This window comes from Bos javanicus, chromosome 6 (assembly GCF_032452875.1).
Source record: "Bos javanicus breed banteng chromosome 6, ARS-OSU_banteng_1.0, whole genome shotgun sequence".
NCBI lineage: Eukaryota > Metazoa > Chordata > Mammalia > Artiodactyla > Bovidae > Bos > Bos javanicus.
The window spans coordinates 83,971,029-84,029,171 of record NC_083873.1 but is presented as its reverse complement, the minus strand read 5'-3'; the positions used below and the strand labels follow the sequence as shown (position 1 = coordinate 84,029,171).

General features: G+C 37.7%; 1 protein-coding gene across 1 annotated transcript; it reads left to right on the top strand.

The window, feature by feature from the left end:
• Nucleotides 1-12,957: 12,957 nt before the first annotated feature.
• Nucleotides 12,958-53,001, top strand: LOC133249610 (transmembrane protease serine 11G-like). The gene is made up of 10 exons (XM_061420331.1): nucleotides 12,958-13,043; nucleotides 31,636-31,757; nucleotides 32,388-32,506; nucleotides 33,794-33,861; nucleotides 34,486-34,646; nucleotides 42,019-42,057; nucleotides 42,983-43,154; nucleotides 44,131-44,390; nucleotides 49,128-49,270; nucleotides 51,443-53,001. The coding sequence occupies exons 1-10, from the start codon at nucleotides 13,033-13,035 to the stop codon at nucleotides 51,602-51,604; spliced, it is 1,257 nt and encodes a 418-aa protein (XP_061276315.1). The 5' UTR covers nucleotides 12,958-13,032; the 3' UTR covers nucleotides 51,605-53,001.
• The last annotated feature ends 5,142 nt before the right edge of the window (nucleotides 53,002-58,143 follow it).

Here is a 58,143-nt window from a genome sequence, read left to right as displayed (position 1 = left end):
CCTGGTGGGCTGCTGTCCATGGGGTCACACAGAGTCGGACATGACTGAAGTGACTTAGCAAACAATATATATCTTTCTCTTTCTGACTTACTTCACTCTGTATAATATAGTGTGTAGGTTCATCCACCTCATCAGAACTGACTCAAATGCATTCCTTTTTATGGCTGAGTAATATACCTTCGTGTATATGTAACACAACTTTTGTATCCATTCATCTGTCGATGGACATCTAGGTTGCTTCCATATTCTAGCCATTGTAAATAGTGCTGCAATGAACAATTGGATACATGTGTCTTTTTCAATTTTGGTTTCCTCAGGGTATATGCATAGGAGTGGGATTGCTGAGTCATACGGTGGTTTTATTCCTAATTTTTTAAGGAATCGCCATACCGTCTTCCATAGTGGCTGTATTAATTTACATTCCCACCAATAGTGCAAAAGTGTTCCCTTTTCTTCACACCCTCTCCAGCATTTTTTTTTTTTTCTTGTAGACTTTTTGCTGATGGCCATTCTGACCAGTGTATGGTGATATATCATTGGCGTTTTGATTTGCATTTCTCTAACGCTGAAGAGGAGAAGGCAATGGCACCCCACTCCAGTACTCTTGCCTAGAAAATCCCATGGATGGAGGATCCTGGTAGGCTGCAGTAGATGGGGTCGTTAGAGTTGGACACGACTGAGCGAATTCACTTTCCCTTTTCACTTTCATACATTGGAGAAGGAAATGGCAACCTATTCCAGTGTTCTTGCCTGGAGAATCACAGGGATGGCAGAGCCTGGTGGGCTGCCATCTATGGAGTCGCACAGAGTCAGACATGACTGAAGTGACTTAGCAGCAGTAGCAGCAGCAATGCTGAAGAAGCTGAAGTTTAACGGTTCTATGAAGACCTCAAGACCTTTTAGAACTAACACCCAAAAAAGATGTCCTTTTCATTATAGGGGACTGGGATGCAAAAGTAGGAAGTCAAGAAACACCTGGAGTAACAGGCAAATTTGGCCTTGGAATATGGAATGAAGCAGGGCAAAGGCTAATAGAGTTTTGCCAAGAAAATACACTGGTCATAATAAACACCCTCTTCAAACAACACAAGAGAAGACTCTATACATGGACACCACCAGATGGTCAACACTGAAATCAGATTGATTATATTCTTTGCAGCCAAAGATGGAGAAGCTCTATACAGTCAGCAAAAACAAGACCAGGAGCTGACTGTGGCTCAGATCATGAACTCCTTATTGCCAAATTCAGACTGAAATTGAAGAAAGTAGGAAAAACCATTAGACCATTCAGGTATGACCTAAATCAAATCCCTTATGATTATACAGTGGAAGTGAGAAATGGATTTAAGGGCCTAGATCTGGTAGATAGAGTGCCTGATGAACTATGGACTGAGGTTCGTGACATTGTATAGGAGACAGGGATCAAGACCATCCCCGTGGAAAAGAAATGCAAAAAAGCAAAATGGCTGTCTGGGGAGGCCTTACAAATAGCTGTGAAAAGAAGAGAAGCGAAAAGCAAAGGAGAAAAGGAAAGATACAAGCATCTGAATGCAGAGTTCCAAAGAATAGCAAGAAGAGATAAGAAAGCCTTCTTCAGCAATCAATGCAAAGATAGATGGAAACAACAGAATGGGAAAAACTAGAGATCTCTTCAAGAAAATTAGAGATACCAAGGGAACATTTCATGCAAAGATGGACACAATAAAGGATAGAAATGGTATGGACCTAACAGAAGCAGAAGATATTAAGAAGAGGTGGCAAGAATACGCAGAAGAACTATACAAAAAAGAGCTTCACGACCCAGATAATCACGATGGTGTGATCACTGACCTAGAGCCAGACATCCTGGAATGTGAAGTCAAGTGGGCCTTAGAAAGCATCACTATGAACAAAGCTAGTGGAGGTGATGGAATTGCAGTTGAGCTATTTCAAATCCTGAAAGATGATGCTGTGAAAGTGCTGCACTCAATATGCCAGCAAATCTGGAAAACTCAGCAGTGGCCACAGGACTGGAAAAGGTCAGTTTTCATTCCAATCTCAAAGAAAGGCAATGCCAAAGAATACTCAAACTACCGCACAATTGCATTCATCTCACATGCTAGTAAAGTAATGCTCAAAATTCTCCAAGCCAGGCTTCAGCAATATGTGAACTGTGAACTTCCTGATGTTCAAGCTCGTTTTAGAAAAGGCAGAGGAACCAGAGATCAAATTGCCAACATCCGCTGGATCATGGAAAAAGCAAGAGAGTTCCAGAAAAACATCTATTTCTGCTTTATGACTATGCCAAAGCCTTTGACTGTGTGGATCACAATAAACTGTGGAAAATTCTGAAAGAGATGGGAATACCAGACCACCTGACCTGCCTCTTGAGAAACCTGTATGTAGATCAGGAAGCAACAGTTAGAACTGGACATGGAACAACAGACTGGTTCCAAATAGGAAAAGGAGTTCGTCAAGGCTGTATATTGTCACTCTGCTTATTTAACTTATATACAGAGTACATCATGAGAAACGCTGGACTGGAAGAAGCACAAGATGGAATCAAGATTGCTGGGAGAAATATCAATAACCTCAAATATGCAGATGACACCACCCTTATGGCAGAAAGTGATGAGGAACTCAAAAGCCTCTTGATGAAAGTGAAAGTGGAGAGTGAAAAAGTTGGCTTAAAGCTCAACCTTCAGAAAACGAAGATCATGGCATCTGGTCCCATCACTTCATGGGAAGTTGATGGGGAAACAGTGGAAACAGTATCAGAATTTATTTTTGGGGGCTCCAAAATCACTGCAGATGGTGACTGCAGCCATGAAATTAAAAGACGCTTACTCCTTGGAAGGAAGGTTATGACCAACCTAGATAGCATATTGAAAAGCAGAGACATTACAACAAAGGTTCATCTAGTCAAGGCTATGGTTTTTCCAGTCTTCATGTATGGATGTGAGAGTTGGACTGTGAAAAAGGCTGAGCACCAAAGAATTGATGCTTTGTACTGTGGTGTTGAAGAATACTCTTGAAAGTCCCTTGGACTGCAAGGAGATCCAACCAGTCCATTCTGAAGGAGATCAGCCCTGGGATTTCTTTGGAAGGAATGATGCTAAAGCTGAAACTCCAGTACTTTGGCCACCTCATGCAAAGAGTTGGCTCATTGGAAAAGACTCTGATGCTGGGAGGGATTGGGGGCAGGAGGAGAAGGGGACGACAAAGGATGAGATGGCTGGATGGCATCACTGACTCGATGGACGTGAGTCTGGGTGAACTCCGGGAGTTGGTGATGGACGGGGAGGCCTGCGTGCTGTGATTCATGGGGTCGCAAAGAGTCGGACACGACTGAGTGAGTGAACTGAACTGACTGAACTGAACAATGAGAGATGTTGAGCATCTTTTCATGTGTTTGTTAGCCATCTGTATGTCTTCTTTAGAGAAATGTCTGTTTAGGTCTTTTTGCCAGTTTTTGATTGGGTTGTTTGTTTTTTTAGTATTGAGTTGTATGAGATGCTTGTATATTTTGGAAATTAATTCTTTGTCAGTTGTTTCATTTGTTAGTTTCTCCCATTGTGAGGGCTGTCTTTTCACCTTGCTTATAGTTTCCTTTGCTGTGCAGAAGCTTTTAAGTTTAATCAGCTCCCAGTTGTTTACTTTTTATTTCCATTACTCTAGGAGGTGAGTCATAGAGGATCTTGCTTTGCTTTATGTCATCGAGTGCTCTTCCTATGTTTTCCTCTAAGAGTTTTATAGTTTATGGTCTTATATTTATGTCTTTAATCCATTTTGAGTTTATCTTTGTGTATGGTGTTAGGAATTGTTCTAATTTCATTCTTTTTCATGTAGCTGTCCAGTTTTCCCAGCACCATTTATTGAAGAGGCTGTCTTTGCCCCATTGTATATTCTTACCCCTTTGTCAAAAATAAGGTACCCATAGGTGCATGGGTTTATTTCTGGGCTTTTTAATCTTGTTCCATTGGTCTATATTTCTGTTTTTGTGTCAGTACCATACTGTCTTGATGACTGTAGCTTTGTAGTATAATCTGAAGTCAGGAAGGTTGATTCCTCCAGCTCCATTCTTCTTTCTCAAGACTGCTTTGGCTATTCAGGGTCTTTTGTGTTTGCATATGAATTGTGAATTTTTTTGTTCTAATTCTGTTAAAAATGTCATTGGTAATTTGATAGGGATTACATTGGATCTGTAGATTGCATTTGGTAGTATAGTCATTTTCACAATATTGATTCTTCCTACCCAGGAACATGGAATATCTCTCCATCTGTTTATGTAGTCTTTAATTTCTTTCATTAGTGTCTTATCATTTTCTGTGTACAGTTCTTTTATCTCCTTAGGTAAGTTTGTTCCCAGATATTTAATTCTTTTTTTGCAACGGTGAATGGGAATGATTCTTTAATTTCTCTTTCTGATTTTTCAGTTAGTATATAGAAATGCAAGTGATTTCTGTGTATTGATTTTGTATCCTGCAACTTTGCTAAATTCACTGATTAGTTCTAGTTATTTTCTGATACTATCTTTAGGGTTTTCTATGTAGAGTATCATGACATCTGCAAACAGTGACAGCTTTATTTCTTTTCTGATCCAGATCAGAAAGCTTTTTTGCTTCTCCGAAAAGCTTTAATTTCTCCATTAATTTTGAATGAGATCCTTGCTGGATACAGTAATCTTGGTTGTAGGTTTTCCCTTTCAATACTTTAAATATATCCTATCATTCCCTGCTGGCCTGCAAAGTTTCTGCTGAAAGATCAGCTGTGAAGAACATGGGGTTTCCCTTGTATGTTAATTGTTGTTTCTCCCTTGCTGCTTTTAATATTCTTTCTTTGTGTTTAGTCTTTGTTAGTTTGATTAGTATGTGTCTTGGCATGTTTCTCCTTAGGTTTATCCTGTATGGGACTCTTTGTGCCTCTTGGACTTGATTGACTATTTCCTTTTCATGTTGGGGAAATTTTCAATTATAACCTCTTGAAAATTTTTCTCATACCCTTTCTTTTTCTCTTCTTCTTCTGCTGCTGCTGCTAAGTCACTTCAGTCATGTCCGACCTTGTGTGACCCCATAAACAGCAGCCCACCAGGCTCCCCCATCCCTGGGATTCTCCAGGCAAGAACACTGGAGTGGGTTGCCATTCCTTTTCTTTTTCTTCTCTGATTGCTATACCTAGGATTCCAGAATTATATTGAATAATAGTGGTAAAAGTGGATACCCTTGTCTTGTTCCTGATCTTAGGAGGAATGCTTTCAGTTTTTCACCATTGAGAATAATGTTTGCTATAGGCTTATCATCTATGGTCTTTACTATGTTGAGGTAGGTTCCTTCTATGCCCATTTTTTTGAAGAGTTTTAATCATAAATAGGTGCAGTCATAAATAGGTGCTGAATTTTGTCAAAGGCTTTTTCTGCATCTATCGAGATGATCATATGGTTTTTATCTTTCAATTAGTAAATATGGTGTATCACATTGATTGATTTGCATATATTGAAGAATCCTTGCATTCCTGGAATAAACCCAACTTGATCATGATGTATGAACTTTTTGATGTGTTGCTGAGTTGTCTGCTAAAATTTTTTTTGAGGATTTTTGCATTTATGTTCATCACTGATATTGGCCTTGTGGTTTTCTTTTTTTGTGTTGTCTTTGTCTGGTTCTGGTATCAGGGTGATGGTGGCCTCGTAGAATGAGTTTGGAAGTGTTCCGTCCTCTGCAACTTTTTAAAGAGTTAAAAGGATGGGCATTAGCTCTTCTCTAAATGTTTGATGTAATGCTCCTGTGAAGCCATCTGGTCCTGGGATTTTGTTTTTTGAGAGATTGTTGATCACAGCTTCAATTTCAGGGCTTGTACTTGGGTTGTTCATAATTTCTATTTCTTCCTGGTTCAGTCTTGGAAGATTGAACTTTTCTAAGAATCTGTCCATTTCTTCCAGGTTATCTATTTTATTGCCATATGGTTGTTCATAATAGTCTCTTATACTCCTTTGTATTTCTGCATTGTCTGTTGTAATCTCTCCTTTTTCATTTCTAATTTTGTAGATTTAATTCTCTTTTTTTTCTTGATGAGTCTGGCTAAAGGTTTGTCAATTTTGTTTATCTTCTTAAAGAACTAGCTTTTAGTTTTATTAATCTTTACTATTGTGTCTTTCATTTCTTTTTCATTTATTTCTGCTTGGATCTTTATAATTTCCTTCCTTCTACTAATTTTGGAGGTTTTTTGTTCTTTTTTTTCCAGTTGTTTTAGGTGTGAAGTTAGGTTGTCTATTTGATGCTTTTCTTTTTCTTGAGGTAGGATTGTATTGCCATAAACTTCCCTCTAAGAACTTCTTTTGCTGCATCCTGTAGGTTTTGAGTTGTGTTTTCATTGTCATTTGTTTCTAGAAATTTTTAAATTTTCCTTTTGATTTCTTCAGTAACCTGTTGGATATTTAGAAATGTGTTGTTTAATCTCCATGTGTTTGTGCTTCTTACAGTTTTTTTTTTTTCCTTGTAATTGATATCTAGTCTCATAGCATTGTGGTTGGAGAAGATTCTTGATATGATTTCAATTTTCTTAAATTTACTGAGGTTTGATCTGTAACTCAAGATGTGGTCTATCCTGGAGAATGTTCCATGTGCTCTTGAGAAGAAGGTGTATTCTGAATCTGGATGGAATTTCCTGAAGATATCAATGAGATTCATCTCATCTAATGTATCATTTAAGTCTTGTGTTTCCTTACTAATTTTCTGTTTTGAAGATCTGTCCATTGGTGTGAGGGGAGTGTTAAAGTCCCCTACTAATTGTGTTTCTGTCAATTTCTCCATTTTTATCCATTTATTAGGGTTTATCTTATGTACTGAGGTGCTCCTATGTTGGGTGCATAGATATTTACAATTGTTATGTCTTCCTCTTGGACTGATCCCTTGATCATTATGTAGTGTCTTTCCTTATCTCTTGTAATATTCTTTATTTTAAGGTCTATTTTGTCTGATGTAAGGATTGCTACTCCAGCTTTCTTTTGCTTCCTATTTGCATGGAATATAGTTTTCCATCCTCTCACTCTCAGTCTGTATGTGTCTTTAGTTCTGAAGTGGGTTTCCTATAGAAAGCATATATATGGGTTTTGCTTTTGTATCCCTTTAGCCAGTCTGTATCTTTTGGTTGGAGCATTTAATCCATTGACATTTAAAGTAATTATTGATGTAAATGTTCCTATTGCCATTTTCTTAATTGTTTGGGGTTGATTTTATCGATCTTTTCTCTTCTTTTATATTTCTTGACTATATAAATCCCTTTAATATTGTTGTAAAACTGGTTTGTTAGTACTGAATTCTCTTAACTTTTGCTTCTCTGAAAAGCTTTAATTTCTCCATTAATTTTGAATGAGATCCTTGCTGGATACAGTAATCTTGGTTGTAGGTTTTCCCTTTCAATACTTTAAATATATCCTATCATTCCCTGCTGGCCTGCAAAGTTTCTGCTGAAAGATCAGCTGTGAAGAACATGGGGTTTCCCTTGTATGTTAATTGTTGTTTCTCCCTTGCTGCTTTTAATATTCTTTCTTTGTGTTTAGTCTTTGTTAGTTTGATTAGTATGTGTCTTGGCATGTTTCTCCTTAGGTTTATCCTGTATGGGACTCTTTGTGCCTCTTGGACTTGATTGACTATTTCCTTTTCATGTTGGGGAAATTTTCAATTATATCCTCTTGAAAATTTTTCTCATACCCTTTCTTTTTCTCTTCTTCTTCTGCTGCTGCTGCTAAGTCACTTCAGTTGTGTCTGACCCTGTGTGATCCCATAAACAGCAGCCCACTAGGCTCCCCGTCCCTGGGATTCTCCAGGCAAGAACACTGGAGTGGGTTGCCATTTCCTTCTCCAATGCATGAAAGTGAAAAGTGAAAGTGAAGTCGCTCAGTCGTGTCCGACCCTCAGCGACCCCATGGACTGCAGCCTACCAGGCTCCTCCATCCATGGGATTTTCCAGGCAAAAGTACTGGAGTGGGGTGCCATTGCCTTCTCCGATTGGACTTCATAGTGCCGATAAAATCAACAACTACAATAGAGGTGGAAAAAAGGGGGGGGGTGATTAAAAAAGAATCTACAGAACAAGTTAAAACATAAGAATAAGAAACGTTTTCTTGAGTCATTGCTGTCAGAGTCCTTTCCCTAGCTGGGAGTCACAGTCCACCTTAATTCCCTAGGATGCCCTCCATCACTGTGTTGATCTCTAGACCTGCAGTGGGGGCAGCTGATTCTAATCTGGTCCTGCTCCTGTATGTCCTTGCCTCCAATGTCCACAGCTATCAGAACTAGTGTGTTTTATTTTGTGGGCACTCTCCCATGACCTTTTATATATTCCATAGACACAGAGTCTGCCTAGTTGATCATGTGGATTTAACCTGTAGCTTGTACAGCTGGTGGGAAGATTTTGGGTCTTCTTCCTGAGCCACACTGCCCCTGGGTTTCAACTGTGGTTTTATTTCCACCTCTACATGTGGGTTGTCCACTGGGGTTTGCTCCTGAGGCTGCCATGGAGGACTTGGGTTTGCCCCTGTGAGGGCCAGGTGTGGAGGTGGTGTAGCTGCTTGGGTCACAGGGGTTCTGGCAGCACCAGGTACTCAGGGGAGTTGACGGCTAGGGCCACAGGAAACATAGTGGTCTAGAAGGGTATGGTAACCAGTATGGGCCAATAGGCTCCAGTATTCTTGCCTGGAGAACCCCCCTCCCTGACAGTGAAGCTTGGCAGGCCACAGTCTACGGGGTCGCAAAGAGTCGACACGACCAAAGCGACCCTTCATCCATAGACAAAAGATTTTTTTTGCCTGTGGCAGCTCTGCCCCAGTAAGAGTTGAGCGTGAAGGTGGCACAGCTGATTGGCTTTCAGGGACCCTAATGGGACCAAGTGTGCAGGGACACAGATTGCCTATGCCACAGGAATTATGACTCTATCAGAGTCTTTTTTTGAACTTCTTGTAGCTGGTGCTCAGAAGGCCTTTTTGGCTAATCTTTCTCCATAGCTCCACCCATTCAGGCACTTAGAGGGCTCCCTTGCCTGGGGTCCTTCTCTGTTGTTTGGCACATCAGGCTTATAGAGGGGTCCCCTTGGCTGGGGTCCTACTCTGTAGTTCCGTGTGTCAGGTGTCTGATGGGCCAGACTCTTTATTGTTCAGCTGCCGATGCTTGTGGGTGGGGAAAGAGAGGCTATGGTGATGGCTCCACCGGCTATGTGTGACTCAGCAGTATCACCTTGCTTTCATGGCTGCCAGGCTTTCTTCCACCAGCATGTGCCACCACGATCTCCTCCCTCACATCCCCTCACTCCATCTCCCCACAGTCAACAGCAGCCCTCGCCCTGGGATTGCTTCACAATCCCTAAACTCCAGGCCCCAGCCACTGTGCCTTCCAGGGGACCAGCATTCCTGTCCAGGATATATATGACTATGGCAAGGACTGTCTGATTCTCACTCCATTTAGGCTGCCTCAGATTAGCTGTTTCACTCTCAGCCTTAAATGTTTCTCCTCTGACTCAGACAATTGCCCCAATGTGGGGATCAGACCGCTGCTTCAGTTTCCCCACCCACCAAGGGCAGGTCCTGTCCTACTAACACTCCTGCTTTTTCCCCTAATGCCTTCGTCCTACTGAGTTTTTCATGGTTCTATATATTCTTTTCCACTGGTCAGGTATTCTTGTCCGCTGTCAGCTGGTGTTCTGCATGCACTTCTGTGTCTGAAGGTGTATTCCTTATGTATCCATGGAGAGAGATGTACTCCACATCCACCTACACCTCCTCCATCTTTTTACTTCTAAAATCATCTTTATATTTATTAACTTTTAACAGAAGCTTACTATTTCTTCCCATTACAAAATAGGCCAAAAAAACAAACAAACAAAAAGAAACCCTCAACAACCCTGTAACATAAGCTGTATCAGTGACTTTTTCACCAAGAGAAATCATAGATATTTTCATTTCATTTCATAGTTGTTAGATATGCATCAAAATATATTTATACTCATTACAGCTTTGAAATTATTTTATTAGACTCATTGCTATATCCCATTATCTAACATTTTAAAACAGAAGCATATTTACTTATATTAAAAATTGTAATGGACACATATATAGGTATGGCTGAGGCCCTTCTCTGTTCACCTGAAACTATCACAACATTGTTAATTGGCTATACCCCAATACAAAATGGTTTTGGTATTAAAAAAAATTAAAATAAAATTAAAAAAAAAATAAAAATAAAAAAAGATTTTGATAACTACATTGCTCTATACTGTTTTTTATATAACCCTATGTATTTTATCTTATGCATCTAAAAACATTATTATGAGAAGGGGTCCATAGTCTTGACCAGAGAGCCAAAGATGACAATGGATATGGCACAAAAAAAGAAGTAAAGAGCCTTTAACCTATAGGGTAAAGACAAAATATAGTTTCGAGACATACAAAAATTTAATGATTATCCTCTTCCTATTTTCCATTTTAATCTCTCATCTTGGCTCTTTCCTTTTGCTCCTACCCTTAATTTTCATTTTTTTAAAGGTATTTTAGTGCTGTGAACACACTATAATGTCACATGCACACATGATTCCCTTTGCATAGAATTTCTTTCTTCCTCATCACTTCAGCAAGTTTGCATTCTTGAAAGGGATATACCAACTGACCATACCCTTAGAGTATGTGAATGTTAAATTTTTACTAAATATCTACTATTGTTAAACATATAGTTTAAAAGATAGAAAACAATGCTTTTTTTATATTATTGTGCTAGGCAGGATTCTAAAATAGTCCTCCAAGATCTTCTGCCCTAATCTTACTGCAAATACAGTGAGATATCATAGCCATGCTTATGCTACTGCTGCTGCTGCTGCTAAGTCGCTTCAGTTGTGTCCGACTCTGTGGAACCCCATAGATGGCAGCCCACCAGGCTTCCCCATCCCTGGGATTCTCCAGGCAAGAATACTGGAGTGGGTTGCCATTTCCTTCTCCAATACATAAAAGTGAAAAGTGAAAGTGAAGTCACTCAGTCATGTCCAACTCTTAACGACCTCATGGACTACAGCCTACCAAGCTCCTCCATCCATGGGATTTTCCAGACAAGAGTACTGGAGTGGGGTGCTTATGGTACATCACTTGGCAAAAGGCATTTTGTAGATATGATTCATATTACTAATCTCTTGACTTTGAGTTAATAAGAGAAGGAGATTTTTCCAGGTGGGTTGAAGTCCAAGCCTTTAGAAGCAGATTTCCTTAGAAATAGAGAATGTTCTCTTCTGAACAGCAGAAAAATCAAACAGATTCCAAGTGTGAGAAGATGCACCACTGCTGGCTTGCAGACAGAGGGGACCATTTATCAAGGGATGCAGATAGCCTCTAGAAACTGAAGGCAGCCCAAGCTGACAGGCAGCAAAGAAACCAGGACCTTAGTCCTTCTGCAATGAACTTAATTCTACCATCAGACTAAATGAGCCAGCAAGTGATTCTTTACCACAGCCTCCAGATAGGAGCCCAGCAGAGCCCTCACCATGCTTTTAGTCTTTAAACACTAAGCAGGGAACAACAATGAACTCACCTGGACCTCTGTCCAACAGAGTGAAAAACAGATAATAAATGGCTATTGTTTTAAGTGGTTACATTTGTAGCAATTTGTTATACATGAACAAAAAGTGGACAAAGGCAAGAATTTTTAATTTATTAGCCAATATGTTCATTTGTTCATTGCAATTATATGTGCCTGCTTTGCCAAAAACTTTTCAAAGCAAAAAGGAACTTGAAATATGAATTCAAATGTTGATTTTCAAATCGACTAAAAGAAAGATTGAGTAAATGTTGAATATCAAAGTGTTTGCAGAAGTGCTGAAAATTCCATTCATTCATAGCCATCACAATTTCTGTCCTCAAATCTTTCATTATCTAGCAGAAGGAATATTTTGAAAATAATCAAAACTAAAACTAGATGCCTGCTTGAGGGGAAAACATGGGTCAAGGGCTATTTAGAGGAAATTAGAGGAAAACATCCTGGGGGGAACACAGGCTCTCAAAGTCTAGGGACCCTGTGTAGTCAGATTCTAATTAAATGACTTGAATCTTACAGTGAGGTGGGTTTTTAGCTGAGAACTATACTACAAAGAGGGGAAACAATATTTTAGGCATATGGGCAAAGACACAGTGGGGAAAAAAAGGATCTGATCTACAGAAAACAAAGCTCTAAGTCAGAATGTAGGTGCTGATGTTGTTGTTTAGCCGTGACTGACCCTTTTGTGACACCATGGACTGTAGTCCACCAGGCTTCTCTGTCCGGGAGATTTTCCAGGCAAGAATACTGGAGTGGGTAGAATAGAAGGTCTTCTTGACCAAAGGATCAAACCCACATCTCCTGCATTTCAGGCAGTTTCTTTACCACTGAGCTATCTAGGAAGCCCAGGTGCTATTTTAGCTACAAAGAAAATCACAAGATGAATTGGGAGAGCCCTTGAAAATGGCAATTGGCACAAACATCAATATATTTTCACTTTCCCATCTTAAAGTTAGATCTCTCTTTAAGCAGACACCAAAGAATTACTGGGCCAGATCCAGACATGTCTCAGACTATTGCACTAACAAAATCAAGTGAACAACTATCCAACCTTTTATGAAAAAGGTTGATCTTGCTCAAAGGTTAATCTGATCGTGTTTCACACCTGTCTCTAAAAGGGAAAAGGGCAGGGCCTGAAGACCAGACTGTCCTGACTCAGAACAAAGAGTACCATCTCTTGAAAGACAAACACAAAACTGCTCCAAGTATTAAGGGTGTTGCTTAGGTTTTGAACACAATATTTTCTCATTTAATTAGCCAGAACCAGGAAATTCTTACTTGCTATGACAAAGGTTATCAAGGGATTCTTCACCTCAAGTCACACTATTGGTTAAAGTTTACCCATCCCAACTTGTTCAACTAGTTTATTTTAAATCCTTTAAGTATTCTTTCTTTAGTCAGCTGAAAGAATGCCCAGAGTGCTACTCATTTGACGAGAAATCACAAAGCAGCACAGAGGTGGAAGAGTTTGCATTCTTGACAGTGGATGATGTATCAGTAAGTTTAATTTTATTTCATGTTTAAAAGATATATTTCATATTTGTGGCTTCCAATTCAGGAATTATTCTGATTTGTGAATTTAATAGTTTTTTTTTCCTCTACTATTGGAGAAAATAGTAACATAGTAATATTAAAACTCTTTATTTCAGGAAACCATGCTAACAATTTTTTTTTTAATCTGAAAATTCCACATGTAGGATTTTAATTGGGAAATTTAAATTTAATGTGAAAATGACATAATAACAGAGAAAGGGAGGAAAAACACAGAGCCTGAGGTAAAATTGTGTACGTTTTCAGCATGGAAAGATAGAGTAAGTAATAAAGTGTTTTCTCATCCCAGCTTAGAATGCTGTTTGTGATCTTTCTAAATTATGCATTTAATAGATACACTGAAAATAGAAGAAGTATATAAGTCGTATGTGTGTGTGTGTTAGTTGCTTAGTAGTGTCTGACTCTTTGCAACCCCATAGACTGTAGCCCACTAGGCCCCTCTGTCCATGGGATTTTCCAGGCAGGAGTACTGGAGTGGGTTGCTATTTCCTTCTCCAAAAGGAACTATAGAAAGAAATAAAGTGAAGTCACTCAGTATGTCCAGCTCTTTGCAACACCTTGGACTGTAGCCTACCAGGCTTCTCCATCCATGGAATTTTCCAGGAAGGAGTACTGGAATGGGTTGCCATTTTCTTCTTCATATAAGTCATATAGGAAGTATCATGTTATAGCCCTTCTTCTGAAAATGATAATTATTATTAAAACTTCAAAAAGCAAATAAGAACTTTAATGTCCTTTGATAAATTCTTTCTTTTAAAATAAAAAATTAAATAACAATATAAGAATAATTTATACATATGACTATAAAAAGTGAAAAGCAAAAAATAGTGAGAAGTGAATAAATAATTCTAAGATTTTGTTCTTTAATAGATTTGGAAGGAAATCTACAGAAAATAAAGCTTAAATGTTTTAACCTCCATTTCCCTGTCCTATCTATTCTTCATTTTTCTACATTTTCCAAATGTTTCATTTGGAACATTAATTCTTCTTACATAAATATGATGTCAATAAGTACAAACTGCTCAAGGTAATAAAAGAATTACAGATGTCTTTTCTAATGACTTTTAACTGGAGTTGCACTCTTGTCTTCATTGGTAATAATAGAATATTGTCTATAAAATTCAAAATACATGGATTTCTGGACCACAATCCCCCCCCAACAAACTCTTTACAATCACTCAAAATGTTCCCCTTTCTCCTTGCTCACCTTAGAGACACAAATTAAGGTTTAAGTGGTTAAAAAAAAACCAAAAAACTTTTCACACTTGACCTTATTTCTAGAACAGGCACACGCTAGCAATTTTCTTTTCAAATGGACAGTAATAGAAACATAATGATGATACTATTACCAGTATTTTTATTTTTACTTCAAAGTATTTCTAATCTGTAGGGGAAATATGATGATTTTATACTAATAATGATAATTCAATTAATCAAATTATTTTTTGCCCTTCAGTATATTTAACTGTCATGTATTTATGCAAGACCTATTTGCTATGTACCAGTCACCATTTTTTGATATTGAAATGCTATGCTAAGTCACTTCAGTCGTGTCTGACTCTGTGCAACCCCATAGATGGCAGCCCACCAGGCTCCCCCGTCCCTGGGATTCTCCAGGCAAGAACACTGGAGTGGGTTGCCATTTCCTTCTCCGATGCATGAAAGGGAAAAGTGAAAGTGAAGTTGCTCAGTAGTGTCTGACTCTTAGCGACCCCATGGATTGCAGCCTAACAGGCTCCTCCATCCATGGGATTTTCCAGGCAACAGTACTGGAGTGGGGTGCCATTGCCTTCTCTGTGATATTGAAAAGATGGGAATAAATAAACATAAAGTTTTTAAATTTTTACTTATTTTTTAATTGAAGGATAATCGCTTTACAGTATTTTGTTGTTTTCTGTCACACCTCAACATGAATCAGCCATAGGTATACATATATCCCCTCCCTTTTGAACCTCCCTCCCATCTCCCTCCCCATCCCACCCCTCTAGGTTGATACAGAGCCCCTGTTTGACTTTCCTGAGACATACAGTAAATGCCCATTGACTATTTTATATATGGCAATGTAATTTTCCATGTTACTCTTTCCATACATCTCACCCTCTCCTCCCCTCTCCCCATGTCCGTAAGTCTGTTCTCTACTTCTGTTTCTCCATTGCTGCCCTGAAAATAAATTCTTCAGTACCATTTTTCTAGGTTTTGTACATATTTGTTAGTATACAATATATATCTTTCTCTTTCTGACTTACTTCACTTTGTATAACAGGCTCTAGGTTCATCCACCTCATTAGAACTGACTCAAATGTTTTCCTTTTTATGGCTGAGTAATGCTTCATGGTGTATATGTACCACAAGTTCTGTATCCATTCATCTGTTGATGGACATCTAGGTTGCTTCCATATTCTAGCCATTGTAAATAGTTCTGCAATGAAAAATTGGATACATGTGTGTTTTTCAATTTTGGTTTCCTCAGGGTATATGCCTAGGAGTGGGATTGCTGGGTCATATGGTGGTTTTATTCCTAGTTTTTTAAGGAATTGCCATACTATCTTCCATAGTGGCTGTATCAGTTTACATTCCCACCAACAGTGCACACCCTCTCCAGCATTTATTTTTTGTAGACTTTTTGATGATGGCCATTCTAACTAATGTAAAGTGATATATCATTGTAGTTTTCATTTGCATTTCTCTAATAATGAGTGATGTTGAGCATCTTTTCATGTGTTTGTTAGCCATCTGTATGTCTTCTTTAGAGAAATGTCTGTTTAGGTCTTTTTCCCACTTTTTAATTGGGTTGTTTGTTTTTCTGGTATTGAGTTGTATGAGCTGCTTGTATATTTTGGAAATTAATCCTTTGTCAGTTGTTTCATTTGTTATTATTTTCTCCCATTCTGAGGGTTGTCTTTTCACCTTACTTATAGTTTCCTTTGCTGTGCAAAAGCTTTTAATCAGCTCCCACTTGTTTACTTTTTATTTTATTTCCTTTACTCTAAGAGGTGGGTCATAGAGGATCTTGCTTGGTTTGTGTCATTGAGTGTGTCATTGAGTGTTCTGGCTATGTTTTCCTCTAAGAGTTAAACCTACAGTTTTAATTCAGCTTCTTTTAGGATTTATGTAAATTTCAATTCTGGTTAAATGTTACAGCTGGTTAATGGAAAATGAAATCTACCAGAAAGGTAAGGAGAGAAATGAAAGTAACATAAAGAGACAAAAAAAAAAAAATAGACTGAAGTAAAAATCAGAGAAAAGCAAGAGACCTACATCTGGTTAACAGACTAACAAACCATTTAGATCTCTCCATTGTTATTACTGTCCATTCTCAAGGTTTTCAAATTTTTCACCTCCAGGACCAAAATTCTTAAAACCTTGACAGTCCCATCCACTATTCAGATAAGTCGTATGCCTACTTTACGTATTTTTGCCATTTTAGCCTTGGCTTTCTTTGGCTTTGTGCCTCACAGGAGTAGTAAAGGATAGGGTGCTGGAAAGAGTTGGAAGAGGTGTTGTTGAAAAGCTGTCTCTACTCTTTCCATTGATGATCCACGCCCCAGAGTAATTAAGTCTCAGAGGATTTTTTCCATTTGGAATATTCAAACATTTAGTAATTCGTTTTTGTCACCCATGGCCAATATGGAGAAAACATATCTTATTCCTCATTGTGCATGCCAATACCAAGTAGAATGCTTGAGACATGTTAGTTGAACCACTATTCATTCTTCAAATTTATTTGGGACCAATTTCCAACTAACAACTCATCAACTACTGGTTGTTTGAATATTCTCTGTTATCTTAATATCCACGTAGTTAGATTTCATACTATTTTTAAAGACTCCTTTCTATAGAGAAATATTTTGTTTACTTGTCTAGTGAGCCATTCTGTATTTAGATATAGTAACACACGTGCTGTGCTTAGTTGCTCAGTTGTGTCCGACTCCATGACCCCATGAACTGAAGCCGGCCAGGCTCCTCTCTCTGGGGATTCTCCAGGCAAGAATACTGGGGTGGGTTACCATGCCCTCCTCCAGGGAATCTTCCCAACCCAGGGATTGAACCAAGGTCTCTGGCATTGCAGGCAGATCCTTTACCACTGAGCTACCAGGGAAGCCCATGAATACTGGAGTGGGTAGCCTATCCATTCTCCAAGGGATCTTCTCAATCCAGGAATTGAAACAGTGTCTCTACCAGGGAAGCCCCATGTATGTATGTATGTATATATATATATATATATAGAGAGAGAGAGAGAGAGGCATAAATATATTTCTAATATTTAGTCCTTTTTTCTTTCCTGAAAATGAATATCTATGAACTAGATTCCCTGGATTATTGCATTCTTACAGTGAAGTTCTGAGTAATATTACATTATTCTTTACCCCACACAGAAATATTGCAGTCTCTTTCCATTTTTAAAAAAAATTAAGATACAGTTGACATATAACCTTACAGTTTCAGGTGTATGACGTAATGATGTAATATTAGTATTAATATATCTTGTGACCACCACAGTGACCACCACAATGATCACCACAATGATCACCACAATGTTTAGTTAACATCTGTCATCATACATAGTTAAATTTTTTTTCTTGTGATGAAAACTTTTAAGGTGTACTTCAGTAATTTTCAGATACAAAATATGTTATTATTAATTATGCTGTACATTACATCCTCATAACATTTATTTTATAAAAGTTTGTACCTTTTGATCCCCTTCACCCATTTCACCCATCCCCACCCCTACTTCTGGCAGCCACCTAGAATCTCTTTTCACGTAGCAACACCCACATCCATCAGTGAATTTTATGTCCCACAATGATTGTTTAAATGAGGTTTATGTTTTATACCAATAGGCATAAAAGAACTCTGTCAAGTGAAAACATATCAATGTAGAAATCAGAGACTAATGATTTTAATTTAAAAACCAAACTTGCTTTTAAATGAGAGTCTTTCCTCAGCTTCGGTAATAGTACCTTATGTCCTAGGAGTTCAGCATTATCAGTGGAGTACTAGGAATAGATATCAAAAAGGTGAGATGACTGATGGCCCCCAAAATGAATAATTAATATCTCTGATGCTTCTAGTTCAAAAATGCACTTAAAACTTTACCAGAACATAGACACATATAATATATATATATATATATATGTATTGTCTTTTTTATAATATATATTTTTAAAAATAAGAGTTAAGATACAAACATATCTATTTTATCTATCATGTATTTTTTACAGGAAAATATCATGATAGATTATCCATAATTTAAAACTCTTCTGTTTAAAACGTTTTTAATCTTGGAATAATTGATACCCATTTTATAAGAAACACCACAATAATGAACAACCCTCTGGCTAATTTTTGCATGCATTCAAAATTATTTCCTTAGAATAAGTTATTTTCTGCACTTGCACAATTTCTGGAGTACCATCCCATAATTACCAAATTACTCCATGTCCCAAATAATTTTTTTCTCTGAATATTGCCTATGTCCCTGTAAAACTGAAATATAATCGTTCCTCAGAACACAGCATTGTTTACAGCCCTCTCAAGTAAGAGCTTATTATTGAAGATTTTGCCTTGTCCTCACTTTTTAATGCCACCTCAGATCATTCCTTTCCACATCCCTGTAAACCTCCTTATTCCTTTGAGGCTCACACAGTTCTGCTCTACCCTTTTCCTTCCTCATCTTTGTCCTCATGGACCCATGATAATGCCTTTTATGTATTAAAGGCTGACACTTGCTTCCCTATATCATTCTTTACTCCAAGTCCTACATTTACCCTAAGTAGCCTCAGTGCTCATGCTGATTGACCTTGAAATCCTACTCATTCATTTCCTTGTCTCATCACTACAACCTTCTCTTCAAATATTACTCTCATCCCACACCCTAGACTTTGTCATGACTCTCTGAATCATACTTTTGGACAGCTATCACTATCTTAACCTTCCTTCTTACAGTCTCAGTTACTTCTAATGTATAAGTCATCCACTTTTTAAAAATTATTATTCATTGGTTTTTCCAGTCTATGAATTCTTCCTATCCTTCAGCTTTCCACCTCCACCAAACATATACCACACACACATACATACACTCCTCTTGGTTTCTCTTGTGATCCTTAAATTCATCAATGGAACAAATTTTTCAATGTCTCAAACTCCACTAAATTCTCTTGCTGCATATTTTCCTTCATCATTTATACCTGGATAAATTCTAGAGAGAATGTACCTCTGAACAATGGTTCACCTCTGCCAAGACAGAACTCTGGGAATGCAACAAGCGTGTATGACGTGCCTGTTCATCTGAGCCCTCAGCCCTAATCATTACATCCCCTTATTCTATGCTCTCATTTTCTATAATTAGTATTTTCAATTTCTCTAGCCTCCTCAAACTGCCATTTCTCACCACCTGTCCTCTCATGTTTCTAAGATATATTTTGATGATCAGTTAGACGAGAATTCCTTCGGCTTCCTTACCTCAAACCAACAAACCTACCTATATCCATTCATACTCTCAAGAGGATGCTGCAGTTTATTCAAGTTCTCCAATCTATTAGATTGAACCATATGAAGCTGTCAACGTATCACCAGTTTTGTCCTACACAAATGGCAATTTTATATGTGTGAACTTAATAGTTTAGAATTCATGATCCTTCAGCTGTGCTCTCAACTCAGTCCTCCTCCAAACTTCAGCTTCTCTACAAATTCCCTGGTGGCTCAGATGATAAAGAATATGCTTGTAATTCAGGAGACCTGAGTCTGATCCCTGTGTCCTGAAGATCCCCTGGGGAAGAGAATGGCTACCCACTCCAGTTGCCTGGAAAATTGCATGGACAGAAGAGCCTGATGGGCTACAATCTATGTGATCCCAAAGAGTTGGACGTGACTAAGCAATTAATATTTTGACTTTCACTTTTCAAGTATACTCAAAACTTACATATTCTTAAGAAAAAAAAAATCTTCCATCAACCCCATAACTTCTCTCTCTTCTAATCTATAATTCAACTCATAAAAAAATTGTTGATATCCACTGTTTCATCTCGTTTCTTCCAGTTATTCCTCAAACCCTTGACATTTGGGTTGTAACTTTGGTTTGCTACTCTGTTCCTTCACCTGTTGTGGTCACCATGATCCACTATTATCTAATCCACTAGTTATTCTAAACTTTTATCAAGTTTGATTTCCTAACCACACTGGACAATTTGGATCAATCTCTCCTTGAATATCTTTTATCCTTTATTATCATATCACACATGTTTTCATTAGAGAGTGAAGAGGAACTAAAGAGTCTCTAGATGAGGGTGAAAGAGGAGAGTGAAAAACCTGACTTAAAACTCAACGTTCAAAAATCTAAGACTATGGCATCTTGTCCCATCACTTAACAGAAAAGAGAAGGGGAAAAAGTGGAAACAATGACAGATTTTCTTTTCTTGAGCTCCAAAATCACTGTGGGTGGTGACTGCAGCCATGAAATTAAAAGACGTTTGCTCCTTGGAAGGAAAGTTCTGACGAATCTAGATAGCATATTAAAAAGCAGGAATATCACCTTACCAAAAAAAATCTGCATAGTCAAGAAACTATGGTTTTTCCAGTGGTCATGTATGGATGTGAGTTCAGTAAGTTCAGTACAGTCGCTCAGTCATGTCCGACTCTTTGCGACCCCAGGAACCGCAGCACGCCAGGCCTTCCTGTCCATCACCAACTCCCAGAGTCCACCCAAACTCACGTCCATTGAGTTGGTGATGCAATTCAGCTGTCTAATCCTCTGTCGTCCCCTTCTCCTCCTGCCCTCAATCTTTCCCAGCATCAAGGTCTTTTCAAATGAGTCAGTTCTTCGCATCAGGTGTCCAAAGTATTGGAGTTTCAGCTTCAACATCAGTCCTTCCAATGAACACCCAGGACTGGTCTCCTTTAGGATGGACTGGTTGGATCTCCTTGCAGTCCAAGGGACTCTTAAGAGTCTTCTCCAACACCACAGTTCAAAAGCATCAATTCTTCAGTGCTCAGCTTTCTTTACAGTCCAACTCTCACATCCATACATGACCACTGGAAAAACTGTAGCCTTGACAAGATGGACCTTCGTTGACAAGGTAATGTCTCTGCTTTTTAATATGCTGTCTAGGTTGGTTATAACTTCCTTTCAAGGAGTAAGCGTCTTTAAATTTCATGGCTGCAGTCACCATCTGCAGTGATTTTGGAGCCCAGAAAAATAGTCAGCCACTATTTCCCCATCTATTTGCCATGAAGTGATGGGACGAGATGCCATGATCTTAGTTTTCTGAATGTTGAGCTTTAAGCCAACTTTTTCACTCTCCTCTTTCACTTTCATCAAGAGGCTCTTTAGTTCTTCTTCATTTTCTGCCTTAAGGGTGGTGCCATCTGCATATCTGAGGTTATTGATATTTCTCCCGGCAATCTTGATTCCAGCTTGTGCTTCCTCCAGCCCAGCATTTCTCACAATGTACTCTGCATATAAGCTAAATAAGCAGGGTGACAATATACAGCCTTGACGTACTCCTTTTCCTACTTGGAATCAGTCTGTTGTTCCATGTCCAGTTCTAACTGTTGCTTCCTGACCTGCATACAGATTTCTCGAGAGGCAGGTCAGGTGGTCTGGTATTCCCATCTCTTTCAGAATTTTCCACAGTTATTGTGATCCACACAGTCAAAGGCTTTGGTTTAGATGGATATAGGAGTTTGACCATAAAGAAGGCTGCTAACTGCTGCTAAGTCACTTCAGTCGTGTCCGACTCTGTGCGACCCCATAGACAGCAGCCCACCAGGCTCCCCTGTCCCTGGGATTCTCCAGGCAAGAACACTGGAGTGGGTTGCCATTTCCTTCTCCAATGCATGAAAGTGAAAAGTGAAAGTGAAGTCGTTCAGTCTTGTCTGACTCTTAGCGACCCCACAGACTGCAGCCTGCCAGGCTCCTCCGTCCATGGGATTTTCCAGGCAGGAGTAGGGTGCCAAAGAATTGATGCCTTCAAATTGTGGTGCTGGAGAAGACTCTTGAGAGTCCCTTGGACAACAAGGAGATCAACTCTCAATATTCACTGGAAGGACTGATGTCTGAAGCTGCAATACTTTGGCCCCCTGATGTTAAGAGCTGACTCATTGGAAAAGACCCTGATGCTGGGAAAGACCAAAAGCAAAAGGAGAATAGGGTGGCAGAGGATGAGATGGTTTAGATAGCATCACCAACTCAATGGAAATGATCTGAGCAAACTCCAGGAGACAGTGAAGGACAGGAAAGCCTGGTGTGCTGCAGTCCACGTGGTCACAAAGAGTTGGACACAACTTAGTGACTAAACAGCAACAATAAGATTTATGGTAGGTTAGAGACCAATGTCAACAGGAGAGTGACAGTGAAAAGATGGTAGGTTCTGTGGCTTATAAATCTCAGTAGGATTGAAGTCAGGGTACTAAGGCAGTAAACTAGAAGGATATGTCATGACAATTGAAGAGTTTGATGACTAAATTAACATTTAGTTTATGGAGAAATAGAAGCTTTTGGTAATGACAAGATATAGAGTTTGAGTATGAAGGTGGGCAGCTAAGGTAAAGAGAAGGACAACGTCACTGGCACAAACAGCCAGAATATAAAATAGGACATGATCACTATAACAAAATAGACAGCAACAAAGCAGGATAGGCAGCGTCAAGGTAGCTGTTAACTGGAGTGGGATAGCTGTGAATAGATCAATGGTTTTGGCCCTTAGAGAAGGCTTTAGAGCAGCACACTGAAAGGTTTTCAGAAATGGAAACACCAGGGATTTCCCAGGAGGCTCAGTGATTAAGACTTCAGCTTCCAATGCAGGGGCTGTGGGGTCAATCCCTGGTCAGGGAGCTAAGATTGCACATACCTTGGGGCCAAAAAAAAAGAAGAAGTAATATTGTAACAAATTAAATAAAAACTTTAAAATTGGTCATCAAAATATCTTTTTTAAAAATTGAAAAAGAAATAAACAAATGGAAATGTCAGCCACTGGAGAAAAGGAGGTTAGAAACACAGAGGGAGAGAGACATTTTAGGTAGAGCGGTGCTGTGAGTGGAACAGGGGTGGGTGGCTGTAAGAAAGAGAATAGCACGTGTGAAGGGAAGTGCCATACATTAAGAACCCAAAAGTGAATTAGACACAGCAAACGAAAGACATTTTTTTAAACAAAATGTAAAGTATATCAACATCCCTCCCATATTACTGCCCACTGGGTTCCTATAGACCCTCAGAATTAATAACACCTTGCCATGGGCTTCAGGGACCCCATGATTTGGTCCTCGCTTGTCTCTCTAGCTGAACCTTTTCTACATTTCCCTGGGCCCACTGTGATCCAACACATTATGTTCATTTCTTCCTGGGACTCAACAAACTCACTCCTGTTCCAGCTCTAGGAACTTGTTACCACTGGGTTGCTCTTTGCCCAGTTCTTCTAGATGTTTCCTCACTATTTACCACTTAGCTCAAAGGGCTTCTCTTTGGGGATGATTCATTATATACCCTCTCCCCCTGGCTTCCAGTCACTCTTTATTCATCAGTGTGTTTAACTTTCATGAGCTGAATCTTACTCTTTGGCTTGTTTAAGTATTTCTTGAATGAATGAATGAATATTAATCTAAAGAGTACAGTCTATGTAATGATAAACATCTGAGAGTTTTTATACAAGGGTATCACATTAATAGAGCTATATATTTAGAATATAGTTCTCACTGGTACACTGTACAATGTAAATATTTGATAGGAAATCATCTGGAGATAAAGAGATCTATTAATGGCCAGTCTGCTTGTTCAGATAAGACATAATGAATGCCTAAGGTTGGATGGTATTAAGCAAATGGGAAAAAAGACAAATAAGAAAGATAACTCAGCAGTGACTGATGAGGTAAAGGAGTTGTTGAGAGGAAGATGTCTGTGATTTCAGGTTTCAGAGAATGGGTAATCTAGAAAACTGCAAATAATATTGTTAATACATATATTTGCTTTCTTTATTTGATTAAAAGGTAAAAGGAAGTAAAAGGTGATGGGAATAAGAAATGAACAGACTCAAGTGGAAAAAGAGTGATATAATAAGAATGAGTCAGAAGAAACGAGAAGATAGAAAAGACAAAAACCACTGTGCTGTGCTGTGCTTAGTCACTCAGTTGTGTCTGACCGTCTGTGACCTCATGAACTGTGGCCCTCCAGGCTCCTCTGCCTATGGCTCTGTCTATGTCTTCTCCAAACAAGAATACAGGAGTGGGTTGCCATGCTCTTCTCCAGGGGCTCTTCCCAACCTAGGGATCGAACCCAGGCCTCCGGCATTGAAGGTGGATTCTTTACCATCTGAGCCACCAGGGAAGCTCAAAAACCACTACAGCACAGCAAAGAAAAAAAGATTAGTTGAAGATGTGGAGAAATTATAATATTTTTAGATTGTCAGTGGGAATGTAAAATGCATAGACACTTTGGAAAAGTTTAGCAGTTCCTCTAAATGTTAAACATAGATTTAGCACATGACCATATTCAACTCTTTGATATGTATGCATAGAAATGAAAACACGTACATACAAACTTTGAACATTAATGTTCACAGAACCACTATTTATAATAGCCAAAAGTAGAAACAATTCAAATGCCCATCAGCTGATGAATACATAAATAAATCATAGTATATCCATAAAATGGAATATTATTTTACAATAAAAAGAAATGAAGCTTTACCTTTCATTATGGAAAACCATATGGAGGTGATACATGCTACCACACTGATGAATTTTGAAAATACTATATTAAGTGAAAGAAGACAGATAGCAATCACTTCATATTTTATTTTATTTATTTATTTATATGATTTTATTTATATGAAATATCCTTAATAAACAAATCCACAGAGACAGAAAGTAGATTAGTGGTTGTCTACAGTGAAGGGCTAGGGGAAAACAGAGAATGACTATTAATGGGTATGGAGTTTCTGTTTGGGGTGATGAAATGTTTGAAAATTGATTGTGATGATGGTTGCACAACTTTTGTGAACACACTGAGAACAACTGAATTGCATACTTTAAGTGAGTGAACTGTATGGTATGTGAATTACATCTCAAGAAAGCTGTTAAAGAAATAAAGGAAGGAAAGAGACAAAAAGAAAGAAGAAGGAAGGAAGACACCAAAAAGTTCAAAAGCTCAGAAGGGTGTTTTCATTAAATATAAAAGCTCCTGAAAGCTATTGTTCACTGAAGCTGCCAGTTGCCTGCCTCTCACCATCCCTCCAATTTGGCATTCATGAGACCTCTACATCAGTATCAAACAGTTCCTTCAGTAATTCTTTCTGACTCAAGAAAGTCCTCAGTTAATTGTCTTTTCATGTTTTAAACTTTATTTTTTCAAATAACTATCTCCCAATGCTCAGATATAGCGACCGAACTCTTTCGTTAGGAAGGATTTGTAGCTAACACATTAGGACATGTTTCAATGTTCAGAGAAGGCCTGAGTCCTTGTGGAAGTCAAAATTTGTTGGTAAATATCAGTAGGAAGAGACATGATTAAAGATAAATGATGCTTAATTGAAAACATTAGTAGGAAATCAGGAAAAATTGAAGCCAAAGTGGGTGGGAAGTACTGCTCCAGCTATCTTCTTCAACAGCCCAGGTCAATGGCATATGCCCTCTTTTTGGTTTTCATCAGGCTTTAATGACCTCAGTGTTCTAAAATTCCCTTCAAAGAACAGCTTCTCATAGAGATTCACCATGTAAATTTGCATTAATGAGCAGAGCTCTGAAGAGTAACACTCTCTGACCTTGTTTATTTCCTTTTGAACTCTTATCAACTAAAACACTAATTATTTTAATCACATTTTAATTATGACATCCATCAACTTTTTATCATGAAACATTATATCTTTCTTATTTGCATTATGTGGGGTTATGTAAATAATACACACAGCTTGTCAGAACACGAAGCATAAAAGAAAGCACAAATCACTTAATCTTTTACACAACTTTGAATAAGTCTATCCACATTATAGATTTAATGAAAGTCTCATAATGTCTGGTGGTACAATTGAAATGATGATGATTATCATTGTTCAGCCACTGTTATTATGAGTAATAACACCAGCACCTAAGGATATTTGCATAACAACTTTCTTCCAGAGTTATTCCGTCTTCCTCAGGTGATGAATTAAAACCCCAGCTAGATGATTCATCTGTATTATTTTGCCTTGAATTTTCCCATACCTATTATTTTTGCCCAGTAATTCTTTCCTCATGGATGCTCACCATGTGAGCATCAAAATGTGTTCACCACATAATGTCTACTTCTGAATCCTATGATTTCTCTTGAAGGCTCTAAAGTCCTTCCTCAACCCAGATAGAATGATTCTATCTGCTGGAACTCTCCGCGGGGAAAATCGGGGCTTTGCTAGTCTCCCAAGCTGCTTCCCTATCTCTGTGTATTTTGTGCCTAGTGTCGTCACTCAGATTCTGAAGTACTGGACACCAGTTCTCGCTTTTTTCTTTCATGAACAGAACATCCAATATCTAGTATAAACTTTCCACCAGCTCACTCTACTCCATTTATGTACAAACTCCTTGCTGACATTTTCAGTTGCTTTCAATAATAAAAATAAGACAATAATCCAAACTCCTAAGTCCTCACCTTGTTTTAGATACAGTTCTAAATGCCTTTTCATACATTAACTCATTTAATGTTTTCAATAAATCCCACAAGGTGGGTATTATTACTTTCATCTTACCATAAGGCAGCTGAGGCACAAAGAAGTTGAATGGCACAAAGACTGTCCAGGGTCCTGCAGTGGGAAGTCAGGATAAAAACTCAGGTAGGCTGGCTGCAGAAACTACACTCTTAACTGCTCTGCTGGGTACCCTCTTTCAGAGACCAGAAGCCCTTCAAATCATGTGGTGGCTGCTGTGCAGAAAAATCAGTTTATTCCTCATATTTGAATTATTGGGCTTCCCACATGGTACAAGTGGTAAAGAACCCACCTACCAATGCAGGAGACATAAGAGAAATGGGTTCAAACCCTGCATCAGGAAGATCACCTGGAGGAGGGCATGGCAACCACTCCAGTACTTTTGCCTAGAGAATCCCATGGACAGAGGAGCCTGGACACTTACAGTCTATGGGGTCACAAAGAGTAGGACACAACTGAAGTGACTTAGCATGCATGCACATTGATTCACTGATTGACAACATTTTGATTAAATAAAGCATTTGAAAAAGCTCCAGAAAAAAATAATAGATGCTCAGAGAGCCATGTAAGGTGAAATAACCTGAAGATGTACCTTGGTAAACGTAACATTGAAAGAGAATGGTTGGTAATGAAAAGAGAAGGATAAGTTCTTTCTATACTGAGGTTTGGTTGAATACCTCTGCATGAGTTGGTCTGGATAATGTGTCTGTGAGTGCTCAGTCACAGCTGACTCGTTGCGACCCTGTGGACTATAGCCCACCAGGCTCCCCTGTCCATGGGATTTCCCAGGCAAGAATTTTGGAGTGAGTTGCCATTTCCTCCTCCAGAGGATCTTCGTGACCCAGGGATCAAACCTGTCTCTCCTGAATTAGTAGGCAGATTCTTTACCACTAGAGTCACCTGGGAAGCCAGTCTGGATGATAAGCCCCCTCAGAATTTAAACAAAAGTAGAGAGCGTCAAAAGATGAGATGGCTGGACAGCATCACCGATGTAATGAACATGAACTTGGGCAAACTCCGGGAGGTGATGAAGGACAGGAAGGCCTGGCATGCTACAGTTCATGTGTTGCAAAGAGTCGGACATGACTGGACGACTGAACAACAACAACAACAAGAGGAGGGATTAAAATGATGACACTTTTTAAAAATACTTTGACTCTTTGTGAAAGGCTTTCTAAAGCCTGCTGAAAGGACAACTTTTGTCACTGCTCATCTTCACTTTGATGTGAATGCCTCAAAGGTGAGGTCACTTAAATTTTTATTTTGTTTGGATGGCAAAGGCTTTTCTAAGGCTGGATTTTTCTAATTACAGTGAACTTGTTTAGTCATCTTATTGAAACAGTCTGACCAAAATTAAATTCTTTGTATCTGAAGGGTTGGGGGAAGGAGAAACCAAGAAGGGAAGAGGAGAAAGCTGCCCATTAGCAATTTTTAAGTACAAAATGTACAATTGTATCTTGATTCCAAATAAGTGCTTAATCTGATTTTTTCCCCTGCCATGTTTGAAGTGATTCATCTCTAGCAAAACTCTCTACTAAAAATAGTTTTTCTGTTGCAAGTAGTTTAGGGTCGCTTCTACCTTATAACACAATATTTTCTTTAGTAAACAAATATCTACCAAGAACCTATGAGGTATAATCTCTACCAATATCAAACAACCACTGAAATTAGTCATCGAAATTAGTCAATGTTTAAGATAAAATTGGGTTAGAACTAAAATAAATCAGGAATAAAGCATTGTTTTATTTAAAACAAAAACATATATTAGTAAATATTTGAGGGCATGTCAGCATGGTTTCCTGGTAGCTCAGACAGTAAAGAATCTGCTTGCAATGAGGGAAACCTGGGTTTGATCCCTAGGTTGGGAAGATTCCCTGGAGGAGAGAATGGCAACCCACTCAAGTGTTCTTGCCTGGAGAATTCCATGAACAGAGGAGCCTGGTGGGCTACAGTCCACAGGGTCACAAAGAATCGGATGCAACTGAGCAACTAACACTTTCACTTTCTGCATGGTTAAGGAAACAAACAATTTTTAACTTACAATCCTTACATAAAATGGTAAGTAAGTCACAGTGATTTTCTGGAGTTCAAAGAGTTCAACAAGAAACCCCATCATTTTGATGATGAGAATTTTGTTGCAAAACAATCTCCCTCTTCATGAATGGTTTTCTACATCTGATACAGAGGGGGAAAGAATGAGAAGTGGATCTAGCATTTTCAAGTTTTAAAAAAGTATTATTATTTTTCAGCCATTATTTCCTCCAAGGAGAAATTGTGAGTTCTCTGAAACTCCATTAGAAATGCTCTGCAAATCTGGTACAATGTGTTACACTATGCTCCTCCTTTAAAATACTGTAAGTTCCTGGAGGGGAATATTGAAGATTCTTTTCTATGTTCCCCTGCATTTCATACATATGTAAATAAGTGCTAGTCACTCAGTCATGTCTGACTCTTTGCAACCCCATGGACTATAGACCTCCAGGCTCCTCTGTCCATGGGATTTCCCAGACTAGAATACAGGAATGGGTAGCCATTTCCATACATAGTACTGCTCAATAAATATCCACCAAGCTAACTAATTACTCCCTCTTAATTAACTTCACCTCCATTCTCATTTATGACCTCTTTTATGACTTTCTCAAGTATGTTCTTGAGACATTCTTGTCCTTATCTCATATCACCTTAATTTATACTATTCCCTCTGCCTGTGATACATCCATTCTTGCCAGCCTTCCTCCTCAGCCTTCAAGAAGCAGTTCACAAGACAACTTCTCTAAGGCAAAACCATGTGCCCACTCAGCTTCCATAGCGTACCAGGCATAATTCCATCATGACATTTATCACTTCTATTACAGTAGTTACTTAACATGTTTCTAGATAACACATTCTTTTAAGATGGGAACCTATATATTATTCAGTTTTGAGTCTTAAGCAGAAAGTGGCACACAGAAGGAACTCAGCAAATCTCAACTGAGTTCATGATTGCCCATGATCTTCTATTAATAAATGTGATGAATACATTCACCAGCACTTGCCTGGGCCCAAGCAGGATCCCAGCCCTTTTATAGATACTTCAAATGTTTGCAGATGTAATACTCTTCCCACCAACCAAACAGTAGAAGGCCAGAGTAACTTTAACTTTAGATCTTTTCAGAAACACAGAAGAACTCAGATTTGGTGCTACCTGAGATACTTATAAGAGGTCAGGTTAATGGTTCTGACTGGGGAAACTGCCTCTATCTTCTTGCCCAGATACAAAGATGCATTGTTGCTATTGTTTTTCAATCACTAAGTCTTGTCCAACTCTTTACAAACTCATAGACTGCAGCCCACCAGCCTCCTCTGTCCTAAACTATCTCCTGGAGTTTGCACAAATTCATGACCTTGAGTCGGTGATGCTATCTAACCATCTTATCCTCTGCCACTCCCTTTTCCTGCCCTCAGTCTTTCCTAGCATCAGGGTCTTTTCCGGTAAGTCAGCTCTTCACATCAGGTGGTCAAAATTTTGGAGCTTCAGCTTCAGCACCAGTCCTTCCAGTGAATATTCAGGGTTGATTTCCTTTAGGATTGACTGGTTTGATCTCCTTGCAGTCCAAGGGACTCTCAAGAGACTTCCAGCACCACAGATCGAAAGCACCAAGGATCCCTAATCCTTCCAGATCGCTGATGCCAAAAGGCACATCTCAGTTAATATCTTTAATTTTTTAGCTGGAGCCTATTTTCCACCAGCTACCAACTCCAGGGAAGAAAATTCCTTATTCTTTTTTTCCATGTGTAATTTTTAACAGAACAAGAACTGGTACCTTTAACTTTGTAAAGGATATTCCTGTTCAGTTCTCCCATAGATTAGATCCTCCCAGACCATCCATGTTCATCACAACCCTGTCATTGTTCAGTTAGTCCTTAAACTCTGGGCCCTGACATTAGGATGGAGACAGACTTTGCCACATTTTCCCCCTTCCACAAAATTTTCCCAAATATCAGTCATTTGCATTCCACTTTCATTCTTTCCATTATATTTTCAATATATTTCAATATATTACTGTCTTAATATTTTTCTTTAAATCTATTATTTATTCAAATAAATCTCTCCTTATCCTGTGCAACATCACCTATAAAAGTCACAAGTTTAAAATCTCATCATCTTATGAAATAGATGTTTATTATATAACACCAGTGGTTCTCACACCACATAATTCCTTGGTCCAAAATGCCAAGCTATCACTATTTATTTGTTTATCATATTAATGATATCATTTTGGTTCACATATTATTTTTTTCCTTATAGTTCCATTCTGTTTTCTTTTCTCCAACCTGTCCTATTTCAGATGCTCTTCGTATGCATTATAGATTACTTGTCTTATAAATAGGGATAATGGGTTTAAGAAGTGTGAAAGAGTCCCAGAACCCATGTCCTAGTGCCAATTCCTCCAATATCCAATTTGAGGATTTAGTAATCTCTCTGAGTCTGACTATTCATGCTAGAACTAGAGGAGTGTCCCAGAAGCCCTCAGTCTTTGAGGCTCATATGATTTGAGGCACATAAACCAAATATAAAGTATTAGTTCATTTACAAAAACAAAAATATTTCAGAACATCTAGTATCATGAACCAGAAACAAAAGAAATAGTAGTCAACTATAGTACAATTCTGAATTTTTTAAATAGAAATGTAAAGTCAAATGCCAGTGAGACCTTTAATAGTACTTTTTCTAATTTTTTATAGAAAAAATATATTCAAATGTTAGTAAGTGCAGTAAGGGCTAACTATGAATTCTAGAAAAAAAAATTCTATACCAAAGCTATGTGAAATTGAGATTCTAGTGTTTAAGTTCTATTTGTTTGTAACATACCACTCTTTCTCAAAAGGCCATCAATTCTTGGTAGAAGAACACATTCATTGAAACCATGGATGATTGCCCTTATTATTACAGCTGTTGTGTTGGTTCTAGCAGTAATCATCGGTCTCCCTGTTTATTTTTTGGTATTTGGTAAGAATCTGATTGCATTATTTTGAAAATTTAAAGATCTAGACAATTGGTTTTAAAATCTTAATATTTTAGAAACCCTTTTCCAATATTTTCAAATGTAATTTTCATTGCAATAATAGTTTATATAGATGTATATATACTTTGTATAATTAGATATTTATTTGCATAAATTTGTCTACATTTGGGAAAAGTAAACATTTATGTGTAAAAATTACTTCTAGCATTTAAAATTTTACTTGGTTCATATAATATTTTCTCTCAAACAGTGCAGTAGAGTCATAACATGTTATTGTATGGTTTAATAATATTTAATGTACTGAGAGCAAAATATTATTTTAGTAGCAATTCTAACTTTGAGGTCAGCTTTTTTAATATAATACAGTCTACTATTATTATTTAATTAACAACTTAAATTTATAAGTTACCACTAACAGGTGGTAATTGTGTCAGGATACAACTGGCAACCATGTGACTATGAGAAGGTATGATCTTAATAAAGAGTTAAAGGAAGTGTTGGCTACAGCTGTTGTGTTTAATTCCCAACAACTTGTCAGTTACAGGAGTTTTCTGCATATCATTCCTTCTGATAGTTACAGAACTCAAATGATCCATTTCTGTTTTCCTTTCCAGATCAGAAGGTTCATTATTACCAAACTTCCTTCCAGATCCCTAGTATTGAATATAATCTTGATTTTTCAGTGGAACATTCAAAAAATAGGACAGACCTGAAACAAAAAATCAGTAGTGAGGTAAGTCTGAGCTTTTCTGCTATCATTCCTACCTTGATAATATTATTATGAGGGAGTTTAAATTATAATAAGAGGCAATTTGAGAACATACCAAATTGCAGTTATGTTAGGGTTGCCAGAAAAACAAAGAATGCCCAGTTAGATTTTAATTTCAGATTCTCCTGAGTATATATTTCATGTTTATACTAAAAAAAATCATTGTTTATCTGAAATTAAAGCTTAACTACATTTTTATTTGCTAATCCTGGCAATTCTAACTATCTCAGGAAGATTGGAACAATACGTTGGAGAAAGGATAATTGTACCATATGCTGAACAACATAAGCCCAAGAGATAAATGGGTAGCTCAAATACACACACAAAAAAATATATTAGATTTATCTGGAGACATAACTTAGTTAGGTACAAACATTGCCACATACTATATAGTAAGCTCTTACTGTGTGCATGACCTGATACATTTCCCATTAGGCAACTTATACTGAACATTTTAGTCCTGAAAATATACCACAGAAACACACACACTAGCTCTTTCACTGAAGACTTCAGTTTATACACAGATTCTACAGAATATAGCACTGACCAAAAATGGCAGATCTTTGCCAGGTTTAGAAATACTTCTTTATAGATCTTTCCCAACCAAAAGCAGAAGCTGATGAGATGAGTCGAAGGATGCAACTGAGCGGGACTGGTGTGCCTTTCCAAAAATACATCCTAAGCAAATACTTAGGCGGAAAGAAAAATTGGTGCAGAATATATACTATTTTGTTATATGATTCTAGGTAAAGATTTGATGCTTTTTTCTTGATAAGTAAATTAATTTTTAAAAAGTGTTCCCCAAAATACACATTTTCCTCCTCTTCCCCATTTACCACAGTTTCAAAACACAGCCTATAAATTTTTACCCAAGCCTAAAAAGTTTATTTTTAATCACACTCATGGGGATGATAATTATGTTTGAATGATAGTGGTTGTTAAGTCCATTAATAGCAAGTTTTCAATGAAATTCAGTCTCTGTACTGGCTGTTGAAATATGTGACTTCATAGGCTCTTTATCATTCATCTTTGACCAGGTGATAATTTATTCAAATACCAACATTCAGTTACAGAGATGACCTTTATGATGAGAATATGCCCAAATGAGCTTTCTAGGCATAGCTGTAAACAAACTTAGAAGTAAATGCTGTTTGAATCACTGTACATTTTATACAAGCATTTTTGTAATATACTGAAATGTGCAAAATTCATATTTAACAAAGTTCTACACTTTTTTCTTTCTTTTCTCAGATAGATGAGATATTTCAAAGATCCAGTTTAAATCATCATTACATCAAGTCTCATGTTTTCAATGTTAGGTAATTATAGCTAATTACTTTGATGAAAAGGCAACTTTGTATTATTTAGTTTTTCTTAATTATTTGCTTTCTGGATATGATGTAAAAAATTAAAATATACTGAGAGTAAAAATAATTTAATATTATTACATTTAATTGTTATTTCTCCTTTACAGAGTACATTTAGGGAGAGAGTGCTGTAACTTGGGTAGTGATGGAATATATTCTACTGGTTGTCCTTTTAAAGTTTTTTGTATTTCAGTTAAAGATTCTTACAATCATTAAAAACTCCTCTCAATTTTACTTACATTTTAAAAAATAAACAAATATAATGGATTTTTTAAATCAAGAATAAAATACAAGTTTGATGAATTTAACAAGTGCTTTTATTTGTCCAGAAAAAAAAAAAAGATTTTACCATTTTCAGATACTCTCCCCTCCCTAAATATGATCAAGTTTTACAAACCAGGAGTAATTCAGGTATTAACACCTATATGATACATAAAGGGAAAACATCCATGACAATGAAGAGTATAAAATATTTATGTTGTATTTTCTTGAATATATAACTATATTTATGTAATAAGTTATAGTAATTACTATGCTACATCCTCACTCATTTATTCTGATATTTTTGTTTTTCAGGCCAAGTAATAATGGTTTGAAAATAAACGTATTGCTCAAATTTCAGTTTACCTCTAACAATGCAGACACAATAAAAAGAGAAGCTGATAGCATTTTGCATCAGAAGTTGAAATTAAATGAAAGCTTCTTGAAGATAGATACTTCATTGCCCTATCTTAAAGGCAAGAAATACCATTTTTCTTTCTTTGTTACAGTTTATCATTTTAAGTCTTCTGAGCTACAGAGAAATCTTTATTTAACCATAAAATTAAATCACTTTTATTTGTAAGTCTCTTATTTACTTGATAATAAACAAATCTCCACACAATCAACACTTCCTTTGGTTAGTATGGACACAATTGTAAAACAAGGATAATATGATAATCCAAATACAGTAGTATGTCTTACTCTTTAAAAAATATTTTAGTGGAATTTTTTGAACTAATTAACCATTGTTGTTTTGGTTCAGTTGCTAAGTCTTGTCCAACTCTCTGTGACCCCATGAACTGCAGCATGCCAGTCTTCCTTGTCCTTCACTATCTTCCAGAGTTTATTCAAATCCGTATCCATTGAGTCTGTGATGCCATCCAACCATCTAATACTCTGCTGCCCACTTGTCCTCCTGCCCTTAATCTTTCCCAGCATCAAGGTCTTTTCCAATGAGGTGGCTCTTCACATCAGGTGGCCAAAACATTGGAGTTTCAGCTTTAGAACCAGTCCTTCCAGTGAATATTTACAATTGATTTCCTTTAGGATTGACTGGTTTGATCTCCTTACTGTCCAAGGGATCTCAAGAGTCTTCTTCAACACAATTCAAAAGGATCAATTCTTTGGCACTCAGCCTTCTTTATGTTCCAACTCTCACATCTGTATGTGACTACTGGAAAAACAGCTTTGACTATATGGACCTTTGTTGGCAAAGTGATGTCTCTGCTTTTTAATATGCTGTCTAGGTTTGCCATAGCTTTCCATCCAAGGAGCAAGTATCTTTTAATTTAGTGGCTGCAGTCACTATCCACAGTGATTTTGGAGCCCAAGAAAATACAATCAGTCACTGTTTCTACTTTCCCCCATCTATCTGCCATGAAGTGAAGGGACCTGATGCCATGATCTTAGTGTTTTGAATATTGAGTTTTAAACCAGCTTTTTCATGCTCCTCTTTCACCCTCATCAAGAGGCTCTTTAGTTCCTTTTCACTTTCTGCCACTAGAGTTGTATCATCTGCATATCTGAGGTTGTTGATATTTCTCTCAGCAATCTTGATTCCAGCTTGTGAGTCATCCAGCCTGGCATTTCACATACTCTGCATAGAAGTTAAACAATCAGGGTGACAATATATAGCCTTGACATATTCCTTTCCCAATTTTGAACCAGTCTGTTGTTCCATATCTGGTTCTAACTGTTGCTTCTTGTCCTGCACACAGGTTTCTCAGGAGACAGGTAAAATGGTCTGGTATTCTCATCTCTTGAAGAATTTACCAGTTTGTTTTATCCACATAGCCATAGGCTTTAATGTAATCAATGAAGCAGAAATAGTTATGCATGTGATAAAAATCTACTCTCTCCTACTAATATAGTAATACTTAGTGCTTGGGTCTTTCTGATGCAATACTCTCTCCAATCTGAATTCAAAATGTAAGAATGGTCTGCACACAGATATCCCAGTATGTGAGGTATAGCATGATTTGGCTCCAGTGAAAAGAAGTCTGATATTTTTTCTTGTACTCCCATAACCTTTTCTAGGCATGTAGGATAGGACTGGCCTAGGGAATAAAAGGAAAAGAAAAATGACACACCCTGATAGTACCTGTCTCAGGCATAAAGACACCATCTCATTTACAACAGACATATTTCTAGGTGATGAATGTTTGGGGCCTGAGATTAAACAAACCTTATTATAATTTGAAGACTACTCTTCAGTTCAGTTCAGTTCAGTCACTCAGTCATGTCTGACTCTTTTTGACCCCATGAATCACAGCACGCCAGGCCTCCCTGTCCATTACCAACTCCCGGAGTTCACCCAGACTCACGTCCATCGAGTCAGTGATGCCATCCAGCCATCTCATCCTCTGCCGTCCCCTTCTCCTCCTGCCCCCAATCCCTCCCAGCATCAGAGTCTTTTCCAATGAGTCAACTCTTCGCATGAGGTGGCCCAAGTACTGGAGTTTCAGCTTTAGCATCATTCCTTCCAAAGAAATCCCAGGGCTGATCTCCTTCAGAATGGACTGGTTGGATCTCCTTGCAGTCCAAGGGACTCTCAAGAGTCTTCTCCAACACCACATTTCAAAGGCATCAATTCTTCGGTGCTCAGCCTTCTTCACAGTCCAACTCACATCCATACATGACCACTGGAAAAACCATAGCCTTGACTAGAACGAACCTTTGTTGGCAAAGTAATGTCTCTGCTTTTGAATATGCTATCTAGGTTGGTCATAACCTTCCTTCCAAGGAGTAAGCGTCTTTTAATTTCATGGCTGCAGTCACCATCTGCAGTGATTTTGGAGCCCAAAAAAATAAAGTCTGACACTGTTTCCACCATTTCCCCATCTATTTCCCATGAAGTGATGGGACGAGATGCCATGATCTTCATTTTCTGAATGCTGAACTTTAAGCCAACTTTTTCACTCTCCTCTTTCACTCTCATCAAGAGGCTTTTTAGTTCCTCTTCACTTTCTGCCATAAGGATGGTGTCATCTGCATATCTGAGATTATTGATATTTCTCCCAGCAATCTTGATTCCAGCTCGTGGTTCTTCCAGTCCAGCGTTTCTCATGATGTACTCTGCACATAAGTTAAATAAGCAGAGTGACAATATACAGCCTTGACGTACTCCTTTTCCTATTTGGAACCAGTCTGTTGTTCCATGTCCAGTTCTAACTGTTGCTTCCTGACCTGCATACAAATTTCTCAAGAGGCAGGTCAGGTGGTCTGATATTCCCATCTCTTTCAGAATTTCCCACAGTTTATTGTGATCCACACAGTCAAAGGCTTTGGCATAGTCAATAAAGCAGAAATAGATGTTTTTCTGGAACTCTCTTGCTTTTTCAATGATCCAGCGGATGTTGGCAATTTGATCTCTGGTTCCTCTGCCTTTTCTAAAACCAGCTTGAACATCAGGAAGTTCACGGTTCACATATTGCTGAAGCCTGGCTTGGAGAATTTTGAGCATTACTTTACTAGTGTGTGAGATGAGTGCAATTGTGTGGTAGTTTGAGCATTCTTTGGCATTGCCTTTCTTTGGGATTGGAATGAACACTGACCTTTTCCAGTCCTGTGGCCACTGCTGAGTTTTCCAGATTTGCTGGCATATTGAGTGCAGCACTTTCACAGCATCATCTTTCAGGATTTGAAATAGCTCAACTGGAATTCCATCACCTCCACTAGCTTTGTTCGTAGTGATGCTTTCGAAGGCCCATTTGACTTCACATTCCAGGATGTCTGGCTCTAGGTCAGTGATCACACCATCATGATTATCTGGGTCATGAAGATCTTTTTTGCACAGTTCTTCTGTGTATTCTTGTCATCTCTTCTTAATATCTTCTGCTTCTGTTAGGTCCATACCATTTCTGTCCTTTATTGTGCCCATCTTTGCATGAAATGTTTCCTTGGTATCTCTAACTTTCTTGAAGAGATCTCTAGTCTTCCCATTCTGTTGTTTTCCTTTATTTCTTTGCATTGATCGCTGAAGAAGGCTTTCTTGTCTGTTAGCCTTCTAAAAATTAACTTTGAAATGTTCATATTTTACCAGACTAAGGTGTGAAATGAGATTAATAAGCTGACAAGTTACCAATAAGTCTTCTCTTGGTACTTTTTTTCCCCAAATTGTTTAGAGGGCTAGAACAGATATATTATAATATGTTGAAGAGGAGAAAAGCATTGTGGATTTGACTAAAGAAGAAAAACAGCTTGAAGATAAAGACATGAAGTCTCTGTAAGTGATGTTCAGCATTCAGTTCTGCTAGTCGTGCAAATAGAACAGGGTAGATTCTGAATTCAGTGCATTGGGTTTAGACAGCAAAACAAGATTTTCTGAAAGAAACATTTTGTTAAAGAGGTGGAGGTATGTACAAAATTTTAATTTCAAAAAATTTAGATTTTGGCCTCCCATTAAGACAACTGTTAGAAACTGAAACTGCCTCATTTCTGTGTCTGTCCCCCCCAGTCTTACCCCCACTCTGTGATGTTAGTGGATTTAAGTTGTATACAGAGTTGCTGGATCAGGGTTGGGGGACTGGTCCATGCAGGCATCTGCTGGTGATCCATCCATCCAAAGATTTTCAGTTGCCTGTCTAAGCAAGTTACTGTTAAGACATTCCTCATTCCCATGGGAAGGTCTCCTAAGATTCATAATTTATCCTGAGACACTTCTGTCCTTATCAGGGTGCTTGAAAATTAATTCATATATTATTTTTAAAAATTTACTTCTCTGCAAAAGAGTGGTGAGTCCTTGAATACAGGAAATGTGTCTTCTGTAGACGTAATCACCTTCAGAAGATTAGCACAGAACTCAGTACAGGACAGGAACAGGGTATTTGCAAAACACTGTGTCTTTAACTCTGTAAACTAACTCAGGGTCTCAAAAAGTAAGCATGAAACAAAAGTAGTGTTTTAACATTAACAGATACCACAGAACACTGAGGAACCTGGAATCCTTCCTTTTCTCACCTAAGAGTTTTACAACTATGCTTTAGAAAGTAAGAGGTTATATATATATATAATTTAAAAACCAAAAGTCGCATTTTATAGGGTAAGAGAACTCATTTAAATACATATAATATAAAGACAAATGCATGGAATGCACACTAGGAAGGACTGTAGGTGGTAGTGAAAAGAAACCAAGACTTGAAACCAGAAGACCTATGCCCTAGCAGCAAAAGTTGTAGCCTTCGATAAATTGTCAGACCTCTGTGTCTCGATTCCTGTTTCGCAAAATGAAAATAATAAGTGAAACTTATTCTTTAGGAAAACGTAAACATTTTGAAATGTACAAGAACAAGCAAATTAATGTAAAGTATCATTAAACGGATTTTCTTTGATATCTTTAACAATGTTGATCCTGAGAAGTTGGAGAATTGATTAACTTGTCTTTTAAAAAAAAGAGAGCTTGGAAACTAAACACACAAATGGCTCCAAAACATAAATATTGAAAGAGTTATCTGAGAATATCTTGAGTCCAGCAGAAATCTGTTAAGCTTAGTCTTTTAAAGGTATTTTTTCCAGGATTATGATAAAGCTCAAGGAGAAGCTTTGAGTTTAGCCTTCAACTAAATTTTGTTTTGGGTAATGAATATTTAGTTATAATAGGAAAGGAATGACAACAAATCAAAAAATTATCTAAATATCATGTAATTCAGAAAAAAGAATGCTTTTTAAAAATCAATTTTAATTGGAGGATAATTGCTTTACAATGCTCTGTTTATTTCTGCCATGTAACAACATGAATCAGCCATAAGTATACATATGTTCCCTCTCTCCTGAACTTCCCTCCCACCCCTCACCCTATCCCATCCCTCTAGGTTGTCACAGAGCACCAGGTTAAGCTCCTTGTGTTACACAACAACTTCCCACAGCTATCTATTTTAATATGATAATGCATATGTTTCCATGCTACTCATTCAATTTGTCCCACCCTCTCCCCTTACTGTATCTACAAGTCTGTTCTCTATGTCTGAGTATTCTTGCCCTGCAAATAGGTTCATCAGAATCATTTTTCTAGATTCCATATATATGCGTTAATATATGATATTTGCCTTTCTCTTTCTGACTTACTTCACTCTGTATAACAGGCTCTGTGTTCATCCACATCAGTTCAGCTGATTCAAATTCATTCCTTCATTCCTGGCTGAGTAATCATTGTATATGTGCATTGCAACTTCTTTATCCATCCATCTGTTGTTTGTTTGTTTGTTTGTTTTTAAGGAATGTCCATACTGTTCTCCATAGTGGCTATATTCATTTATATTACCACCAACAGTGCAAGAGTTTCCTTTTCCCACATACTCTACAGCATTAACTGTTTATAGATTTTTTGATGATGGTCATTCTGACTGGTGGGAGATGATACCTCATTGTAGTTTTTATTTCCATTTCTCTAATAATAAGCAATGTTGAGTATCTTTTCATGTGTTTATTGGCCATCTGTATGTCTTCTTTGGAAAAATGTCTTTTTAGGGCTTCAGTCCATTATTTGCTGGGCTGTTTAAAAACATCCTTTTTTTATTTGTTAGTTACTTCATGTTTCTCTGTAATATCTTACTATTTTTCCCTTATCTCTTTTTTTTTTTTTGCTGTACACTCTTCAAACATCAAATTTTTTATATTATTTTCTATAGAAAAAAAAGAAAGATAATTCAGACTTTCTACCAGCATGTTTGATAGGCTTTTAAATTATTATTTTGAAATAATTATAGATTTACATGAGGTTGCAAAGAAATTAATAGAGAAATCTCATGCACTTGCACCCTTCCCCCAGCCTTCCTTAATGCAGTACATTAAAACCAAGAAATTCAAATGGATACAATGCACAGAATTTATTCAGATTCCACAATAATATATGAACTAATGTGTGTGTGGATTTGTATGTACAGCTCTAGGCAATTTTATCACATATTGTATAACTACCATCAGCATCAATATATTCAACTGTACAATGTCAAGGATCTCTAGTGTTACTTCTTTAATGCCACACCTATTTCCTCTATCTATACCTAGCCCAACTACCACTAATCCATTTTTCATCTCTGTGATTACATTATTTTATAGATTTCACATAAATAGAATTATATACTTGGTATCCTTTTGAGATTGACAATTTTTGTTCAACATATTTTGCTTGAGGTTCATCCATCTTATTGTATCAATAGTTTGTTCCTTGTTATTGCTAGGCAGCTTTCATAGCATTCCAGTTTGTTTAACCACTCCTCTGCTGAAGAGCTTTTGGGTAGTTTCAAGTTTTTGGCTTCTACAATGAAGCTGCTATAAACATTCATGTCCAAGTTTTTTCATGAAAATGTCTTAATTCTTTGGGATAAATGTCTAAGAGTACAACTGCAGTTGATAAAAACATTTTTAGTTTTGAAAGGAACTACTAAACTATTTCTAAGAGTGGCTGTACCATTTTGCATTTCCTATTATATGAGTTACCCAATTTCTCTTCATCTTTGCCAAAATTTGGTGTTATCACTATTTTTCATTTTAGCCTTCCTGATAGGTGTGTAGTGATATCTACCTACACCCTCTTCTGTTTAACTTATATTTTAATAAATTGATGTGGGATTAATTAATTAGATGTAGTCATCCATTATGGCAAACAATATCCTTCCCCACGCCGATGATTTTATAATTATGAACAGGATTTTCCCAGAGGATACATATAGTCAGAAGAAGAGTTTAATCTGTGTCTAGGCCTCTACTTTTTGTAGAATTTTATTTAAATTAAGAATTTATTGACTCTTCAATTCCTCCAAAATAGAAACATTCATGTCGTGTAGACAGAGTATTTAAATTATAATTGTTCCACTGCTGACCAATTATCTTGTTTTTTTTTTTCCACAGCTATGAATAATGTACAAGCAGAGCACATCCTGAACAGCTGTAAGTTCAACATTATTATTGAGATGTACATAAATCAAATGCTTGCACATGTGCTCAGTCGTGTCCGACTCTTTATGACCCCATGGACTGTAGCACCAGTCTCCTCTGTCCATGGGATTTTCCAGGCAACAATATTGAAGTGGGTTGCCATTTCCTCCTCCAGAGTATCTTCCCGACCCAGGGATCTAACCCACATCTGCTGCATTGGCAGGCAGATTCCTTACCACTGAGCCACCTGGGAAGCCCACATAAATCAAATAATATAACCCAAAACATTTTTGGAATATCACTATTCCCATATAAAATTTTTCCTGGAAGTATATAACATCTTTTAATGGATACATAATTTAACTCTCCCCAAGGGGAAAAATTACTAATAATTGGAAATGTCTATATGGACATACTTGCTCTACTGCAAAGAAAATTTTGCTGATGACTTTTTTTTTAACAATCCCTTTTAATTTTATCTTGTTTTTATTTGACACATTTTGTTAAAGCAGAAGATTTTGCTTAGAATTTAATGACATCCACTAACTTTAAATATGTGAACTTTGACATTTATGCTATTGTAGTGTAATGATTTTTTGTAACACTAGAGAAGTATTTTAGAAGAGTAAAAATGGTATTTTTCTGCTATAAGTACTGTACATTTCACACTCAAAATTGTAAAAAATCACTCGGGTAAATTTCTGCCTATAAAAATGTGATTCAGAAAATATGAAAAAATATTTAAAATGAAATTGCTGTAAGATGTATCAAATACTTTTTTAAGTTAATCCTTTTTTCAGTGTGAATAATTATTATTCTGTCATGCAGTTTTGATTAATTTTTAAGGTAAGGCAAGTTTACATTTCTATCTTAATGTGCCAAGCATACTCACACACATTTATAACTCTGGAAATAACCGTCTAATTCCCTCTGACAGGTTGCGGTTTAGGGAGGGAGTTCCCATCCATGGAAAGAATTGCTTATGGTAATGTTGCAAAGAAAGCTGATTGGCCTTGGCAAGCCAGCCTGCAAGTTGATGGCATCCATTTCTGTGGAGCCACTTTGATTAGTGAAGTGTGGCTTCTGACTGCTGCTCATTGCTTTGATTCGTAAGTCCTCACCTGTACCAAACTCTCCATATATAACAGATCACCAATTTCATCTCACCTTCACATCCTGTAATTATTATCCCCTTTTCATTGGTCATCTTAGACCTTAAAATGGTATACATAATTGTCCAGCAGACTTAGAAGAAGTAATAATTACTGCAGAATAGGAAAAAATTAGAATATTTTCAATTCCATCTGAATATAGATTCTCCAACAACCTCAACTTTAAAAACAAGTTAACATCACCAAAAGTTAAACACATACACACACACACCAGTTTTCCTGAAATATACTGTACATTTCTTAAAATAAAACTCAGATAATAGTATCCCAACCCTCAAACTTACATCTAATTTTCCCACATGAATATCTGGTGCTGTGCTTTTATTATTGTATGCTTTTTGGTGACTTAACATACTGAACACTTGGGGATACTAAAGAGGTACAATAAACCTATTGAAATTCATATAAAATGGGAAAATATTCTGGATAAAATGTTTACTGAAAAGGAAGGATGTGAAAACAATATGAAAGTGGCTCCATCTCTCTCTCCTTCCCTCTCTCTTTTCTCTCTCCATAGATATACATACATTTATGTGCACAGATATGAGTACTTATGTGTGTGTACATGTGGGTACATAGGTCTAATTTTTATTTACTTGTATACTCATCAACTAATCTGAATTACTTTTACAACCAAAACGGTGATAATAAAGTTTCTTTTAAAAAAAATACAAACTTTCCCTCAAGGAGAGTGATTTTAAGCTATTTTAGAATGGGGAAGGGTTATTAGCAAAATGAAACAAAGCAGTCCCAGGGAGAAGCCACAGATAAAGAAAGTGGGAGGATCCCAAGCAACTACCACTTTAAACAATTTGCCCTTCCCCACCGTTATGTCCATGCTCGTTCAGAGTCCTGGGCAACTTCTGATCAGAAATGATCTAAACCAACCATAATCCTTTTAATCTGTGATCAGGTACAAAAACCCCAAACGCTGGACAGCTAGCTTTGGAACAACTCTAAGCCCCTCACTAATGAGACAAGAGGTGCAGTCGGTTGTCATTCATGAAGACTATGCTTCCCATAAGCATGATGATGACATCGCTCTGGTGAAGCTCTCCGCCCCTGTCATATTTTCGGATGAGGTGCACAGAGTCTGTCTCCCGGATGCTACTTTTGAAGCCTTGCCTGAGAGCAAAGTGTTTGTCACTGGATGGGGAGCTCTAAAAGCAAATGGTGAGTATCTCAGTAAAAACGTACAAATGAAAAAAGAAAACTCATCCTCCATTGGAATGCATGCGTGCATGCTAAATCGCTTCAGTCATGTCCAACTCTTTGTGACCCTCTGAACCATAGCCTGCCAGGCTCCTCTGTCCATGGGATTCTCCAGGCAAGAATACTGGAGTGGGTTCCCATTCCCTCCTCCAGAGGATCTTCTCCCCCATTGGAAGAGATATAAGATACAAAATCAAAATATAGAAAATAGATGAAATCAAGATGTCACATGAAAAATATGGCTGAAACAAGATATAAACCCTTGGTGATGGACAGGGAAGCCTGGCATGCTGCAGTCCATGGGGTCACAAAGAGTCGAACATGACTGAGTGACTAAACTAATGGTAAATTATTAAAACTACTATTAAACAGTGCCTGCATGTATTATCTTCTTTATGGGGTATTTTGGAATCTATGTAGCTATAGCTTTCCTTTAAAAAAAAAATGGTAACCTACTCCAATATTCTTGCCTGAGAAACCCCATGGACAGAGGAGCCTAGTAGGCTACCCTAGTAGCCTGGGGTGTCAGAAGAGTCAGACACAACTTAGTGACTAAACACAACTTTCCATATAATGTTATTCTTTCTTTTGTTGCCTTTTGTACACAGAGATTGTTATGGTTGATGATTCTTAAAGTATGTAATTTGTGAGCAGTAATAATGACAAGGTTTCTGTACTGTACACAAATACAGGTAAACAGAAATACCTTAGGCAAGCAATTTGAATGGTGTTCTTGATGCTAAACATTAAAGGAGCCCTTTGTATCCATGTCGGACACAACTGAGTGACTGAACTGAACTTGTATCCATGTGTCTATGAAAGAGTTTTTGAGCCTGAGACTTTATAAATTTGACAGACATAACATTTTTCTACACTTAATAATATATAATAAACTACAAAGAGAGAACTTTAGAGCCTGATTTTAGTTTCCAGGTCCCATGTCTCTTGGTTGGCTTTATTACATATAATTTAATCTGCTTTTGAATTTCTGACTCTTATAGGCTTCCCTGGGGGCTCAGTGTTAAAGAATTTGCCTGCCAATGCAGGAGACACAAGTTCCAACCCTGGGTTGGGAATATCCAATGGAGAAGGAAATGACAACCTAATCCTGTATTCTTGCTAGAAAATCTAATGGACAGAAAAACCTGGTGGGCTCTAGTACATAGGGTCGCAAAAGAATCAGACAAGAATAAAATACGAGCAGCAATATAGACTCTTATAATAGCATTACAGTCTTGTTTGTGTCCTTGCTCAAGGTATAGCTTTTATCTGAGACTTTACAAGTAGCAGTTAGTATTTTCCAGCAATAAGATTTTTAAATTAACATGTATATATATACATACACACATATATATATTTAGACATAATGCTATTGCACACTTACTATCAGTGCAGTTCAGTTCAGGTGCTCAGTCGTGTTTGACTCTTTGCGACTTCATGAATCGCAGCATGCCAGGCCTCCCTCTACATCACCAACTCCCGGAGTTCACCCAAATTCATGTGCATCGAATCGGTGATGCCATCCAGTCATCTCATCCTCTGTCATCCCCTTCTCCTCCTGTGCCCAATCCCTCCAAGCATCAGGGTCTTTTTCAATGAGTCAACTCTTCATATGAGGTGGCCAAAGTATTGGAGATTCAGCCTCAGCATCATTCCTTCCAATGAACACCCAGGACTGGTCTCCTTTAGGATGGACTGGCTGGATCTCCTTGCACCACAAGGGACTCGCAAGAGTCTTCTCCAACATCACAGTTCAAAAGCATCAGTTCTTCGGCACTCAGCTTTCTTCACAGTCCAACTCTCACATCCACACATGACCACTGGAAAAACCATAGCCTTGACTAGACGGACCTTTGTTGGCAAAGTAATATCTCTGCTTTTCAATATGCTATCTAGGTTGGTCATAACTTTCCTTCCCAGGAGTAACCATCTTTTAATTTCATGGCCGCAATCACCATCTGCAGTGATTTTGGAGCCCAAATAAATAAAGTCAGACACTGTTTCCACTGTTTGCCCATCTATTTGCCATGAAGTGATGGGACCAGATGCCACGATCTTCATTTTCTGAATGCTGAGCTTTAAGCCAACTTTTTCACTCTCCTCTTTCACTTTCATCAAGAGACTTTTTAGTTCCTCTTCACTTTCTGCCATAAGGGTGGTGTCATCTGCATATCTGAGGTTATTGATATTTCTCCCGGCAATCTTGATTCCAGCTTGTGCTTCTTCCAGCCCAGCATTTCTCATGATGTACTCTGCATATAAGTTAAATAAGCAGGGTGACAATATACAGCCTTGACGTACTCCTTTTCCTATTTGGAACCAGTCTGTTGTTGCATGTCCAGTTCTAACTGTTGCTTCTGACCTGCATATAGGTTTCTCAAGAGGCAGGTCAGGTGGTCTGGTATGCCCATCTCTTTCAGAATTTTCCACAGTTTATTGTGATCCACACAGTCAAAGGCTTTGGCATAGTCAATAAAGCAGAAATAGATGTTTTTCTGGAACTCTCTTGCTTTTTCCATGATCCAGCAGATGTTGGCATTTGATCAGTGGTTCCTCTGCCTTTTCTGAAATCAGCTTGAACATCTGGAAGTTCACCATTCATGTATTGCTAAAGCCTGGCTTGGAGAATTTTGAGCATTACTTTACTAGCATGTGAGATGAGTGCAATTGTGCGGTAGTTTGAGCATTCTTTGGCATTGCCTTTCTTTGGGATTGGAATGAACACTGACCTTTTCCAGTCCTGTGGCCACTGCTGAGTTTTCCAGATTTGCTGGCTGGCATATTGAGTGCAGCACTTTCACAGCATCATCTTTCAGGATTTGAAATAGCTCAACTGGAATTCCATCACCTCCACTAGCTTTGTTCATAGTGATGCTTTCTAAGGCCCACTTCACTTGACATTCCAGGATGTCTGGCTCTAGGTGAGTGATCACACCATCGTGATTATCTGGGTCATGAAGATCTTTTTGTACAGTTCTTCTGTGTATTCTTGTCACCTCTTCTTAATATCTTCTGCTTCTGTTAGGTCCATACCATTTCTGTCCTTTATCGAGCCCATCTTTGCATGAAATGTTCCCTTGGTATCTCTAATTTTCTTGAAGAGATCTCTAGTCTTTCCCATTCTGTTGTTTTCCTCTATTTCTTTGCATTGATTGCTGAGGAAGGCTTTCTTATCTCTCCTTGCTATTCCTTGGAACTCTGCATTCAAATGGGAATATCTTTCCTTTTCTCCTTTGCTTTTCGCTTCTCTTCTTTTCACAGCTATTTGTAAGGCCTCCCCAGACAGCCACTTTGCCTTTTTTGCATTTCTTTTCCATAGGGATGGTCTTGATCCCTGTCTCCTGTACAATGTCATGAACCTCAGTCCATAGTTCATCAGGCACTTTATCAGATCTAATCCCTTAAATCTATTTCTCACTTCCACTGTATAATCATAAGGGATTTGATTTAGGTAATACCTGAATGGTCTAGTGGTTTTCCCTACTTTCTTCAATTTAAGTCTGAATTTGGCAATAAGGAGTTCACGATCTGAGCCACAGTCAGCTCCCGGTCTTGTTTTTGCTGACTGTATAGAGCTTCTCCATCTTTGGCTGCAAAGAATATAATCAATCTGATTTCAGTGTTGACCATCTGGTGATGTCCATGTGCAGAGTCTTCTCTTGTCTTGTTGGAAGAGGGTGTTTGCTATGACCAGTGCATTCTCCTGGCAAAACTCTATTAGCCTTTGCCCTGCTTCATTCCGTATTCCAAGACCAAATTTGCCTGTTACTCCAAGTGTGTCTTAACTTCCTACTTTTGCATTCCAGTCCCCTATAATGAAAAGGACATCTTTTTGAGGTGTTAGTTCTCAAAGGTCTTGTAGGTCTTCATAGAACTGTTCAACTTCAGCTTCTTCAGCATTACTGGTTGGGGCATAGGCTTGGATCACCGTGATATTGAATGGTTTGCCTTGGAAACTAACAGAGATCATTCTGTTCTTTTTGAGATTTCATCCAAGTACTGCATTTCAGACTCTTTTGTTGGCCATGATGGCTACTCCATTTCTTCCTAGGGGTTCCTGCCCACAGTAGTAGATATAATGGTCATCTGAGTTAAATTCACCCATTCCAGTGTTTACACTATACACTTACTATAGTATAGTGTAAACATTACTTTTCATATGTACTGTAAAGTAAAAAATATTTGTATGACTGGCTGTATTGAGATATTAGCTTCAGTGTGGTGGTCTGGAACCAAACTTGCAATGTCTCTGAGATATGCTTGTATAGCTGTGTGGTTTGTCAAATGATGAGGCAGATTTTCAGATAAGGTAAGGTAAACTGTCACAGATTATCCCAGGTGGTGAGGAATCCCCTGAGTTTAAATAACATTATCCTTCATGTAACTATGTGATCACAGCTAAGACTCAAAACCAGGTGAGCTTTGGTTTCCTCATCTGAAAAAAAGAACATTCACATCTATCTTTGATGACGGTAGCTAAGATTAAATAAAATAGTAGGAGTCAGTGTGCCAAGCATGGTACCTAACACATAGGAGATACCCTAGAAATAAAACTTGAATCTGAACACTGTCATCGAGTCCAGAGTTATATTACCTCTAGAAATATGTTTTATCACTGGTTCATCATTGGCAAGAAACAATTAACTATCATAAGCAATAATATGGAAATTCTTCATCTGTTTATTTTTTTCTCTTTAGGTCCCTTTCCCAATACTCTGAGAGAAGTTGAAGTAGAGATCATAAGTAATGATATATGTAATCAAATTCATGTATATGGTGGAGCTGTATCATCAGGAATGATATGTGCTGGATTCTTGAAAGGAAAACTAGATGCCTGTGAAGTAAGAATATATTCACATCTACAAAATGAATCTGTTACTAGAGATGACTTGACTGAACATAGACTAATGTCACTTTATGTGACTCTATGAAATTAAATTTGTGGAGGAGAGAGAATAGCAGAGTATACAGAGTTACATTAAAACAGATAACCAACAAGGACATACCATATAGCACAGGGGATTCTGCTCAATATTCTGTAATAATCTAAATGGGAAAAGAATTTGAAAAACCATAGATACATGTATATGCATAACTGAATCACTTTCTTGTACATCTGAAGTTAACACAACATTGTTAATCAACTATACTCCTATATAAAATTGAAATTTAAAAAACTTGAATAAAATTTTAAAAAACAGGCATGATTAGAAATTTTTTTAAAAAGTTACAGGGACCAAAAGAGCAATAAGAAATAGTCCTCATTTCCTATTGTCTAGTGCTGTGCTTAGTCGCTCAGTCGTGTCCAACTCTTTGCAACCCTGCGGACTGTAACCCGCCAGGCTCTTCTGTCTGTGGGGATTCTCAAGGCTAGAACACTGGAGTGGGTTGCTGTGCCCTCCTCCAGGGGATCTTCCCAATGCAGGCATTGAACCCAGGTCTCCCACATTGCAGGTGGATTCTTTACCATTTGAGCCACCAGGGAAGCCCAGAGCCATGTGTAAAGAATAATCACCAGCTGCAAACTGGTGGGCTCTGATTAAAGAAAAGCACTTCTTGTAGAAGAGAGATATATAATCATTGCTTCAAGCCATAGTCAGACTCTGTAGTTAGGTATCTTATCCCTCTAATTGCAAGGCGCTGTGGCCTGGGACCTGCAGATGTCTCCACAGCCAGTAGAGCATCATCCCACCAGTGCTTGAACCTTTGAACTTAAACAGTGTACATCACATAGAATTATACTACTTAAGTGAGAAATATCTATATATTCATTTTAAAGTGTTATCTCACAAATCATGTACTAATTAAATAAATTACATTTCCCTCAATCTTACAGAGCATTAATTTTAATCATTAAGCATTTAAAGAAAACACATTGTAAAGTATGGCTATTTCAAGGACTGAAAATAAATAATTAAACCTTCTGCCTATAGCATTTGAAACTGAATCCAACGGTTTAGCGATTCTATGTTTGAAATAGATTCAGCTCCACAAAAAAAGGAATCTGTTGAATAGAGACTTGTATCTGAGTTTATTTCGTAAGAGAGCAGATGTTCTCATTCTGTTGGTTCATGCTCCCTTGCTTCCTTCACCTCTTGTATACTAAGAACCTAAATTAGGATTTAGGACTTTGGGAAAGAAGATCAGGATGATTGCTTTTGGTACACCAGCAGGATTGCTTTTGGTAGACCAGAGTTCTTACTCTCTGTCCACTGGGCATGAGAGCGTACTAAGAATTATGTGATGGGAAGAGAGTTTAAAGGCACAAGACTCTAAGAACCCTGCCTACTTCAAACAGAATCAGCTCTCTTTTTTAAAAGAAACATCTGGAAGGAGTTTCCACATAATATTTCTTTTACATGAATAAACTCATTGCTAAAAGATAAAATTAAAAATCATTTGTGAAAGGGTTAAATACATCAGGGAAGCCTTCTTGATTCCTACACTCAAACCAGTTCACTTGGGAGCAAAACTCTGTGTGTAATCAACGATGCACATTTATTTGGAATGTCCTTTGCCTATCTTTCTCCTCTCAAACCTATTGCTACACAGTGATACAGTGCCTCAGACACTTTCCTATCAACTGGTGGAGCAAGGTGGGGATTCAGATTCAAAGCATGAGATTATTCCTACCTAACAGATTTAGGAGAGGCTTCATGGCAGAAGTGACACTTGAGGTCACGTTTATGTAAGAAACTGATGCTTAGACCTAGGTTCAACTTGTGCTGTCTGCTGAGACCAAGCAAAACTAAAAACTATACAAGGATAAAACTGAAACCTCAACTTTAGTCACACTACCTTCCAGAAAGAGACATTAATAGAGATAAACAGAGATAATCAGGTAACAGATAATAAGAACCTCAACTATTAAATTAATGGTGAGTAAAACAGAACTTGTCTTTCATATTTCAACTTAAAATGTTATTTATTAGACATTCAGATTCTGATTAACTTGTATTTCTGACACCCCTTTATTTATCACATTGATCTTTTTTTTTCTTCCGACTTGCCAGGGTGATTCTGGAGGACCTCTGGTTATACCACGTGATGGAAACATCTGGTATCTTATCGGAATAGTAAGCTGGGGAATGGACTGTGGGAAAGAAAACAAGCCTGGAGTTTATACCAAAGTGACTCGTTATCGGGACTGGATTAAGTCTAAAACTGACATCTAATGTAATAATCACCTCTACATCCAAAATGTAAATGCCATGTGTGGCCTCTGGCAATATCATGTGCTGCTATGTATATTGTCAAGATGCAAATAAGCCTGTTCTGACAACTCTCCTCTAACATGTGAGGAAAGAAGGCTTTCTTTCACATCACCTGAAGTGTCTCACTGACCATAGTGTTAACTCCAGTAAGATCTGCCATTGCTGCTAAGTGTCTCTGATTGCCTCCTGGCTCATCTTTTGGTTTCTACTACACACTTACCATTTTAGAAAAATCCAGCAGTTTAATCAGATGAGTACCAGCTGGCTAAGTATTCCTTATTTTTTTCCTGCACAGCATACTGCCCTTCCCTGACTTCATAGTTTTTAGCTTCCTCCTCAAATAATCCTCATTCAGGATCTGTAGATTCACTGCACCAGACAAATCCAGGTGATTCATTTTGGCTGACATTAATGCAAACGATGAAGAGGCATTAGACATGAAACCAGGACTCAAGAGATGGCACTGCAAGAGTCCTTTCCCCTTTGCCCTCAGATGTTCATTTAACCTCTTTCTGAAACTTGAAAAATCTTGACATTTAAATTTACACCCAACAATGCATATTTTAAACTCTTTAAACAACTACAATAATGTTCACTTTAGAACAATGAATAAATCTTTGGATCAGATAGTAGGAGAACTGGAAATATTGCCAAGGACAGGATTTGTTTCAAACTATGTAAAAATGACTTTTGATATTCAGGAAATAAAAGCAGTTCCTTGGCCTTTTCGTCAGGTGGGGAATGAGAAGAGGCAAGGACTTAGTGAGAGAAGTTACTTTCCAGCTCTAAAAAATGGAAAATGTTCTGGTTCTGGTGTAACTGTACTTTTTACTTCTGTTTAATTACTTACTAATGTAGTTTATTTCTTAAACCATTTTATTTTCAACTTCAGAACACTTAAGGGACCCACAGAATGAGATGCCAGTATAAATTATACATTCATAAATATATGAGAAATCAACAGAAAATTAGAAATTCATTTAGTTTGATATGAGTTTGGGAATGACTTTATTGTATAATATTTAAATTTACTTTTACAAATGGTAGTCATTCTTTGCAGAATTGTATTTATAAAGAATATTCAAATAAGAAAGCATCTTTGGAATGGTTTAGTAATGATATAGTCATTTTATATATATTTAAATGCATATTTTGTGGCACTGTACATGACTAGTGTTCAGCAAAACTCAAACTTTTCTTGTGCATCTGAACTTTATTTGGCTCCCCCTCCTGTTACAATTAATTTAGTTGATGAAATAACTGCCACGTGAAGACATTTTGAGTTTTATATCAAGTAAGAGTCTTTCTTCTCCCACATAATATTATATTGTAAATTAAAATGTATTTATAATGATAAATTCAGACTCATTATCTTTGAATCATTACTACAGGGCAGGGTTTCTCAACCTTGGTACCATTGACATTGTGTCAGGTAATTCTTTCTTGGGGCCGAGGCGGAGGCGGGGGAGGTTTGAGGGGCGGTAGAATCTTCTACAGTGTAGAATGATTAGCAGCTTTCTTTCCCTCTGTACCCTAGGTGCCAGTGGTAACTCTACCAAGTTGTAACAAATAAAAATGTACCCAGACATTGTCAAATGTCCCCCAAGAGGCAAAATCACCGCCCAGGGGAGAACCACTGCCATGGAATCAATAGAGAAAAAGAGTCATTGTTAAAAATCTTGCACCCACAATTGCCTTACATGAGTTTGAAAATATCTTTCTTCTCATCCTTTATATAATGTTGATACACTGAGAATGCCAAAATGCCATTTATCATGATGGTATTTAGACACTCATATCTAAACAATCCAAGCCAAATTAAGATCATTTGGGAATTGAAACTAGTTGGATAAAGGAGGCAGTTTGAAGACTGAGTTGCTACAAGCAAATAATTCATCTCTAGTTGGGCAGATGGGTGGATGGATGGATGGATGGTTGGATGGATAGATATAGACCTAAATAGATAAATCTATTTATCTAGAAATATAGAGAGATTATATAGATATTGATATAAATATTTATCTAGAGGCATAAATGTCAAATAACTAAATCCTGAGTAATTTTTATCTATTAAGTATCCTTGCAATATATAAACAGATACCATTTGAAAGAGTATTACATAATGAGTTGAGGCAGAATGTCTCAGACCATCATTCACTAACACTGTAGACTGAAGAATAGAGAATCATGTAGCATTACTATGCACTAAAATCTGGATTGTCTAATATAGTAGACACTAGCCAGTTGAGGCTATTTAGATATAAATTAATTTAAATTAATACAATTAAAATTTATTTCTTCAGTCATACAAATCACATTGTTTTCAACAATTAAGGTCATTTCCTTTTTTCTAAACAAAAAATTGAACAAGAACCATATTTCAAATCCCTTTTCTGCTGGAACCAGAAAGATGTAGATACAAATATGTTTTAAAGCATTACCCTGAACACTTTTACACTCATGTAATTTAACTTCATAAAAATCAGAGTATAAAACACATATGTAATCTAAATATTCTTAAGCCCCAAGTGAAACTGCATAAATGTTAGTATTCATCAGCTACATAAACAAATCACAATTTAAACACAAAATCACTACCTGTGACTAGCGGCTACCAGATTGGGTAGCACAGATATACATCATTTTCATTGCAGAAAGTTTTATTGGACATCACTGACCTAGCATATTTGATGCAACTACTTACATAATAACTTATTCATCTAACAAACATTTCTTAAATCTCTATGCTTTAGACATTGGGTATTCTAGACAATGGGTACACCATTGTATATAAACCTGAGTCCTATGCTCAAGACCACTTAAAGAACAAAAAGTATTCTTTTAAACTGCTGTTGAAAGTAGCAGACCCTTTGGAGAGTATGGTTAGGCAGGCAAAGCATGACCACTTTTGGCCTCTCGTTCCTCTGGAGCTGCTGACCCACTAGTGGAGAGCGGATCTGTATGATCTACAGCAGGTCCACAGGGACCCACAGGTAGAAATGGGGCCTTCCAATTTCCCTTAGATAAAGATCCTAGAACTTCCTCAATTAGTAGCGTATTAAAGAATCAAAGAGAGGTGTTTTTTTTGGTTACTTTTTAAATCAATAGGGAATTTCTTGTAAACACAAAAGCTATGTTAAAGGCAACCAAACAAGAGTAGCAAATAATGAGGTGTATGAGAGTGACTTAGTCACACAGAAAAGAAATATCAAATTACAGGTTAAGCAAGAAGTCAACCCAAGAAAACAAGGATTGGATTGTGCAATCTGTTAATGTAGATTTATTATAGATGAATCTATAAAATATGAAAACAACAAATCACTGTGACCCACACCTATGTTTATTCAAACGTTGCAAGGACCTAAGAAACTTAGGAAACCTAAGAAACTTAGACCAAATGTTACTATGCTGCCATCTCCTGGTTCATATTATTTTAAAATATATTTTATTGTTGTTTCATTTCAAGATATGAAATTACAGGAGCTGTTTGCTAAACATAAAGCAGTACAGAGATAACTCTGGCAATATCTCTCCAATTTTTTCCTAAGATAACCAAGTTTAAAGTTCTATATATGTTTCTATTGGGCTGGCCAATAAGTTCGTTCAGGTTTTTCTGTTACAGCATATGGAAAAATCTGTACAAATTTCTTGGTCAACCGATTATGTTGTTTTCTATAATATAAATGAAAATATAATATATAGGAACATATCTGTTCACTTATAAATAACTTACCCACCTTTTCCCCCCAAAATGATATTATTTTGGCCTATCTTGAACCAGAGTATGTAGGAAGGGTGGGCCACTGAAGCCTAGAATGTAATGAGCAAATAGTTGAAAGTTTTTTTAAGTTTTACTCAGTCCCCCAGGACCCTGCCTTGCCCTATACTACCTTGAGACAACATTCACCTGTTTTTCATACCAGTCTAGACTCAGCAACCCAAACCACCAATTTTGGAAGTATCAGGGAAAATTCATACAAAGGAGAGAAACTTCTGGAAAAGATAGCAAATGATCAGCTGCTTTCAGGTCTTCTTTTCCTCACCCTCCCTCCTCCAGCCCTCCAGCACTGGTGAACTGAAGTCTAAGAACAATATGACGTCTCCTGAGTGCTGCTTCACTCTGAGAACACAGATCTGTAGCTATTAGTATCATGGTCAGCCTTCACCTGCAGAGGAGTGCCAACACTGAACTTCTTAACTATGCTCAAGCCCCTCCCACCAGCTCAGTTTTGGTAAGCGGCATGGGCCTGACCATGGTACATATCCACCGGTGGGTTTTCTGGTTTCATATAATACCTGTTCCAGAATGGCCATTTTCCTTGGCCAACTAGGGAATTTCTGCTTCAGTCAGTCTTAATTGTGCTTCTTCCAGTCTGTTAAGATCTACTCTTGTAAGTGTGCCTAATCTCCTTGGTCCTTGCCAGGATGTTAAATTCCCTACCTCAAGAAGGTCAATGGATTCTTAGTTATCCCATCTTCAGTTCAGCCCTCCTTCATCAGGCAACTTCAGAACCCAATGCCAGGAACAGGAATACTCCTCTGCCAGCACATATTCACTAATTCTTATAACTTCTTCAGTGCATAGTCTCCTTACCTCCTTCTCAGGCTCAGCACATTCTTAGCTGAGTTATTGGCATGGTTGTCAATAGAGGAGGGGGGCTATCTCTTGAGGAGCCATCGGTTGCCAGGTGAGGGAAAGGGCTCTGCAGCTCTTCCAGCATGCGAGAAGTGTTGGCTCCTAAAAGGAACAAGGGGCTGAGGTTCAGGAAATCTGCAGGACTAATACCAATATCTTTCCACCTGTCTCCATCTTACATTTCAAGATTCCAGGTTTTCTTTGTGTGTGTGTTAGTTACTCAGTCATATCTGACTCTTTGAGATCCCACAGACTATAGCCCATGAGGCTCCTCTGTCCATGGGATTCTCCAGGCAAAAATACTGGAATGAGTTGCCTTGCCCTCCTCCAGGGAATCTTTCTGACCCAGGGATTAAACCTGCATCTCTTACGTCTCCTGCATTGGCAGGTATGCTTAACCTTTAACTGATTTTAAACAACCTTCAATTTCTCCTTATCTCTCTGCAGGGCAATGATACAATTTAACAGTAACCAGCCAATTCCACTATCTTTGTAGGCATTCTTCCTTCTCATCCCTTAATTGCTGAACCATCAACCCTACAATCATGTCCCCTCCACCAGGAAGTTTTCCGAGATCACTGTTGGTGAAATCTTTAGCAAATTAGATGTCACCTCCTGCCATGGATTATCTGTGCCTCACATGCCACTCAGAATGTCCTCTTTACCAATAGGTAGGGAAATAAGTTTTTTGATCTTCAATTTTCTGAAATCACTCAATCATACCCCATAGTTGGATTTAAGGCACAAGAGATTTATAGGGGTAAATTTCTGTGAAAAAAGTGGGACATATGTTGGAAGAGGAAAAGAGACCCTTCAAGATGCAGTTCAGGTCCAAAATTTGTGTAGTAAAGGGGAAAAGAAGAGTTCGGGAAAAAAGTATCACTTGGCAGTGCGGGTGCAAGAAAATTTGGCCAAGCCTATGGGGAGTCTTCAAATTAAAGTCAACCATCAGAGAAGTTCCACATTTTCTAAGAATATGCTTGCCTTAATACACCTGCTGTGTGCTTGTATACTGCTTCTGTTAGGTAAATAACACCATGGATAGAATGGAAAAAAGATATTTAAAGTGTTTAAAATTGAAAAGGTAGTGATGTCTTTAGCAAAATATAAAATACTCTTGCAAATCAACAAAGAAAGGAACAACCATATTAGAAATATGGACAAATGATATGAAATGGCAATTTATAAAAAAGAAGCAAGCATATAAAGCAAATGCTTAAAGAATTAGTATTCAGATTATTCAAATACAGTTAAAGCAAATGTAAGGCAGGGCTTTATACCTAATAAGCAAGTAGAATAATAGCAAGTGCAAGGAAGGATGTAAACCTTCATGAACTACTGATATTTGCATCAGTTTTAGTTAAATTATGTATACACTTGTCCTGCTGCTGCTGCTAAGTCACTTCAGTCGTGTCTGACTCTGTGTGACCCCATAGACGGCAGCCCATCAGGCTCCCCTGTCCCTGGACTTCTCCAGGCAAGAACACTGGAGTGGGTTGCCATTTCCTTCTCCAATGCATGAAAGTGAAAAGTGAAAGTGAAGTCGCTCAGTCGTGTCCGACCCTCAGTGACCCCATGGACTGCAGCCTACCAGGCTCCTCCATCCATGGAATTTTCCAGGCAGGAGTACTGGAGTGGGTGCCATTGCCTTCTCCAATACACTTGTCCTATGACCCCCAAATTCTAAAATATATCATATCATGCACAAAGTCAATTTCAAATTGTTTCCTTCTACATTTTCTTCAGATCAGATAACTTGGAAAAGTTTTAATTTTCTCATATAATTTCATGTTCAAGCTAAAAATCAAGAACACAGGAAATCTTCATTTAACAATAGTTTAGCTATGAGAGTAGAAGACTTATG

Excerpts from the sequence above, each read along its gene's own strand:
- LOC133249610 (XM_061420331.1), top strand. Across the intron at positions 33,862-34,485 it reads TCTCATGTTTTCAATGTTAG|GCCAAGTAATAATGGTTTGA; the intron begins GTAATTATAGCT and ends TTTGTTTTTCAG. Across the intron at positions 42,058-42,982 it reads AGAGCACATCCTGAACAGCT|GTTGCGGTTTAGGGAGGGAG; the intron begins GTAAGTTCAACA and ends TCCCTCTGACAG.